This window comes from Chenopodium album, chromosome 8 (genome assembly GCF_948465745.1).
Source record: "Chenopodium album chromosome 8, dcCheAlbu1.1, whole genome shotgun sequence".
Classification (NCBI taxonomy): Eukaryota; Viridiplantae; Streptophyta; class Magnoliopsida; order Caryophyllales; family Amaranthaceae; genus Chenopodium; species Chenopodium album.
In genome coordinates, this window is record NC_137841.1 from 76,375,575 (window position 1) to 76,432,425 (window position 56,851).

The following is a 56,851-nucleotide window of genomic DNA, read 5'->3' on the forward strand; positions in this document are numbered from 1 at the left end:
GCTCAAGGTTGATGGTGGCCTGGGGGTTAGGGATAGTGGTGGCCAAGAGTAGTCATGTGTGCATTTAACTTGTTCTTTGGGTTACCGTTAGGTCTTAATAGGTCATCGATCAAAATGACAAGATAACATGAGTAAGTGTTAAAGATCGGATTATATTAAATTAATGAAAAAATCAGACCAATATGAGAAAAGAGGTAACATATGTGCCATTATTCCTATTAATATTTGAAAAAAAAAAAAAATTTAAATCTAAGCAAGATCAAATTGTAACAAGATTTAATTCTCTCTTACAACCTAAAGCTCTTTAATTTATATAGACAAAATTAACTTTAAAATATTGTAAAAACAAAAGATTAACTAATCTCATAACGAAATCTGTGAAAATAAAAGATAATTAACATTTAAATATTATCTATAATGACCACCGAAAAGATAAAATTTAAATAGCACTTCAACGGATCTTCCAGATATGCATCACCAGTCTAAGCTTTACCAATAAGGGTCCACGATTATCAGGTGAACGCATGTAATACACCTCTATTTTATTTATATATTTTTTTTATTTATTTTTTCGAGCTTAGTTAACATGTTTTGACTTTTACATTGTTTATATACTATGTTTTGATTGTCTTGAACTTGTGTACATGTTTTCATCTAATTCTTTCGTCAAAATTCATCTAATTATTCATCAAACATGATATTTCTCAAATACTACAAGTCATGAGATCTCGATTTCCCAATGAAAGAAAGTAATCATTTTATTCCAATCAAGAACAGAGAAAGACGATTGATCGATTTCGTTTAATTTGTTCACTTTGTATAATGATATGCACCGACTATGAATCAATTGAATCATATGGCAGTTTAGCAATATCAAATTTTTCTTCACGCAAAGCATTCATACGAAATATATATATATATATATATATATATATATATATATATATATATATATATATATATATATATATATATATATATATATATATATGTATAGTGAATGCAATTTAATATAAACTATAATAATATATATAACCTATAGATTTGCTCAAGAAATTTATCAAGATTACTGAATAAACTTTCATTATACAAGTACATCTATACTAACACTAATGTGACTATTTTATAGAAATGGTAGTTAATCGAACAACTTAGACAAAATTACACAGATTAGTCAACAAAGTTTGAAAGAAATTGAATTCAATAATAAGAAATGATTGCACTACTACATAAGAATCTCTGATTTACATTTGAATCAAGAAACTAATAATGGTGAATTCAGAAAAACACCCATTTATTTATTTACCAACTAAATCAGTCTTAATACTTTTCTTCAAAAAAAAAAAAAAAAAAAAAGTCTTAATACTAAAACAACCTTTATTTATTCATAAATAAATCTAATAAAAGAAGGTATTATAATAAGGAAATTTTACATTAAACCACCTTTTATAACACTTTAATTGCAAGAAACCACCTTATAAAAATTTTTTCGCAAAAACACACCTTAATCGTAAAATTTTTTGCAATCACACACCTTTTCCCGGAAAATACCCATTGACTTGGTTTTCAGGGGTTGACTCGACCATGAGACGCCCTAAAACCGCTAACCCTCCCTTTTCCCCAGCCACCCACTTCTAGTGGCCGACGACCACCTCCCTCCTTCGTCGCCGACGACCTCATCCCCTCCCTTTCCCAATTCCCGTCCTTAAACCCAACCCTCAAGCCCTAAACCCAATTCTCGTACCTTCGTGAAGTGCAACATCCATGGCGGTTGACGAACAACGGAGTTTGGGTCTGGGCAATAAATCGAACGACGACGCTTTAGGAGGAAGAGGAGGAGAGAGGATTTGTGGGCGGCGCTTTAGGAAAGTGGGTAGTGGTGGTGGTGGATCTTGGGTTCGGGTGGTGAGAGTGAAGGAAGTGATGGTGGTTAGGTGGAAGAGGAGGAGAGAGAATTCGTGGGTTGGGGGAAAGGGAAGGGAGCAAGAACGCCGGCGCTAGGGTAGGGAGGTGGTCGCCTTCGCCGGCAGTGGGGTGGGGAATTTGGTTGGTCGCCGGAAAAGGGAGGGTTAGTGGTTTTAGGGTGTCACGTGCGAGGCACGTGGTCGAGTCAACCCCGGAATACAAGGTCAATGGGTATTTTCCGGGAAAAGGTGTGTGATTGCAAAAAATTTTACGATTAAGGTGTGTTTTTGCGAAAAAATTTTTATAAGGTGGTTTCCTGCAATTAAAGGGTTATAAAAGGTGGTTTAATGCAAAATTTCATTAAAATAACACTCCTAAACTAGTACTGTAACAAAGATGAAATGATCAAATTCTACATTTAATCGTCATGTATGAACATATGAAATGATCAACAATTTTTTTTAAAAATAGAAATGATGTACTAATATTTCCAACCAAATGATAAGTATCCCATATTTTGATACCAATATGCCATTAGCGTTCTCAATAATGGCTTCTTCCTTCAACCCATCATTTGCGTATCATTTTACAAATTATTTTTAAGGGTTTGTTTGATTGTTTGGATTATTTTTTGAGTACAATAAAATTTACGCATAATAGCGAAATGAATCAAAATTCCGTCTATTTTCTCAAAGCCTTTTGCTTTCACACTAAATTGAATCATAGAAACCATATTATTGATGTCCTTTTGTAAGTTGAGATCATCTTATCTCCTGCTAATCAATCCTGTAAAAGAACATATTTCTCTTTATATAAGGAGAGCGTATTCGAATTAAGCCAACAACATGTGAATTGTTTGACATTTGAATTAACAAACTTAATTGCACCACATTTATTCAAATCTCAAATAAACTGAAAAGTTTATCATACACTCGGATATACATATACTTTTTGAGCGACATATACAAATTAAATAGTAAATCCACACTCTCTTAGCCTGAAAGAGAGAATTATATACTACTTCCTCCGTCCCTTAGTACGAAGTATATACTTACAAAAAGCCGCCTAAAAAAACCAAGTGTACTAATTTGGGAAATGAACAAAGGCAGGCATCAAAAACCAGGCACCATTCGCATCATCATTCATCACCTTCTTTGTACTCTGATCCTCTCTATACTTTCTCTCTCCTCTTTCTCTTTCTAAATCAGAAGAATCACCACCCAATATTACATTGCCTTTCTTCGCCCTAAAACCAAAGCAAATCCAATCTTCGCAATCTCATAATACTCTATTTTATCCTCCTTATTGCGTGTTTCTCTCATCTACGAATCCTCCTTAATCCGCCATTAAAGCTCTGCTTCAAAGAACAAAGAGAGAGAAAGAGGTAGAGGAAGGAGAGAGAAACCTTTTTTGGTGATTGTTGTTGTCTATTTCATTTTTGATTATGCGAAGATTAAGCTTCAAGGCGGTTAACAGAGAGGATGAATTGTTCGGCAAACGCGAAGGTAGAAAAGGTGGATTGCAGTTGTCTAGGGTTCCGTTTGAGGCGCCTCCGTCGTCGTCGAAAGGTCGCCGGAGTTTTTGTCGGAATTCGTCGTCGGTTTCAACGGCGTTGTCGATTGTGAGTTCCAGGAAGAGTTTTTCGTATGATAAGCTTTCTCAGGTTCCTATTCATCTCACCATTTTCAAATTGGATGGCTCCTCTTTCGGTATATTTCTCCCTCTCACATTTTCATCTCATATTGTTGTATTCTAGGGTTGTAATTGTAATTTATTTTCAATTGGAATAATGCAAATGAAATATGATAATGTGGATGTTCTAACTGTTTCTGAGAATGGCGATTATTGCATTTTCAGCTATTGCTAGGTTTAATTGTTTGAGAGTGATGTTAATCTTGATGATTTCTTGGTAGTTTTCGTGTTGCCTCGCCGTCAATTGTGATGCAGTAGGACTTTTAATCGAAATTGAGACACTAACAAAAGGAATTATATGTGATTTTGTTATTAGATTATTGAATTTCTGTATGTCGTCCTATTTTTGTTTGATTTGGTGAATTTTAAGGCATTTTGTGTTATGCTCGGAATTTATTGTCATGGAGAGTGGAGGACATTTGAAGGAACTTGTGATTTGTGAACAATGAATTACGTTTGGAAGACTAGTTATAGTTTGATTTTGATGTGGATAGTTGAATACAGATCTTCTTAAGGAATAATGTGTTATGTTCAAAGTATTGTAGGCTTGGCCTATAGTGTATTGTGTTTGATTAGATTATGAGGTTGTTATTGAACGGTTTTGTAGGAATTGAGGTCATAAAGTTGGCTACAATATCTGATCTCAAGCAGGCAGTGGAGAGCTATTTCAGTAATTTGCCTACTGCTGAAACTGGCAAGATTTCGTGGTATGGAATTTTATTTACAAATACAGCTTTATATTCATGATATTTTTTTCCCAACTAGCTCTGATTAACCAATTATGTTTTACCTATTTCTGTTGATAGGCGACATGTATGGACACAGTTTTGCTTGTCTTATCGTGGTCAGAAGCTACTAATTGACAGTGAGTATCTCAGGAATTTTGGTGTCAGGGATGGTGATGAGGTATGTTTGCTTACATACTCTTTAAAACTTTCAGTGCTCTGACATTTTTGTTGCAAGCAGCATGGGAAATTATGCCATTTTGATGTTGTAAATGAAAGTGAATCACATAGAGACTTGATCCTTTCTAAAACTTTATCTTGGTTGTTTTCAATGTATACACTTTATCCATTGTTGTCTACAGCAAAGCAAAAATCTACTTTCATATTAGTTACAGTAGGTTTTCTCAAGTGAAAGTGAGAAGTCTTAAATTTTTAGCATGTTTTGTGCTGCCAGTTAATGCTAGCTAATTTGGATTTCAATTCGAGTCTACTTAGTGTAATGTATAGCAGGGAGGTAGCACCTGTGAGCCATTTAATTTGTGGTAGTTGATTGTTTATAGACCAGCTTTTAGCTCGGATGTGATGATAAGGATGCTCTCTAATTACTTATTATCTTTGTCGATGCAAGATATTCTATTCCAAATAACTTTTAGAGCATGTCACTAGTTTTCCTTTTAGTGAGTATAAGTTCTCAATATAAGCTTGGATTGCACTGCATTCTTGCCTCATTGGTCCTAATTAGCATAGGTGAGGACTACTATCTAAACCTCTTTGTTGGTTATACATTCCATGATGAGCTGTTGTTGAAGATGTTTTGTTGCTTCTATATCTGGAGAAACAATCTCTTGTAAATTGATATAGGTCATCTTTCGTCTATCTATATGTTGGTTTATAAATTTTGTTCTTTTATTTCATTTTTTAAGAGAATTGGAAATGGATCTATTGTAATTTGTTTAACTGACATAAACTCCTGAGGCTCATCTGGGCTTCTCTTAAGTTTCTCTCTACATGCAGTTGTTTCTGAAACTGTACCGTGTTGGTCTTCTTGGCTGTTAAATTTTTCTTATTAGTCCTTCGTAGAAGCTTTAATAGTATTGATACTAATGCTTCAGCAATATAGAGTTAAGTGCTTTTATGTTGTCTTGGAGGTTGTTTGATGTTTGTAACCTATCTTGATAAGTTATTTACTAGTATTCTGTAAATTTAGTTGTTGCTATATGTGTCTTCCTGACGCCTGAGTGGATTACCCTGTGAGGTCTTCCTCCTTCTTTGTGCTGACTTGACCTTACTTGATGTTTGCAGCTTCGTTTTGTTCGGCATGTGTCCATTGCTTACAACCTCATAAAGAAGAGATCAAGAAAACGAATAGAAGCTTCCAAGCCTTGCACAACGTAAGACTTCATCTATTGCTCTTTCCATATTTTTTGCTTTATCCCATGGCTGCAATTTAATGTTACACCTATATGGAGTTAAGTGGTCTTAAAGGTGGCAGATGCATACTTTAGGATGTTTAGGTAGTGGTTCTATTACCTAGGCGGTCATTTCTAAGGCATTGGGTTGTTTGTCTTGCTGGTGTTTCTGTATAACGCTGCCTCTAGCGACAGATTTCTGAAGCATGCTGCTCTTTAGATCCAGTCAACTTAAAGAAAAGATCATGAAATACTTTGCTCCTTTTTTATTACACGGTTGTTGGTCAACACAGGATGAAGAATAAACAATTTTATGACGGTTTTTATACTTGCTGAAAAGCAATCACTCCCTTAAAGTACACAGATACATCGATTTTTTTTTTTTTTTTTTTAAAGAATCTACAGCATATTTTGTCTCTGAAGACTATGTATGAAACTCTTAGTGCTTCTTGATTATTAGACCATCCGATGGTAATAGAGCTGGCTTTGTGGCAAGCAATTTATCGTCACTTCTCCTTAATTCTAAGGTTCTCTTTGTTGCACTCTAGATCAAGGAAACTGAATGATTAGGGTATTCTGTCATGCAGAACAGAGAACAAAGAAGAGGAAACATCAAAAGTAGAGGAGGCCTTTGATGATCAGGAGAACCTAAGCTGTCAAGTTGAGGATAACTCTAGTCACAGTGAATCTATGCTCTCCCATCTATTCAGAGGGTGGTTTTTGTATTCAAGAGTTTCCAACAATGATCAGCTGAAGTTCGAAAGGCAAGCCAATCAATCAAGGTGGACAGGTACTGGTGGCATAAGAGGTTGGTTTCATTTTTCTGATAAGAGACACCCCCGCTATTCTTCCAGAGTCTCACAGGTAGAAATTTGAGTTGCACTACTTGCACAGAAATATCTCTGCTGAATGGCTTCTCTTGGACATAGTTATGTATAAACATATTACCACAAAAAAAGTTGTATACACATTTATACCGCGGGAGTAATTCAAGTGCTTGGTAGAGCATAAGACCCAGTTTTAGGATCAAATCCTCATACCCAAATATACATTTGTAGCATCTGACACATTGTCACGTACAAACAATTATCAATGAAAATTTTAAACTCTACTTTATAGGCTTCAATCTGCATTTTCTGCCATTTGTTTGCAATCATTTTATATGACTGAGTATGTTTGAGATGGTACTTCATTTTCGGATGTACTGCTTGCTCTTCTCAGAGGAAGAACAGTTAAGAAGCGTTTCAAGTACAGTTTGTCAAGTAGGGAATCATTTACAATAGAGAAAAGTGTTCGACAGTATCCACTTTGTTACTTGAAAATCTCATGCAACTACAAATCTAAAAGTATAATCTCTTGTTACAAGAATGAACAAAGCTACGAAGTACTCCATATTATTTATATCCTCTTTGAAAAAGGTGATTTTCAATGTTGGAGTAAAATTACTGTTTTTGGTGGTTAAACTAGATAAGATACAAAAAATGATGATGAACAAGCACTTAGGGAGTTAGGGTCTGTTCTCATACATTTATTTTCATTTCAGTTTAATTTAGATCAATTCAGTTCAGCTCATAATTTCCTTCTCTTATAAAATATTTATTTCATTTCAATTTAGTTCAATTTAGCTGAATTTAGTTAGTGAGAAGACTGAGAACAGGCCCTTAATCTTGTTGATTTTCCGACATTCCATCAATTTTTTTTTTCTTTTTATTTTTTAATTTTTTATGTTAAAGCTCTTTTTTACAAAACTGCCAAAAGAGATTTTTAAAGGTAATTTTATTTTTTGTAAAAAAACAATAAATAAGTACCACAATATATGATCCCAAATTGTGTGGCATACATTGAGATAACCTTTTCCACAATTTCTCCCTCCCAAAATCCCCAAAACCACCCCTTATTCTTCTTCCCCAATCAAAAATCCCCACAAATTTTCAAAAATTAAAAAAAAAAAAAAAAATCTACACTCTCAGTTTCAGAGAACAACCATAACCAGCAGCAATGGCCAACATGCTCATGGCCTCTTCCTCCAAAACCCTCCCAACCACCACCCCACCAACATCCACCCCTAAACCCAAACTCCCTCTCCTGAAAACCCCCCTTCTCAAACTCCCTAAAAAACAACTCAATTTCTCTCTCCTGAAATCCGCCGCCATTTCCGCCGCCCCACTTTCTCTCTCCTACCTCCTCCCCCACCCTTCTCTCGCTGAAGAAATCGAGAAAGCCTCCCTCTTCGATTTCAACCTCACTCTCCCCATTATCATGGCCGAATTCCTCTTCCTCATGTTCGCTCTCGACAAGATCTACTACACCCCTCTTGGCGACTTCATGGACAAACGTGATGCCTCCATTAAAGAGCAGCTTGCCGATGTTAAGGATACTTCTTCTGAGGTTAAGCAGCTTGAGGAACAAGCTAACGCTGTCATGCGCGCTGCACGTGCTGAGATTTCTGCTGCCTTGAATAAGATGAAGAAGGAGACTCAGCTTGAAGTTGAGGCTAAATTGGCTGAAGGAAGGAAGAAGATTGAGGTTGAACTTCAGGAAGCTTTGGCTAGTTTGGAGAAGCAGAAGGAGGATACTATTAAGTCTCTTGATTCTCAGATTGCTAATCTTAGTGATGAGATTGTTAAGAAGGTTCTTCCTGTTAATTGATTTTTCTTTGTTTTCTTGTTTCTAGAATTTCTGCCTTCTGTATAACAATGGATATATTGTCATATCAATATGATTATATTTATAAAATGATACTTGTATGATTAATTTGTTTCGAATAGTCACGTTGATGGTGTAATTTCAATCACCCACTAGTTTTATGTGACGGAGAGAATAGCACATATTTTAGTGTCTAATACTATTACAGTAATACTACTTCGTATATGAGAAGGCTAGACTAATAGACTCAAAAGCATACTTGAATAATGTGACTATGATGAACTCATCTACTGTAGGTAGTTGTGCACTTTGGATTTTCCATTCCAATGTGTAATGACAGGGAAACTCGAGTTGTGCATCGCGATTTTGTGATCATTATACTACCTCCGTTTTATATTATTTGCAACGATATAGACATTTTCCCTCTCTACTTAATGTCAAATCGTTGCAAATAATATGAAACGGAGGTAGTACTTGAATCGAGTTATTTTATTACTTGTTTTTAGAAAGAACTCAAACTTTATTGCTTAATACAATGCAAATTCAATATCAGGAGGTATTCTAATGAAAATAATTGCATTGGCATGTGAGCATGTACTTGTTTGCCCTTCAAGATTGCATAAGAAAGAACGCTCGAAACTGTTGCTTGGTTTGAAACCAGAATCCAGCATTTTTCGCTTTAAAACGATGGAAATTTTGTTCTGTGCCAGTCCAGAAATTATACTGATTGGTTCCATTTACTTGAACTTGAGATTTCCATGTCCCTGAAAGTCTGAAATGCATCAAATGATCCATTGCTTTCTTCACAATAGCCATATACTTGTATCAAACAACAATATGTAACCTCATCACTCTGACTCGTCGCTTCAGATTACAAACTAGCATAATTCAAGGCACCACATTTAGCAAACTTCTTTGTAATTGAAGTTCAATCCAGACAGCAGTTGTTCTTTAATCACTAATTTACACTGCTGAATTTCAGAGCGAGTTTCCAGCCTTCTTCGCCTTTGGTCCATCGTAATTCACTCACATATTCTTACATAGTTATAGGGAGTAAAATGTAAAATGGTATATTTTGATACTCTCTGAAAGAGCTGAGCAGAAAGTACAGGGTAAACAATGTGAGAGTTTGTCTTGCAGGAAAATAGGAAAAAAAAAAAAATTTGTTGAGAGTGGGATTTGAACCCACGCCCTTTCGGACCAGAACCTTAATCTGGCGCCTTAGACCAACTCGGCCATCTCAACTTTGACACTTACAATTTTGCGATAAATTATTTAATCTTAAAAACTGATATATTATTAAATATTTTTATATTTTGATTAATCATAGATAACATATAAAGGGATATACCTATAATAAACTCTGAAATTGGTGGACATTCCATTCATGTAATGTTGACAAACTTGACATTAACCACACCACTAGATTCATGTTTAGATTTAATTAATTAATTAAATAGCAAATAATGAAAAATAATGGATGAATTAAAAGGTCCTTATTATATAAACAAAATATGCCAAATGTAGAACTATATTTTCGTGTGGAAGAGGATTTTGCATACAAAACGTACAAGGAATATTAAAGGATCATATTCAAATATATTGCAGGCCGAAATCTCGAAAATTTCTCAAAAACCGTAGATATTAGCCTTCGATTATGAAATTTTTAGACTTTTTTTCACCCAAAAATAATAATTGCCGATATGTTTACCATGGACTCTAATACCCTCCGGGGGTCCAATTGGCTGGGAAAAACCATCCAATTAGCCAAAACAACCAATTTACCAATTTACAACTTGCACCAATTTCAATAACTCAAGCCTACCACAAACATTTATGACAACATATAATAATCATATATGGTTCCAAACGGCATTATATGACCTTGAGATGTATCTCATATAATTTCAAGAATTTTCTATACCGGGCCGCGAAACCTCCAAAATTTCTTAAAAATCGTGGGTATTAGCCTTTAATTTTGGAATTTTTTGACTAGTTTTCGCCCGAATATAAAAATTGCCGAAAAGTTTACTATGGTCCATAATACCCTCCAGGAATCCAATTGGGTGGGTGGAACCATCCAATTTGCCATTAAAAGACCAATTTACCTGTTTACAATTTGCACCGATTTCATTAATTCAAGCCTAGCTACCACGAATATTTATGACAACAGATAATGATCATATATGGTTCCAAACAACATTAAATGACACCGAGATGTATCTAATAGAATTTCAAAACTTTTCGACACCGGGCCCGAAACCTCCAAAATTTCTCAAAAAACGTGGATATTAGTCTTCAATTTCTGATTTTTTTTATTTTTTTTCGCCCGAAAATAAAAATTGTCGAAATGTTTACCATGGTCCCTAATATCCTCCGGGAGTCCAATTGGCTGGGTGGAACCTTCCAATTTGCCTTTAAACGACCAATTTACCAGTTTACAACCTGCATGGATTTCATTAACTCAAGCCTACAACGAACATTTATGACAACATATAATGATCATATATCGTTCCAAACAACATTGTATGACCCCAAGATGTATTCCCAAAAATATCAAGACTTTTCTACACCGAGCCCCGAAACCTCCAAAATTTCTCAAAAAGCGTGGATAATTAGCCTTCAATTTTGGAATTTTTTGACTTTTTTCACCTGGATATAAAAATTACCGAAATGTTTACCATGGTTTTTAATACCCACCGGGAGTCCAATTGGGTGGGTGGAACCATCCAATTTGCCATTAAACGACCAATTTACCGATTTACAACTTGCACCGATTTTCACTAATTCAAGCCTACCATGAACATTCATGAAAATAAATAATGATCATATATGGTTCCAAACGGCATTATAAGATCCCGAAAAATATCTCATAGAATTTCAAAACTTTTCGACACCGCGCCCTAAAACCTCCAAAATTTCTCAAAAAACATTGATATTAACCTTCAATTTTGGAATTTTTTGACTTTTTTTTCACCCGGAAATAATAATTGCTGAAATGTTTACCAATTACCATGATCCCAAACACTAGTAGAAAAATTAAAAAAGGCAACCCCCTTTTGGCACCGGTTCAAGCCAAACCGGTGCCAAAACCCGGCCCAAAATTGGGCGGGATTAAATAAGTTGGTAAAAGGCACCGGTTCAACTCAAACCGGTGCCAAAAAACTAAAAAGCACCGGTTTGAACCGGTGCCTTAGTGAACCAGTGGTTTTTTTTAAACAAAAAAAAAAAACCGGCCCTTTTCATTCATTCTCTCCTTTCTTCCCCCTTCTTTCTTCCTCCTTTCCTTAACCATTCACCTTCACTATTTCATTCGAAAAACCCAAACCACTGCTGCCTCCGTCCCCTCCTTTTCCCTCCACCACTGCTGCCACCTTGAACACCACCAGAAAACCCATAACCTAGTCTCCGTCCCCTCCTTTTCCCTCCATCTCTGCTGTTCGAATTGAAGAAGCCGCGCCGCAGCCCTGCTGTTCAAATTGAAGAAGCCTCGGTCTGCTGCGCTGTTCTCCTCTTCTCTTCTCCTCTTCTCTGCCGCCGCGCCACCTTCGACCCTTCTTTTGCTGCACCACCTTCAACCGTCGCGCCGCAGCCCTGCTGTTCGAATTGAAGAAGCCCTGAACGTCGCCGCCGCGCCACCTTCAACCGCACCACCTTCCACGGCAACACGCACCGTCTCCACCTCCACCAGCGCGCACCGCCTCCATCTCCGCGTACAGCAGCACGCCTCCACCTCCATCAACACGTACATCAGCACGCCTCCACCTCCACCAGCGCGCACAATCTTCCAACTAATTTAGGGTAAGTTTTTTATTTTTTTTAAAAAAATTGAACAATTATTTTGAAATATGTAATTCTATTATTTTCAATAGCATTTTGAACAATTATTGTTAAGAAAATTAAAGTCAAGGAATGTATATAATTTTACCTAATTTTTTTAATTTTTGCATTGGTTGTTTATTTAGAAATTTTGAATACATATTATACATTAGAGTAATTTTGTATGTTTAGAGTAATTTTGAATACATATTATAGATTAGAGTAATTTTGCATTACCTTGTTCCTTAGTTGAAAAATTTGTATGTTTTAATGGGTTATTTTGAGGTTGATTTAATGATTAATTAGGAATATAATAGAGATTAGTAAAAATGTTACTTAATTAGTTGAGTTTTTGTATGTTTTAATGTGTAATTTTAGGTTGTTTTAATGGGTAATTGTGAATATATTAAAGAATTAGTGACCTTGCTTCTAATTAGTTGTGAATAAATTAGAAAATTCTGAATAAATTAGAGAATTGTGATTACATTATAGATTTGTGAATAATTTAGAGAATTGTGATTAAATTAGAGAATTGTGCATAAATTAGAGAAATAGTGATATTGCCACTTAATTAGTTGTGAATAAATTAGAGAATTGTGAATACATTAGAGAATTGTGAATAAATTAGAGAATTGTGAATACATTAGAGATTTGTGAATATATTAGAGAATTAGTGACGTTGCTAATTTTTGTTTTTTTAATATATAGATTCATATGTGAATTGAAGCAAGAGTTTAATTAGCTTGAGGACTACGTACATATTGAGCTCAAGTGGGTAGTTGCTATATTGGTATGACTACTACTAAACTTTACTTAGCTATATTTCTTTCTATTCATCCATTTAATAAAAGTTTATTCATGAAATTGCAACTTGTGTATTGTTTAATTGCAAATAAATACAACAATATATAGAATACTTGAATTGCATCATCATATGCCTAGATACCCGTTCAAGGCTTTCTCATTAGGAGAAAGTCTTGAATAGTCCCCGGTTGGGACTGTTCTTGAATGTGTACTCTCACTTAGGTGGTGAATGTATGTTTTCTTTTCGATTTTAAGGAACATCTTGGCTTACCATTTCCTCACTATGTTCTCTGGGTACATATGTGGGTAATTAATTATCTACATCGTGTACTTGGAGAACTAGGGGGAAATGCTGCCGGATTTTCCTTATAATTGGAAAGTTGACATACATTCACTAGTGAGAGTAGACATTCAAGGATGGGTTAGGTTGGAGTGATAAGGACCCTTTGGAAACATGCATTTTTTCACTATATGAATGGTATATTCACGTTTTGTACTTGAATTTGATTTACATAAAATATGTAGCACTTACACATTATAATTATATGGTGCTATATATATGTTTAGAGACAATTTACTAAATGGAGAAGGATCGTGGTTGGATGTATGGTAGACGCGATACATTGGAATTTTGGAATGGGGTTCAAGAGTTTTGCGAGAGGGCTTTAGCTTATCAACGCACACTGGGAGGCAAAGGCCTTTATTGTCCTTGTGTTGATTGTAATTGTGTGAATGTGGTCGATAGTGTTGAAATCATTAGAGATCAAGTATTATGTCGTGGGTTTAGGCAAATTTACCATGTGTGGATTTGGCACGGAGAAAGTGGAGAGTACAATGGGGATCTTGATCGGAATGATGTGCGTGTTAGAAGCACTGAGATTCATGTGGACGAGGAATACGAGAATGATGAGTATATTGTTGATAATGGTGAGGATGGAGCTGATGAAGATCAGGCGGATGAGGTCGAGGATGAACAAGTGGATGAGATGTTGCAAGGTGTTGAAGGTGAAGTGTTTGAATTATTATCGGAGGCTTCCAAAAAGCCTTTGTATCCCGGGTGCAAAAAATACTCCAAACTATCGGCTGTGCTAACACTTTTCAACATTAAGTCGAAGCATGGGTGGACGGACATCAGTTTTACTTCTTTGTTGACTGCATTAAGTGATATGTTGCCTGATGGGAATGAAATTCCTAAGTCTTATTATTACGCAAAGAAGCTCATGTGTCCCTTTGGTTTGGAGTATAAGAAGATACATGCATGTCCTAATGACTGTATTTTGAATCGAAATGAGTATGAAAAACTGCAGGAGTGTCCACGATGCAAGCGGTCGCGGTACAAGCGCATGAGTTGCAATCCTGACACGGAGGGACCTCCTGCTAAGGTGTTGTGGTATCTTCCCATTATTCCAAGGTTTAAGCGTCTGTTCTCAATACCAAAAGACGCTAAAAACTTGAGGTGGCATGCAGAGGGAAGAAAGAAAAACAGAATGCTGAAGCATCCAGCTGACTCTCCACAGTGGAAGAACATTAATTTGAAGTTTGAGGAATTTGGTAATGAAGTCAGAAATTTAAGGCTTGGGTTGTGCACGGACGGGATGAATCCATTTGGCACTCTTAGTACCCAACACAGCACATGGCCGGTACTTTTAGTGATTTATAATTTGCCTCCTTGGCTGTGCATGAAACGTAAGTATGTAATTCTTTCATTGCTAATAACTGGTCCTAAGCAACCTGGAAACGACATAGATGTTTACCTTGCGCCGCTTATTGACGACTTGAGAAAGATGTGGGACGAAGGGGTTTCCGTTTTCGATGCTCATCAGAACGAGATGTTCACATTGCGTGCAGCCCTTATGTGGACCATGAATGACTTCCCTGCATATGGCAACTTGTGTGGGTACAAGGTCAAAGGGAAAAAAGCATGCCCCATATGTATTGATGACACATCAAGCGTATACCTGTCTCATTCTCACAAAGATGTCTACCTACGGACTCGAAGGTTCCTTAGGCGTGATCACCCGTACCGTAGGCAGAAAAAGGCTTTCGATGGAACCGTGGAAGAGGATACTGCGCCTAGACCATTGACTGGTGCTGAGATTAGTGCTCAGGTGAAAGGGATACAAACGGTGTTTGGAAAATCAGAAAAAACTGTGGTCTCAGCTGCTCTGTATAAGAAAGAATCAATCTTTTGGAAGCTGTCGTACTGGAGAGAACATGACGTTAGGCATTGTCTTGATGTGATGCATATAGAGAAGAATGTGTGTGATGCTCTTTTGGGGACGCTTATGAATATCCCAGGCAAAACAAAGGACGGAAAGGGTGCACGGTTAGATTTGAAAGAGATGGGGATTCGTCCAGAATTGTGGCCTCAAGAAAAGGTTAGAAAGGGGAAGGAGCCGAGAATAGAAGATGAAAGTGTTTCGAAAAAAGGGAAGGAGAAGAGCAAGGGAAAGGGAAAGGTCAAAGATGCGTCAAAGAAGAAAGTTAAGGGTAAAGGGAAGGATGAAAAGAATTATTTACCCCCGGCTTGCTATACATTGTCAAAGGTAGAGAAACGTATTTTTGTGCATGTTTGTACGGCATTAAGGTTCCATCAGGGTACTCATCTAACATGAAAAGATTTGTAACCTTAAATGGAGAATTGAAGCTGACAAGTATGAAATCCCATGATTGTCACATTATGATGCAAGTATTCCTACCGATTGCAATCTGTGGTATTCTACCGAAACACGTGAGGGAAGCGATTACAAGCCTTTGTTCGTTTTTCAATACAATTTGTACCAAAGTTCTTGATCCTTGTACACTAGATGCTTTGCAAGCAGATGTGGTTGTGACTTTGTGCAAATTTGAGATGTATTTCCCACCCTCATTTTTTGACATAATGGTTCATCTGGTTCTTCATTTGGTGCGTGAGATTAAGTTGTGCGGTCCAGTGTTCATGAGGTGGTGCTACCCTTTTGAAAGACACATGGGTACATTACAAGATAAAGTACGAAATCGAGCTCACCCTGAAGGAAGTATAATGCAAGGGACAGTGGGTGAGGAGATAGGTAACTTTGTGGCAGACTACATAGCCCTTGCTCAACCTATTGGTCTTCCTACTTCTCGAAATGAAGGTAGACTTGATGGTCATGGCACAATTGGGTCGAAACAAATGTCACCAGACCGAGATCAGTTCTTACAAGCACACCTTTATGTGTTGCACCATGTTTCAGATGTGCACCCATATTTAAACGAGCACATGGCTTGTTTGCGTGCCGAATTTCCATCCAAAGGTGAAAGGGCACTTATGCAGTTGCATAATAAGAAATTTGTTGATTGGTTTCGTGAACGAGTAATGAGTGGATTGAATGATACTAATGTGACCGATACAGTACGGTGGCTTGCGTACGGTCCTAGGGATGATGTCCGTTCATTTGAGGGATATGACATCAATGGGTACACTTTTTGGACCGAGGCTCGTGATTTGAAATCTTCCTCCACCCAAAACAGTGGTGTAACTCTTGTGGCATCGTCAAGGGAGTTTGCAAGTTCTAAGGATAAATCACCTGTCGATGCAGAGTTGTCATACTATGGTCGAATTCAAGAAATATGGGAGCTTGATTATTGTCACTTCACGGTTGCTCTTTTCAAGTGTAAGTGGGTTGATAATATCAGGCGTAACGTCAAACATGAGGACTTTACTCTTGTAGATCTTGGCCACTTGAATGATAGTGCGGAACCATTTATCCTTGCATCTCAAGCTAAGCAAGTGTTCTACGTAACTGACCCAATGGATTCAAAATGGTCTATAGTGCTAGCTGGCAAAAGAAGAATCCTAGGCATTGGAGATGTTGAGGATGAGGAAGAATATGATGCGTTTGATGATTCAGCACCTTTCACTGTTCCTAGACCTGGAGTACTAAATGACATAGACAACGAAGCAGGTTATATGCGATCAGACCACAACGAAGGAATTTCATAATGAGGTAGTTTGATTAAAAGTTAGTAATGGTTTCATTGCAAATATAGTTTAGTTATCATGTATATAGGAGCATAAGTAGGCGAAAATGATATATTTGTAGTTTGAAATTGCCTAAGTGTACTCATTATAATGCATATACAAGGTTATAGGACCATAAGTAGGTGAAACTGGCATAAATAGCTTCTACTTAACCCAACTCCTTTGTTTTGTGTATGAACTAACATTTATTCATTCTAACAACCTATTTTCCATATGTAGATTGAAATTGGCATTTTGTACTCATTATCATGCATATACAAGGTTATAGGACCATAATAAGTAGGTGAAAATGGCTAAAATAGCTTCTACATAACCATAATAACTATCATGCATATACTTTACTATACACTAATATTGTTTTATGATTGCTTTGACAGGTGCTTATATCTCATGGCGGACGATCATGATCCTCGTTTGGTAGAGGACATTGACGATGATGAGTATGAGGACGAGTACGAGGATGACGACTCCGATGATAGTGATGCTCCTTATGATGTGAATAAGGAGGATGACTTGGGTGAGCCAGAGGATCAGGATCAAGATGAGTTCGAGCGTAGGCATGACGATTTTGAAAAGTCAGCTGAACGTGCACCGGCCATTGTAAATACAGCACGTGAGATTGTTGGTGAGAACCCGACTCCTGAAAGTCAAGGCCAAGGACAAGATGAAAACAACACAGGTGGTGGAGGGGGGGAAAAGGCACCGGCTGAAAGAAAAAGAAGGGGTCCGACGAGAAGCTTTAAGAAACCGGACGGTCCCATGGTCTTGGAGTATGACAACAAAGGCCAACCCGGGCCCAAATGGCGTCGACAATATGCTAATCAAGTTGGCTTATGTTCGCGGAAAATCCCCATTACACTTGTAATGCGGCAAGTACCTCCGGGTTTGATTCAAGCATTTTGGGATGATACAAGGGTAAGTGTGTTTTTGGCACATTTAGACAATTTAAGATACCTTAACCTTATGATTGTTTTTAAATAGAAACTAATAATCGGTTTTAATTTGTGCTTGCAGAGGCAGTTTTCTATTCCTAATGATCCCGAGAAGAAAAGGGTGTTTGTCTCTTTATTAGGGGAAAGATTCAGAGGCTTTAAGACCAAGTTGACTAATCGGTGGATCCATAAGAAGAAGAAGGTGCAAACAAAGAAGAAGAATGCCAAAGAGGATAACCGTCTCCCGTGGCAAATATGGCCGACCGTGTCAAAAGATGATTGGGAAGAGTTCGTTAGAATGAAGAGTCAAAAGAAAGTCATTGTAAGTTTGTGTAAATCTGATGTCAATTGAATAATAGCTTGACACTTTTTGTATTAATGAGACTAACATTTTTTGTTTTGTAGGAACTTCGAGAGCAAAATCAAGCGAATGCAGAAAAGAAGGAATACGTCCATCGTATGGGTCCTAAGACTTTTGCTGAAAAGAGACCTGAGTGGGCCGCTTCGGGTTTATACCCTAAAGCGCTTCTAGTGGCATCGAAGGAACCCTCTAGTTCCACGATCACTACATTGGTGAGTCGTGCCGGTGATTTCTTTTGTTCTCTCCATTCGTTTGATAAGAAAACCGGAAAATGGTTCATCAAGGGTCCGGAAGCCAAAAAACTGGCGGATAAGCTAGTAAGTTACCTATGAATTGTTGAAATTAAATCACTTTTACATCTAATCACTGTACAAACCATTAACTGTTTTACTAACCTTATTTTTCCTTATGCTATAGCTTGAGCACACTCAAGAGATGGTGGAGGGAAAATTTGAACCAAGTGTGGAGAATGACCCTTTCACCATGGCTTTGGGAAGGCCATACCATCCAGGACGAGTAGTAGGTTCGGGAGGGTCATTGCTTGGATGGAATAAGGTGATGGGTCCCGAATACACAAAATCGGGTAGATCTCGAGCCAGTGTTAACTCACCGGGGGAGTTGGATGCCAAGGTGGCATCAATTAAGGAACAAGTACGCAACGAGTTAGTTGGTGAATTGAATGCTTGGGCGAAGCTGATGAACTTACCGACTTTGCCGTTCCTCACTCGTACCCCCGCCGACTCATGTTCTGAACCAAAAGGACAAGGAGAAGGTGATAGACATGGAGGAGATGAGATACGTGGTGAAGATGTGCCACCTGAGGTAAAATCAATTGGGTTATTAAAAGTTTTAAAATACCGAGTTAATTGAGATTTTAGGTGCAATAATTGATGTACTGTTGCAGGTTCCTACTCCTACACATGCGGACTCGAGGGAGCTTGAAAATCCAACACCGCATGAATTTCCAGAGTTACAGGTGATTTGTAACCCTCTACCTTAATGAATTTTGTTATATCTATGCTGTTGTAAAAGTCCTATTTAACTATCTTCTTTTTATATATATACTTGTGTAGGAAGACACCCGGTGTGCACTTCTAGCCCCGGGGCATGCAAATAGTACCGTGTTGAGTTTGGTGGCGTATGGTAGTGCCCAACCGACGACGGGTGCTACGGCGGGGCCACATCATTACTCGGTTGGGATCGATTCAGTGGTTGCGGGGTTCGAAGACATCCCACTACCCGTACCGATAGAGGAGGTTGAGATAACAGCGCTTTGGCAAGCTGTAGGTAGCTTCGTTGATTGGCCACGTGCATGGGTGAAGTTGATTAATAAGGAGGTAAATTATTTACTTACTTGCCTATTTTCTTCTTTTCTCAACTTATAAACTCCTTGCATCTCAAAACAACTCATAATCACATATTTATAAGTGTTTGTCATTTGAAATTACATTAAAATCGCTAAGTTCTAAGGTTTTGGGTCCAATTCATCAAACTAAAGCCACTTTGAGCCGAAATGGCTACTCATTTGCCTATTTTCTTCATTTTTCAACTAATAAACTTATACATTCTCAAACCATATCATAAATACATATGTATAAGTGATTGTGACATGAAATTGCATAAAAGAAGCAAACTTCTAATTTTTTGGCGCAGTTCATCAAAATAAACCCAATTCGAGCCGAAATGACTACTTACTTGCCTATTTTCTTCATTTCTCAACTTATAAACTCCTTTCATCTCAAAACAACTCATAATCACATATTTATAAGTGTTTGTCATTTGAAATTACATAAAAATCGCCTAGTTCAATTTATTTATTTTTTTTTAAAATAAGCAACTTCCGCCGCACCGGGACACCCGAGGGAGCCGCCCCCGCTGCCGGAACAGCAAAGGAAGCCCCACCGAGGCCATAGCAGCCCCGACAGTTGGCTGCCAAGGCTGTAGCAGCCACGGCAGGTGGCTGCCAGACTGCTGCAGCCTCGGCAGCAGCCTACCTGGGCTGCTGCAGCCTCGACAGGCGGCTGCCATGGCTGCTGCAGCCTCGGCAGGTGCTACCTGTGCTGCTACAGCCATGGCAGCCGCCTGTCGAGGCAGCAGCAGCCCAGGCAGGCTGCTGCCAAGGCTGCAGCAGACTGGCAGCCACCTGTCGTGGCTGCTACAGCCTTGGCAGCCACCTGTCGGGGCTGCTGTGGCCTCGGCACGGGCTGCCTTCGCTGTTCCGGCAGCGGGGGCGGCTCCCTCGGGTGTCCCGGTGCGGCTGCCGTTGCATTTTAAAAAAAAAAAATTTAAGCAATTTTCATCATTTCATCAAAATAAAGCCATTTTGAGCCGAAATGGCTACTCACTTGGCTATTTTCTTCATTTCTCAACTTATAAACTCCTTGCATCTCAAAACAACTCATAATCACATATTTATAAGTGTTTGTCATTTGAAATTACATAAAAATCGCCAAGTTCTAAGTTTTGGGGAGTGAGACACATTAAATTAAAGCCATTTTGAGCCGAAATGGCTACTCACTTGGCTATTTTCTTCATTTCTCAACTTATAAACTCCTTGCATCTCAAAACAACTCATAATCACATATTTATAAGTGTTTGTCATTTGAAATTACATAAAAATCGCCAAGTTCTAAGTTTTGGGGAGTGAGACACATTAAATTAAAGCCATTTTGAGCCGAAATGGCTACTCACTTGGCTATTTTCTTCATTTCTCAACTTATAAACTCCTTGCATCTCAAAACAACTCATAATCACATATTTATAAGTGTTTGTCATTTGAAATTACATAAAAATCGCCAAGTTCTAAGTTTTGGGGAGTGAGACACATTAAATTAAAGCCATTTTGAGCCGAAATGGCTACTCACTTGGCTATTTTCTTCATTTCTCAACTTATAAACTCCTTGCATCTCAAAACAACTCATAATCACATATTTATAAGTGTTTGTCATTTGAAATTACATAAAAATCGCCAAGTTCTAAGTTTTGGGTCCAATTCATCAAAATAAAGCCATTTTGAGCCGAAATGGCTACTCACTTGGCTATTTTCTTCATTTCTCAACTTATAAACTCCTTGCATCTCAAAACAACTCATAATCACATATTTATAAGTGTTTTTCATTTGAAATTACATAAAAATCGCCAAGTTCTAAGTTTTGGGTCCAATTCATCAAAATAAAGCCATTTTGAGCCGAAATGGCTACTCACTTGGCTATTTTCTTCATTTCTCAACTACTAAAATTATACATTCTCAAACCATATCATAATTACATATGTATAAGTGATTGTGAGTTGAAACTTATTATTTCTCAAACTATTTCAGATTTCCAATGGAAGCAAAACTTCAAAGAGAAAGAGGGTGGAGAAGCCTAAAAGAATTGATCAACCTAAGAAGAAGCTAAGTGAACAACAGTCCAAGAGTGAACAAGCGTCGAAGTTGCACTCTTCGAAAGGTTCACCCATGCCACCTACTCCACTTGTTGAAGACATTGTTCTTCAATCGCTCTCTACTGACATGACCTTTCTTCACAACCATGCTTGTCATTTGGTCGATCCCATGGAAGTTGCACTTCCTAAGGCAATGTTCCACTATGATGAGGATGCAATTGCATGGATCAGCAAAGAAGATGTGAAGGAATTTCTACGTGGTGCAAAGCTTAACATTTCCCTCATTCAAACATTCATGAGGTACTTCAATGCCCACATAATCTATACTTTTTTCAAGTTATTCAAATTGATGGTGATTATCCTACATCTGATAAATTATTCAATGTTCATGCACGCAGAGCACTACAGGAGCACTTAACTGACACTGATTCTCCTTGTAAAGTTGGGTGGTTATGCCCCGAGCAGTTATCCACTACTAATATCATAGGCAACCCCCATGACGTGTTGTACTATGTTGAACAGAGTATAAGGGAATCAGCGCGTGCAGGATACAAGTTCATATTCGCCCCATGTTATAGAGAGTAAGTCTAACCATGTCAAATTCAATCGATTTGGCCTCATTATATGTTGACTCCTAAATATTAATTACCTTGTCTATTGTGAACTTATGTAGGGAGCATTGGAGCCTCATGGTGATTTGTAATTCCACTAACACAATTTATCACCTTGATTCAGCTCGATCATCGGAGAAGTGGCTCGTGAAGTCTATATTGCAAAAGTAAATATAAATAGCAACCTATAGTGATGATTATTGCTAATAATAACTAATTTAGTAATCATACGACTAATCAAATTTGAATGTATTTTTTTATACTACAGTGTTATGAAGAAGCTACATTGTCGTGCTCCAAAGGGTCCAACATGGAAGACACCGTTGGTAATTTACATGATATTATTGTGATTATCTTGAAAATCTATGGTAGTAAATATTTGCTCATTTCCTTTGCATGTTTCACTGATGTGATTTGTTTGTCATATGCTAGTGCGCACAACAAGAGAATGGACTTGATTGTGCTTTGTATGTGATGAGATTCATGCTTGACATTGTGACTCATTGTACGGACACTCAACAGCTTGATGAGGTAAGTCCTAAAACTTCTTGAAATGCTATATTGATGTGATTTCACGCCTTAGGGCCATTTTGTGTTAATATGCTCTTTTGATGTGATTTCTTTCCTTATACACATATAACTAGATAATATTGACATGTTATGATATAAATAAAGTTCATTTAATAAGAAATGTAGGAAATGGGCAAAGTAAGGTCATATAGGCCATATTCGGGCCATTTTGAGTAAAAAGCGTCATAAACCTTAATAAAATGCTCTCCTATACAATTTTAGGGCTTACACACATACAACTACCCAACATTGACATGTTATGAGAAAGAAATAGTTCATATGATAAGTAATGTAGAAAATGGGCTACATAGAATTCATATAAGCCCTATTTGGGCCATGTTGAGTAAAATCCGTTGTTAAACTTCTTGAAATGCTATATTGATGTGATTTCTAGCCTTAGACACCTAATATTATCCAACAATGACATGTTATGAGAAACAAAAAGGCTATTTCACAAGAAAGGTAGAAAATGGGCTGAATAGAAGTCATATGGGCCATATTAGGGCCATTTTGTGTTAATATGCTCTTTTGATGTGATTTCTTTCCTTATACACCTATAACTAGATAATATTGACATGTTATGAGATAAATAAAGTTCATTTAATAAGAAATGTAGGAAATGGGCAAAGTAAGGTCATATAGGCCATATTCGTGCCATTTTGGGTAAAAAGCGTCATAAACCTTAACAAAATGCTCTCCTATACAATTTTAGGGCTTACCCACATACAACTATCCAATATTGACATGTTATGAGAAATAAATAGTTCATTTGATGAGTAATGTAGTAAATGGGCTATATAGAAGTCATATAGGTAATATTTGATAAAATACATATTGTTTGCCTAATTAATTATTTTTAAAATAATGTTTTTGTATTTCAAGTTTTGCAAGGTCCAAAAGGATGGTCCGTTGACAATCAAGGAGCTTAATGAAGTTCGTGACATGTTGGCGTCTTTCATCACCTTCAACATGTAAATGGCATTGTAATTGTAAATTATTTATGTTAACTTTTGAACTATATATATAACTTATTATTCATTATATATGTGTACTTACTATTATTTGTATATGTAAGCAACTTTTTTTTTTTTTGTATTGCGTTTGGGAATATTTATATCTATATATATAATTGAATTCTTGTTTCTAATATTATTTTTGTATATAATAATTAATAATATTATTATTAGTTATTATAATAATAAAATTATTAATTATTATATTTAATATAATTGCTGGAATTACAGGTTATTATTATTGCAGGTTTTTTTTAAAAAATATTATTGCACCATTGGAAAAAAAAATGAAAAAAAAAATTACATAAAAGGCACCGGTTAGGCAGCAACCGGTGCCTAAACTATCCACCACCCAAAAAAAAAAATTGGCGGGAGAGCAGTATTAGGCACCGGTTAACCGGTGCCTATTCCACCCTATGGCACCGGTTAACCGGTGCCTATTACAGCCTATGGCACCGGTTTTGAACCGGTGCCAAAAAACATGTTTTTGGCACCCCTCAAATAGGCAGCGGTTCAAACTGGTGCCTTAGACCGGGTTTGAACCGCTGCCAATTGCCTTTTTTCACCTAGTGAAATATCCTCCAGGAGTCCAATTGGGTTGGTAGAACCATCCAATTTGCCTTGAACGGCCAATTTCCTAATTTACAACTTCCACAGATTTCATTAACTCAAGCCTACTACGAACATTTAAGACAACATATAATGATCATATATATTTCCAAACGACATTATATGACCCCGAGATGTATCATCTAAAATATCAAGACTTTTCTACACCGGACCCCTAAACCTCCAAAATTTATCAAAAAGTGTGGATATTAGCCTTTAATTTTTGAATTTTTTTGACTTTTTTTCGCCCGGATGTAAAAATTGCCGAAATGTTTACCATGGTCCCTAATACCCTTCGGGAGTCCAATGGGGTGGGTGGAACAATCCAATTTGCCTTTAAACGACCAATTTACCGGTTTACAACTTGCACAGATTTCATCAACTCAAGCCTACTACGAACATTTATGACAACAAATAATGATCATATATGTTTTCAAACAGCATTATATGACCCCGAGATGTATCTTATATGGAGTAGAATTTCAAAACTTTTCGACACCGGGCCTCGAAACCTCTAAAATTTCTCAAAAAACGTGGATATTAGCCTTCAATTTTGGAATTTTTTGACTTTTTTTTGCCCGAATTAAAAATTGCTGAAATGTTTACCATGGTCCTTAATATCTTCCGGGAGTCCAATTAACTGGGTGGAACCATCCAATTTGCCTTTAAACGACCAATTTACAGGTTTAATACTTGCACGGATTTCATTAACTCAAACCTACTACGAACATTTATTACAACATATAATGATCATATATGGTTCCAAACGACATAATATGACCCCAAGATGTATCCCCTAAAATTTCAAGACTTTTCTACACCAAGCCCCGAAACCTCTAAAATTTCTCAAAAAGCGTGGATATTAGCCTTCAATTTTGGAATTTTTTTGACTTTTTTCGCCCAGATTTAAAAATTGCCGAAATGTTTACCATGGTCTCTTATCCCCTCTGGGAGTCCAATTAGGTGGGTGGAACCATCCAATTTGCCTATAAATGACCAAGTTACTGGTTTAATACTTGTATTATTGATTTTATTAATTCAAGCCTACCACGAACAATTATGACAACAGATAATGATCATATATGGTTTCAAACGACATTATATGACCCTAAATTGTATCTCATAAAATTTCAAAACTTTTCGACACCGAGCCCCAAAACCTCCAAAATTTCTCAAAAAGCGTGGATATTAGCCTTCAATATTTGAATTTTTTGACTTTGTTTTGCCCGAAAATAAAAATTGTCGAAATGTTTACCATGGTCCTAATACCCTTCGAGAGTCCAATTGGCTAGATGGAACCTTTCAATTTGCCTTTAAACAGCCAATTTACCAGTTTACAACTTGCACAGATTTCATTAACTCAAGCCTACTACGAACATTTATGATAATATATAATGATCATAAATGTTTCCAAACGACATTATATAACCCCAAGATGTATTCCCTAAAATATCAAGACTTTTCTACACCAGGTCTCGAAACCTCCAAAATTTCTAAAAAAGCGTGGATATTAGCCTTCAATTTTGGAATTTTTTGACTTTTTTTTCGCCCGGATATGAAAATTGCCGAAATGTTTACCATGATCCCTAATACCCTCCGGGAGTCCAATTGGGTGGGTGGAACCACCCAATTTGCCTTTAAACGACCAAGTTACCGGTTTACAACTTGCACCGATTTCATTAATTCAAGCTTACCACGAACATTTATGACAACAAATAATGATTATATATGGTTCCAAACGGCATTATATGACCCTGAGATGTATCTCATAGAATTTCAATACTTTTCGACACCGGGTCGCGAAACTTCCAAAATTTCTCAAAAAGCGTGGATATTAGCCTTTAATTTTTGAATTTTATGACTTTTTTCGCCCGGAAATAAAAATTGTCAAAATGTTTACCATGGTCCATAATTTGCACGTTTATCATTTTATTTTGTGATATGAATCCAAAACCAACTGCTTTAGAGTTGCTAAAAATATGTATAGTTTGGTTTACAAGTAGATTTACGTTGGATAATGATAACCATCCTTTGATGTGTTTGGATGAGGGCAAAACAAGATTGCATTCTATGTAAAAGGGATAAGAGTGTGAGATCTAAGCTAAATACCCAAATATAAATCATCAAACAAATTACTAATACTTATATGCCTAATAAAATAATTCATGAAAGTTAATTAATATACACTTATGGGCCGTTTGGTTGGGGGTAATCAGGAAAGGGAATGGGAATCAATTGGCCTGATTCCCTTTGTTGATGTTTGTATAACACTTTTAAAAATTCCCTTTACCCTCCTCATTACTCCAAATCCTTCCAACTTCATTCCCCACCCCCCTCTAGACTATTCCATTCCCTTTCCCTACCCACCTTCACATCACCACCTTCACACCTACCAACACCGCCGGAAAACCAGCCCAAACCACCGCCGCCCCAACCCTGACCACCGCCGCTCCTCCCTCGACCACCGCCGATCCTCCCCCAAGCCTCGACGCCCTCCCCTCCCCCGCAAAAATCACCCTAGCCCCGATCTCCCTCGACCCCGAAAACCGTCGCCTGGTCCTCCCACCACCCTCGAAAGCCTAGCCAGGCAACAGTTTTCAAGGTCGAGGGAAATCGGGGCTAGGGTGGTTTTTTCGGGGGAGGGGAGGTCGAGGCAATCGCAGCTAGCGGCGGCGAGGGGAGGGGGAGAGCCGGGGAGGGATGGGGGAGGGCCGACGAGGGGTTTGGTGGCTGAGAAAGCTGGAATATTAATGAAATGTGTGGTGGTTGTGGTGGTGAGATTGATTCCCTTTGTTTTAAAAACAAACAACAAAGCAAAAATAGGGTATTTTTATTCCATTCTTCTCCTTTCCCTTTGTTCATTCCATTCCAATTCCCTCGTGCGAATCAAACGACCCCTTATTATTTTTTTAAGCCAATTGGATAGTTTTTAGATTGAAAACATGTCATTTAATTAAGTTTTTAAGTTTTCATAGGTCAATTGGATGCTTTAATTGCTCAATTGGAATTTATGGATAATTTAGAACTGCATAATAATATTTTATTTTATTAGTTTACTAAAATCAATTTTCTATTTGATTACCTAATTGCCACGTGATTATTATAGCTTATTAATAAATCAATACTCCGTCTGTTTTTTTTTTTTTTTTTTTTTTTTTAATTTTTTATTTGGAATCTTGGAACTATTTATAAGATGAGACATTCTTGTAAACTACTTTCAATAAATATAAAACATATTATAGACATATGTGACATGTCGGGTCTTCTTTGATTCTTTATAATTAGTAATTTATTTTTATCAATATTCAATTGACAATGTATATGGTTAACTATAATGCATTGGATGTGTTTAGTCAAAATGGAAAAATCTTAATTTTAAAAATAGATAGAATGATAACTATTGGTTTAAAATTGGTTTATTCAATTTGCATCAAAAAATAATAAGGTTTATCTTTTTTCAAAAAAAAAAAAAAAAAAAAGGTTTATCTAATGATAGATAAATTGGCAAAAGCGACCCAATCTATAATAATCTAATTTATTAATGTATTTTTAAAAAAATATATATATATATAAAAAAAAAAAAATCTAACTCATACCGTCAATGCGTCATACTCAAATTGAACCTAGTGGCAAAAGTGATTCGAGTATGAGTCAATATGGCTTAAGCCCAATTTTAGACCAACTTGAATTAAACTACTCATCATCCGAATTAATTTATTCAATTTAACCTAGTTTGAACTCAAGATCAATATTGCCGCTTACTATCATTTTTTTTTTTAGAATAACTAATATTCTATACATATTGAGTAATAAAACTAACGGTGTTAAAAATAATCGTAAAGAGTAAATGATATACGGAGTACTATACATATTTGATTTCTTGAGATTAATCAATTAAACTCAATCATATCCATACCGGATGAAATACAAGTAATTTGATAAATCCATTTGAAAAAACCGTTAAGAGCAATTACAAAGAGTGAGTTGTCGCAGTGGCATGTTAGCAGTATGCCACCCAAAGCCACAAACAACCACCTGATTTCCCAAATTTGCCAATTTTTTAACTCTTAAATCTCATAATATTTCTCCCTTGTCTACGGAATTCCATGAATTTTAGGATTTCCCAATTTCAACATCCTTCATTAACTCAGCAAAAGTCTCAAACTTTCTCACTCCACCCTTTTTATAACTTGTACTTAACGTTTTACCTTTCTGTTTAACTGTTTTCAACCCTATGGAAGCACAACTATCATCTTCCTTCTCAAATTTTCCTTCTTTTTGATTTTATCCAATCATTGATTTCTAGCAAATTTATTTGCCCCCTTTCAATTTCCCTAATTATTTGCCGTCTCTTTTGTCAAATTTGGTGAGTTTTTCTTCCTAATTTCAGCTTTCAGTTATCTGGGATTTTGTTATTTTGATGAATTTTCATGTTATGGCATCTGGGTTTGTCAATTTTTGCTTTATTATGATGTGGGTTGTGATTATTTTCCTTGTTATTTGACTCAATTTTGTTGAATTGGTTTATTGATCATTATAACCCCATTTTCATTCTTGTTTTTCTCTGTGATTAATATGATGTAAAATTGATCGAATGAAAACAAGATAGTGTATCTGTGTATATCTTATTGACGCATAAACAATAGATTTGTGAATCGCATATTTTCTTTAGCAGCTTAGCCCTACTGTTGGGCGTTGGCAAAAGCTGAAATACTTTTGCTGTGAATTTGGTTTACAGTTTCTCTTGTATGCCACTATTACATGCAGAAATTGTTGTTGAGTGAGAAGAGAATAAGAAGTTTTAGGCTTTCTCATGGTACTTAGACTACACGGGTACGTGTCCAAGTGTCTGACTTGGCAGTTTTGTGTATATTCTCCATGGTTTTGGCTAAAAATGAAGTGTTTAAGTGTCCGTACTCATATCGTTGTATGGAGGATCCCTACATGGGAATTTGTTTTGAAATAAGGAATTTGAGTAACATAGGTCTTTCTCATTCTTCTTCCTTAGATTAGGACATACTGGGGTCTACTTTATGCAACTAGCCAATACCTGAAATCATCTTTCTGAATCTATATTTGACAAAGGTTTCTATTTTATACTTAGCTCAGCTTTTGTTGTTCTCTGCTCTCTGTTAGTAATTGGATATGGACGGTTGCATTGCCTTTTTGAAGCTCAATCTCAGTTTTGTTACATAATTCTGTGAGTTATTTTGGTCGCAAGGAATTTTATTAGGGACAGCTAATAGTTAGGGCTTGGTTTTGGTTTGTCCTTCAATCATGTTGTTACATGTGGAAATTTTTATGCAATAGCTTATATGTTGTAAAGCTTGGTTGGAACTTGGAAGTCTCAAAGATCTTAATTTTCAGTTGCTTGGGCTAAAGGAATGCTTTGGTGGCAATGCTTCATGTGATTTATTATCTCTCGTTTTCAATGCTGGTTCATTGGGAGTTTGTTTTATCTTGGATGAACCTTGCAAAATTGTTGTCGTAATAATGTATTGCTGCATTACTGTAACTTCCTGTGATACTGAGCTACTGTGATTTATCTATTGATACTTCCCTTGTATGATTAAAACATGCTAAAAACACTGCATTACTATTTTGCTAACAATTAGAAACTGTTATGGGACCAGCTCCCTTGGCTCTAATGCTCTTGAGGTGACTTTCATAGCCTCTTAATTAATCATTATTAGAACTATTTTTCTTTCTTAATTAATCACAGACTAAGAAATTTGTGAGGTCTTGAGTACTTTCACTCTTTTAAAAGGCTTACCTTAGGTACACTGAGGTGCTAGGCTCACAGGGTCTAGTACTTGTGCCCTGGACAAGATGCTTTCAAAGAGGCACATGGCTTTATTTACACCATTCTTATTTTTATTAATTTAGTATATCTCACTTCAATGAAGCGCCATGGCACGCCTAGCAGCCTAGGCGCTGCAGGAGCAGGACCCCTATCGCCTTAGTGCACCTTGAGCTTTTTTATAAAATCATGTTGATTCATGCTTTCAGGATGCATATATCTTATGTGCTGTATTAGTGTCACTCAAAACTTTACCAGAATACAAAGCAGTCACTTTTTTTTTTCTAATACCTGCTGTTTCCAGGAGATATGGTTGATCAGCTAATATCAAAGCAATCCACTCCTTTTGAGTTTGTGCTCTATGAAGGAGATGCTGATAATATGAGAACCGTTGCAGTGACACCAAATGAAGCTAGCCCATGGATTGATCCATCGTCTTTGAGACTCAGGCACAGAATTGGAAGGGGCCTGTTTGGTGACATTTGGTTGGCAACCCATCATAGGTCAGCTCAAGATTATGATGAGTATCATGAAGTGGCAATAAAGATGCTGAACTTAATGAAGGAAGATAGTGTGAAAACCTTTTTGGACAAGTTTGCTGATATTCTCCCCAAGTGTCATGGAATGAAAGGGATTTGTTGGCTGCATGGCATTTCAGTTATAAATGGGAAGGTAAAAAAAAATTAATGTCTGATGTCAGCAACAATTCAATTTCTCCATTGACTATGCAGCCTTGTTGCATATTTGTAACCTTGTTGTAATTCAACAGATAAGCATTGTCATGAAATTCTATGAGGGATCAATTGGTGACAAGATGGCTCGTTCTAAAGGAGGGAAACTTTCATTGCCTGATGTCTTGAGGTAAAATAGGTGCTAAGGGCTGATGAATTTTAGTTACTACAACTGTTCTGCCTTTCTATTCATGCTTTGATTCAGAATATGACAGTATGTTGCCATTGATCTTATTGTACTATTTCACATCATTGTCTATTTTTTTTTTTTTTTTTTGTCTATAGGTATGGAATAAATTTGGCGCAAGCAACCATGGAAGTACACTCTCAAGAAATTCTGGTTCTCAACCTTAAACCTTCTAACTTGCTTCTCGATGAGAATGATCAAGCGATATTAGGGGATTTTGGAGTTCCCTATCTTCTTATGGGACTCTCATTGTCAAATTCAGATATGTCCCTCACAGTAGGAAGCCCAAATTACATGGCTCCAGAACAGTGGGAGCCAGAGATAAGAGGTCCAATATCATTTGAGAGTGACTCATGGGGATATGGGTGCACTATCTTGGAGATGATAACAGGTGATCAACCTTGGTGTGGAAGGTCAGTTCAGCAAATATATCGATCAGTTGTTCTTAATCAAGAAAAGCCCCAGATACCAAGTGGTCTTCCTCCTGAGATTGAAAATGTCATTTCTGGCTGCTTTGAATCTGACTTCCGAAATCGCCCTCTGATGACTGACATAATGCAGGCATTAAAAAGGTCAGTCCACTTTGCCTTTCAAGAGAAGAATCAATGTGTTTCTCACCTGGTTCTGTTTTCTTCTGGCTTCTTTTTGACACTAGTGTAAATGTGATGTGAAACTCTGATTCTTACCTGATATTGCATGGAACCAGTAAATTGGAAAGCACTCTTATTTTACACTAAGAAATAATAATCTAAGGAATTGATCTTAAAGTGACTCTCCCGCTTACTCTTATTTTTAACACTAAGCTTAGCTGCCCACATCATAGATTCATAGCATACAAGTTTACTTTTTAACTAGACAGATTTTTTCTGTTCTAAGAAATGGACATTATATTCATTGTTTAACTCGTGCTAGAAGCATTTTGACACCTCGGAGTGAGATTAGTGAATTAATTTTTAGATGATATTCTCTTTATTTAGCCATTGCTGTTGCGTTTGTGATTTAGCTTTGCCAGGAAGATCCATGAATGAGTCATAAACTTGGAGTTTCTGTTTGTGGAAGAATCATTTATTGGTAGCTTTCTGTAATCAAATTGGTTAACCTACATTTAAATGAGAAGTTATTTTAGCTCTTAGAGCAAGAGCATTTCCAATCATGCTAAAATAAATACTAGTGAGGAAATATGTTCTTCACCGCCTCCCATCCATGTTCACTTATGGTTTTCCTCAAGAGGAAAAACAGTCCTCACAACATGAGGAAAAATGGGTTTCCTCATGAAGATAGCAGAACCAATTAGATCCAGCCATGTGTTCCTTCAGTTTTATTTGTAAATAAATAAATGTACCAATGGCTATGAAATTTTGAGATTTATAATTATAGACCCATTTTGTATTTTACACTTTTTAAAATCACCGCTCTCTCTAAATTTATTAAAATTAATTTCATTTCCTAATTATCTTTTTTTATAACTTTATGAATAAATTGTAATTTAGATTAATTATATGTGGGAGAGAGAATGTGATGGGGTAAGTGAAAAGTAGGAGAGTGGTTTATTTCCCATTCTTTGATGGGATGAAGTTTTCCTCTCCAGATATCCTCACAAGGAAAGTGATGTAGAGTGAAAACTGATTTTTATTTGCGTTCCCTGAATTAGCTTGGGTAGGGTGTTTTTTTTTTTTTTTTTTTTTTTCCCTGCAACAGAGTTTAAACTATGCCTTTTAGATGAAGTCTATCCTGGAAGCACACTGTTGCTTTTTCTGGGCCCTTAGAATCCTTGGCTCAGCCTGTATTGTATATTATCTGGTCCTGATAATTCGTGTTTGAAGTTTGAACTAGAGAGTTGAAGAGGAAGCAAAAATACGTTCATCATTCCTTAATCCTATCTCTCATGTCTACTTTTAGAATCTTCTCATTTTCTTTCTTTGGGATCTCTCTGGTTTGCACTAGCTTCTGAAGAAACACGATTTTGACTTCATTTTAGAGCTGTTCTTCTGTAGCAGTCACATTAAATAACCTCTCTGCGTTAAGAAAGAAAGTCATTATGCTAATTGCTAAGCAACTAGAACGGGGGGAAGTCAGAAGGGAAATAGGGAAAAGGAAAAGGAGAATGGACCTTGTTATTCTGCAGTTTCTGCATCAAAAGAAAAGGATGGTGGGTCGTGGATTCAAAAAAGAAATAATTTGGCAGCTAGATCTTACGACGATCAAAGATGCACCAGTGTGAAGAATTTGATGATTATATTTTTCTGATTATATGCCATTTTTTAGCCAGATCTTTCGTTTCAAATCTATAATTTGAATCCTTACATTTCATTATATCTGTAACTGATTTGCAGCTCACATGATGCAATTATGAATGATGAGACAACTTTTATTCTGAGTAAACCCAATAGTGGCAGCCCTGGCAGGCCATACCAGCAGTACTATACAGAGTGGTTTCTTTCTAAGGATACTCTTCAGGAAGGGGACATTGTGCGGTCCAGAAAGGAACCAAACTCCTCCAAATCTGAAAACATGCTTGTTCCAGAGGGGAAAGTTGTGGGCTTAGAAGGCAGTGATGATCGGGATGGCTCTGTCTTAGTGAGGGTGCGTGGAATCCATGATCCACTAAGAGTCCGGACATCCACATTAGAGCGTGTCACCCATGGCTTTGCTGCTGGGGACTGGGTGCGTCTGAGGGAGGAGCAAAAACAGCATTCACCAGTTGGAATCCTTCATTCCATCCATCGTGATGGAACTGCATCTGTTGCATTTATTGGGTTGGAAACACTGTGGAAGGGTAACCATTCAGAACTCCAGATGGCGAAGCCTTATCACGTTGGCCAATTTGTGCGCCTTAGAGCCAATGTATTTAATCCTCGTTTTGAGTGGCCACGAAAGAGGGGAGCATGGGATACTGGGAAGATCTTACATATTCATCCAAATGGGTGTCTTATAGTGGACTTCCCAGGAAGATTACCTTTTGTTCAGAAACAAGATCGATTCCTAGCTGACCCTGCTGAAGTTGAAGTGGTCTCTTTCAGTTCCTGTCAGGGAGTCGTGAAAAAATATCAGCTTCTTGAGGATATCCACTGGGCTGTAAGGCCTCTTCTTGTTGCTTTGGGTTTGTTTACTGCCATGAAAGTGGGGCTTCTCGTGGGGAAGAAGATAACTAAACCAAAGATGAAAAGAGAGAAATTACAGGGAGCCACAGCAGAAAGAGATGATCAGCTTGCTGATAATTCCGGCAAATCTCAGCCTGGTTTCCCCCTTCTGTGGCCACAATAATTTTCACAGATGGTAATTTCCGATAATTTGTTGACTTAACCTGTAAAAATGGCACGTACACTATCTGGTGTGAGACCGTCAACCAAGCTGTCTATATTCTCTATTTTCTGAGTTGAACATATCTGCTTAGAAGTACTTTCTAAAAACTGTATAGTTTCGGTTATGGGGTTCATATGCTTGTCTATATTTCTCACATTAAAACACCTTTTCCAGTTTATCTTTGTAAATATATCTATCTTAATCTCCCTGTTCAATTTATCTATTTATTTAAAATTGTAAATATGCCTTTTTTTATTCACACTGTTCAGTTATCCGTTTATGTAAATATTATTTAAATTAATTCACCTTGTTCAATTTATATATATATCAATGTATATGTCTATTTTACTTGAGTTTTGTATGGAGTTGAGTTACATTGTTTGGATATTGACTCTAAGCACTCACAATAGCTTGTATGTGTCATAAACCCTGTTGTCCAAGACCATAGGGAGCTGATGCAGTGTAATGACAGTTTCACAATGCTTAGTCTGTTATTGGGGTGAAGTCGCGAAGATTAAGATCAATGGTCATCAAGGGAGTGGGTCGAGACATTCCTCTGCAAACTCCGAAGTAATATCTTAGGACTAATGAAACTTTGCAATGAAGCAGAAGTTGATTATTATCTTTTGTGTCACTATAATGTTGAGTGGTCTAACCTAGTTAAGAGTAGAAAGGAAAAAAATGTCAAAAGGTTAAAAATAAGGTCCTACCGAGATTTGAACTCGGGTTACTGGATTCAGAGTCCAATGTCCTAACCGCTAGACCATAGGACCAATTCATTGTTTATAATCAGGGTTAATGTTATTTATTTATTCTATGTCCAAGTTTTGAGTTGGTTTATTTTATCTCTGCTTCCATCTGAAAGTAGGAATCACATACAAAGCAATATACTACTCCGCACTTGCGTAGAACTTATGAGAGAAGAAATAGTAATGTGAATTCGGTATTCCATTTTGTACTATGAGAAAAAAAATAACATAAGAAACATATACGTCTTTCCCAAAAAGAAATGATTATATGACCGTAGATAGCTGTAAGGTTGGAAATGAACTACTTTGCTTCGGAAGATGAAAATGAAACTATGTACTGTACGTTTTCATGAATTTTATCACAGTTGAATTAGGTTCATCTAAACTAATCCGGACGTTTTGCTTTTGCTTCATGCCATTGTTCCCCTTTGATTTATTAGAGGTAGCTTTCTATATACTTCAGCCCTCCAGTTTGAGTGGTATCATCCTATGGCTTTAGTTGCCAAGTTTTGCTTCATAGTTTGCCTCGTTATCCAAATCCTTTAACAACTTTACGCTTCTTTAATAGTATTTCAATAGAGCTTAAATGCAGTAGCTAAAAACCAGATCAAATCAAATTCAGTCACATACAGTACATTGATGACCACCTAAGAAGCAAAGAAAACCCAACAAGAAGCTCAACATATCGTGGCATCTAGCAGACTAGCATGACCAAAACATAAGACTCTCCGAGCCCAGCATAATCAGGTGACCATATCAGGATTCATTGTTTCGAAACTCTGATGGTTCAGTTGTTAATTTGTATCTGCTAACCTTAATTACTTTTCACCAACATTAAGCTGCATGCATTCGTAAAGTCATCCTGTAGCCCAAACAAAGCTAGGATAGAGGAGAAGCATATAATACATTTGCGCCCAAACATATGCGCATATTTGCATAGACGTTATACTTACTCTCATCTATAATCCCTGCTACTTCTCTCAAATTTATTAAAGCATTGTAGCAAAGTAGATAGCAATGACAACCATTCCTCTTTACAATTTTCACCAATATCACCAAGTAAATCGCGACTAATTTACACACTTAGTGGTGCACTTTGGTTTTGGTTAGAAAGCAACAATTTCTAGAGGCTTCAGACTTCATTGTTAACAAGGTAGCAGACGAAGCAACGGTTTGCTTAAATTCCCTTGCAGCTAATCAAGGCAGGCCTGCAGTTAACCAAACGGCGTTCACTACAGCAATCATGGGGGACAAAGTTCCCTTAGAGATAATGCATGCAGATAAGTCTACTACTATAGATGGCATAAAATACTTCATCACTGATGTTTGTGCTCGCATATTTTCTGATATTTTGGAGCGAGTTATTGGAGGTAATTGTATTCAGCAAACAGACAGATTAGCAGAAGATTAGTGAAAAACACAAATTCCATAGTACACAAGCAAATATTCTCATATTTGATTATGTCAAAAACAAAGGGTACTAAAACTGCTCAAGGCCTTGGCTACAAAAGATCCTCGTGATGCAAAGCAGGTTCCAGACGCCACATGAAACAATACTGCTTTTACAAACTATCCTATTCAGGGCTCAGAGATCAGAGACAATAGTATGTCAGAACTCTTTCATTAAACCCCAGTAAACTGAAACCTTGAAACTCCTATCAGATTATGTACTGCCTAATCTCATCAATTTCAGACTTACAACAAAACCAGGTAGCTTAAACTGGCACAGGTGTTGAGTATATATAATACATGAACAAGAAAAACTCAACACTGCCATACCACAAACTTCTAGCAAGTAATCAATCTGATACTTTTATAGTAAATATGCATATTTACACACAAACAGAAACTATAACACCAAAATCAAATAATCAATGCTGTAATTAGGTTGCAGCACAGACCGCACCAGCTTCTTGGACTAACCTTTCTGTTAAAGCTGAAAGACGGGCAACTTCAGTTTTAATCTCTGTTATGCACTCATTACTTTTAACTGTATCTGAGTCGGAGTCAAACCCATGTTGTAGGGGTACACTATCTTCAATCAAGTGCAATTTAGGTCCAGAGTCATTTTGTGGAAATACATTTACATCGTGATCAGCATCAAAGCTCAAGCTAGCTTTATTAAGTAGCTCTCTGCTAAGTTCTGCAAGTTTATGCAGAGCACTAGTTGCAGCCTCGACTTCGAGCTGAGCAGCTTCCAGTTGAAGCTTCTCAATTGCAAAGTCATCTACATTCTGTTGTCCAGCACTCTCCTTTGCCATGGTTGAGAGCTTCTTCAAACTATCAGCATCTCTAAGCCCTTCCTCTTTCAATTCTTTCAGTTCTCTGCCCTTTACTTCTAAACTTTGAATGACCTTTTCCAGCTCCTCCTCCTTGATTGCAAGTTCCCTCTGTGCACCCAGTAGTTCCATCTCCCTTACCTTAAGGTTCTCTTTAGTCAACTCAAGTTCAGCCTCTAGTTGTGTCTTCTGCAACCTAAAATCCTCCACGGGTTTCCCAAACAATTGAGATGGATACTCACCCAAGTCTCTTGCTTCGTCGTCATTTGTGGATATTACCAATTTATTAGTGAGATCTACGATTCTTCCAACCACAGTTTCAGCTTCAGAAGCCTTCAGTCTTGCATTAACCAGCTCATGCTGCATTGCCTCAGTGTAATCGTCTTTTTCTTTAAGCATGCCAGTGGCTAGGATAAGCTGGTCTTCCTTCATATTCAAGAGCATTTTTAGTTCTGCTACCTCAGCATTCACCTCCTCTAATCTCTTCTTAGCAGTACTGAGCTCCAAATCTCTCTCTTGCAATGTGAGCTGGAGGGACTTCTGTTCAGATATTAAGTGCTGAATTTCTAGTTTAGCATCCACCAATTCTTTTTCCTTAACCTCCAAGAGACTATTTGTTTTCTCAAATTCACTGTTCTTCTTGTTCAGATCCTCTCGGAGAGAAGACACTTCCTTGATTGCTTTTTGCAAAGAATACTTCTCCTTATTTAATCCCCCCTGTAGATCACGCAATAGGTCCCTCTTCAATGATAGATCCAGCTCAAATTCCTTATTCTGGGCCTCTGCAACTCTAAGCTTTGCTCTTTCACTTTCTATTTCTGCTTGGGCACTTTTCAGGCTACTCATGTAAGACACAATAGTTTCCTTTTGCTCTTCAAGTTCCAGCAGTTGCTTCTCCAGCACCAGCTCTTGCTCCTTCATTTTCTGTCTTGAGGTAGCCAGGGAATTTTGGGATGAGACCAACTCAGACCTCACATTAGCAAGAAGCCTTTTAACTCTTTGAAAATCTTTGATAGTTTCCTGACTCTCTTCTATGTGCTTGGATGCCTCCTCCCCAAGTTTTTTTAGGTCTTCCTGCGCTAGCAACCACTCCATTGTCTGCTTCTCCAATTTGGTCTCTGCGTCTTTTAACTTCTCTGTTTCAAGTTGTTTTGTATTTAACAACTCTTCTATCTCTTGTTGCTTTCCTTGGAGGGAATTACGAAGTTCCCGAAGTTCAATATCTTGTCTTTTCACTACATCATTGGCTTCATTCAAGAGCTGAGCTTTTGCTATAAGCTGAGCTTCAGTCCTGGCAACTTCTTCATTTTTCTGTGTCAATTCACACCTCATTTTATCAATTTGATCTTGTTTCAACAGCAATGCAGACTCTGCTGCAGTAACCTCCTGGTCTCTTTCCTTCAACTTTAATTTCAGATCTTCTATATACCTTGCCTGAGAAATTAACTTCAGATTAGCCTTCCTTAACTCATCCTCCAATTCTTCCTGCTTGGAACAGGCTGCTGCAATTTCCTTCTCTCGGCCCTCTAACTCCTCTCTTGCTTGATTTAATTCAGCATGCTCCAACATCACCATTCTTTCCGCTTCTTGAAGATCTTCCTCCTTCTTCTTTAAGGTTTTCAGTGCAGCCTCAAGATCAGACTCCAGATCTTTAAGGTTCAGGTCTGATTCAACATCTTGAAAAAAATGAGAATTCCCATTCATGTGTTCTTCCAGTTTCTGTGTCTGTACAAACAACCTCTCCAAGAGAGCCGTTGCAGGCTCAGGTGTCCCGTTGCTGTTGATGCTGGATTTCCTATCTCCCACAATTAAATTGGTGCCATGAAGAGCACAGCACTTTGTTGTTGTTACAAAAGATAATGTCCTGTGACCTTCATGGACCCTAAGAGGACAGAACTGCATAGATAAAAAGAATTTGGGAATGAGCTCCACTGAACTATATTGTGAATATCAAAGAATAGAATTTGAAAGTGAATTGGACAAATAGGAAGTATATATGCATTGTTGTAGCCTTGGACTGCTTTGTTTTGTGATAGAAAGTGACCAACTAAGAACAGAATTGGTAACCCAATTAATGATTTTTAATACATACACAACCATCAATATATAACCTTTAGTGCATATTGCATACTCCTCTAGCAAGGTATAGATTCAATATCAGATCACTTAATAACTCTTTCAACAACAAAAATCTCTTAACATTCAAAGAAACTCGAAAAAAACTCCAATTATCACAGCACTAGGATTCTAGGCCATTGATATGTCTTTTCCCAATCGAAAACCGAAAAATTATTAACCTCACTCAATCACAAAGAACCAAATACCCTTGTAAGTTGCAACCATATATAGTCAAATTACATCTATTACCCATTGTTCGATGAAATCACCATACTTAAAATCAACTCAAATCCAATTAACAACAAAATTTATCAGCAGCATACCAAAATTAGCAAAAACCAATCATAATTTACTATTCATTACAATCATAAAACCCCAGAATCTCAATTAAATATTCCTATTAACCCAGAATCTCAATTAAATATTCGAATTAACCCAGAGTCTCAAATTCATCAAAGAATAGAACTTTAAACGAAAACCCAACATGGGTCACTTTTAATAAATAAATAAATAAATAAATACAAGAAATGCAACAAATTACAAGAGAAACATATAATATAATCATAAATATGAAAAACCCAGCTGAAATTAAATGAGACCAAAAATAGTAAAATACCTTGAAATAATGGCGGCGAAAAGAAGCTGGAAAATGGGGAAGAAGAGTAGAAGAGAATCCCATGGCTGAAAGTGAGCAATTGGGCACCAAAGTGCCCCTTTAAATCAATCAAAACGATGAGTTTACAGCTTTATAGGCAGTGGATTTTAGAGAGAAAGAGAAAGGAGAGGGAAATGTAGGAAAGGCCAACTTTAAGCATTTGGGAAAGCTATGTTTGGCTTTTGGAGGGTTTCTTTGCCAAATAGTTTTGCAGTTTGTTTTTACCGGTATGTAGGCTTCTAGCACTCTAGCTCATGCTGCCACAGCCGAGTGCAAACTCGTATCACGGATTAAATTAATCTACTACCTCCTATTCTTTTTTAGTTGTAACTTTAAAATATTTTATATCTCTCAAATAATGCTTCAAAATTATACGGATTAACTAAAAAAAATTAGAGGTAGTAGTTTATTTCCTTGATTTTTTTACTTTAAATTAATTCGTAATACGAACTCGTATCAAGGATTAAATCAGTCAATTTTTACAAGTCTAACACTTAATAATAGAAGGTAGGTAAATGAATATCCCTACTTCCAACTTCCCAAGCACATGTAGTGATGTAGGTAGGGGGGAATTCATCTTGTGAGGTTCATCACAAGATTGAGCTTACCAACTTCCCTAAACTTGTTTGGTTAGAATATGGTGATTGTATTGCATTCACAAAGTTGAGAGGGAACGAGTTTACAGGGCGTATATCCTTGCTACCACGGCTAATTTTAGTTTATCTCCTTTTCATAATACATCTTAGTATGTTTGCTCAAGCTCGATCATGTCAAAAAAATACTACGTAAAAGATAATTTTACTATTATACTCCATATATGAAAAATAATACGAGTATCTTATCAAGACAAAGATTTTGCTCTGTATACGGATTGTTTATTCAATTATTTCAAGGGCTTATTTGTTCGGTTTTGTGCTTTTATTACGGAGTAGATATCGAGGTGATCAATCAAGAGTTTATTCGAGATAATGAGAGATAATAAAGGGATTAACCACTTAACTATAGTTTTTTTTATGCAACCTCTTAACTATAGTTTTTTTATGCAAACACTTAACTAGAGTTAAAACAACAAATAAAGTTTTCAAAAGTGTGTAGTTTATAGTGTGTGAATTCATTCTCTATGATGTGTTCCCATCTTCTAGAAATTATGTACTCCCTACTTCGTTTATGTTTTTAATAAATGATCGAGCTTAATATACAATTAATTAACTTACACTGCAATTACATTAAATCTTTCTACTATTGTTGAAAGTCATCGTCTCATTAGATGAAATAATTAAACACCCCGTTATTAGTGTTTACATGTAAAAGAAGTTTTTGTTTCAATAAAATTAAAGTATCTTCTTCGTTGATGATTTAGTATTTACTTATAAAATACTGTATTCATTTTTAATTTTTTACCAATTAATTTATTACAAGTAATGAATTTCCATATCCTAAGAAGTGGACCTCTAGCAAATATCGAAAAAGAATTGACATTTAGGGTAACAAACATGTCAAAATCAGTATTATACTTTTAGAAAGTCCTTTAAATAATAGAAATCGTGCATTGTGTGGAACCAAAAAATAGTAAGTACGGAGTATACTTTTAGAGAGTGAAAGCAAGATGAATGAATGAATAATCATTTTTAGCTTGCTTCATGTCGGCCAACTCAGTGGGTGGAGTATTAATTTCCAACTCACTCCATTCCTTTTGTTTGTCGCAAACTTAATAATTATCATCTTACACAACTTTCAACATAAATATCTTTAATTACGTATCACAGTATTAAAGTATAAAGTATTAGTACTAGTGATAACTGATAAGCATTATAATTCACAAATTTGAAGTTCTGAAATTAATCCCCACTAAAGGAAGACACCTTAATTAGGGGTGTACAAAGAAACCCGGACCGGACGCGGATTGTAAAGTTCAGACCGGTTCTGGTTCGGGTATGGAACGGTTCACTCCTAGTTGGGGCCCCTAGGAGTGTACATAAAATACTCGGATTAGAAACCGGATCTGAATCAAACCGAACACTGACCGGCATATTCAAGTCCACTTCCGGTCCGTGTAAGCTGATCCAATCCGATTTCAGTTCGACCCGGTTCAGGTCCGGTCTGGATCTGGACCGGTGTACACTCCTGACCTTAACGCTTTGTTTTTTGGATAGCAAATAAGGAAGGGGAGGGAAATAGAAGGAAAGAAATGGAGGGGGAGGTGAACTCTATTTTCCCTCCAACGGCTCCAAATCTCTTTAATTTTGGAAAGATTATGCTTATTAAAGAGAGAGAGAAAATGGATTCTTCCCTCTCCTATCCTTTCCTTCCCTCAATTCTTTATCCGAATAAGAGAGTTTGTCCCTCTCCCTTTCTATTTCCTTATTTTCCCTCCACTTTCTTTTATCCAAACAAAGTGTAAAGGTAAGAATTTTGTTATACTTTTCTCCATTTTCAAGAAATCTAACCTGCTAATCTTAAATACCATTTTCATTTTATATTCTTTATAACGATTAGACATTTTTAAATCACACTTTATATAAAATCATTACAAATGAAACAGAGATAATAAATTAAGCTATGCAAGATTTCAACCAACAGAGATTACGTACTATTCCGTATATCTATGAAGTGATGATTATATTCGCTAGTAATACTCGGTAGTAGTCAAAAAATTAAGAGCCTCATGATATCGTTGTAGTGTAGGGAGTTTATGGTGGAAGTAGCTTGATTTAACACGTGGGCCACTCGTATTTGTTGTTGCCACTTGCCACCATTGCTAAATGACAATCTTGAAGTTTCCTTGGCAAAATTCATTATGTTGGATTTTGTGTATGGTCCCAAGCTTCCAACATGATACACGCACCGTCTCCCCAAGGACCCAGCCCTCCGAAAAAGGAAGTTATTATCCCGTTTTATATTAATTTGCAACAATTTGATATAAAATACAGAGAAAAAATGTCTAATCATTGCAAATAATATGAAATGGATGTAATACATGTTTTACAAGTTACGGTGTACAAACACAATTATTTGGACCTTAATCATGTCCAATGTGGGGGTGAACACAAAAATATCAATTCGAGACAAATAATGTGTTCTCATTTGTGGATTTTACGGGGTTTCAAATAGTAATAATCTAATTTAAAATGAAAGTAAATAAAAGTAATGATACTCTTTTCATGCCTAAATTATTGCCTTAGATCCTACAATTAACATCAAGTGTAAATTGGTGTACGTGAGTTATCACAATTATTGAGGAAAAAAGAGATTAAGAGCGCAAGTAAAATAACAAGTGGAAATATCGCGAATTATCAATTAAAGTAAAACAATCTTTTAAAACATTGTCAACATTTGTGTTTAATATATGGGGCAATATTTTTAAAGATGGAGTGTGAAAATTGAATTATAACAAGAACTATAAGGGCAATGATATAGAGTTGTAGACAAAATTTGATCTAGATCTTGCGTGTCACCCCTCAAGGTTTCAACTAACTAAACCAAGCCAGTTGATCATCCACGAGACAAATTGTTTTACCTAAACCATGCACACAACCATTCTCACACACTAGTTTGGTAAAGACGGTAGACGTTCTCATGCACTTTTTGCTAAGGACACAACCATCTACGCTATGTGCTCAGGCGGTCACCCATGCAAGAAATGATTAATAGACATAACCGTGCTGGCTATTGTATAAAAAAAAATTACTAGTTCAAACATTGTTAATATTGGGTTATGAGAGGTGGTTGGAAACGATAGCTTTAATTGATCAAGATGAAGTCTCATTCTTAACTATCACCTTCAAGATTTTTAATCAACTAAACTAATTGAAAACCGTAACCTAAAAATATACGATGGTATCTCCATTCTCCAATACATTTGGTGTCAACGTAGGCCTATGGGGCCAGGGCCAACGGACCGCCAGCCTAACTAATTAGTTGGCCAGGGCACGTTGTTTTAGATCCCATATTTAACAAATACTTGTTAAATTTAATAATGTTATAGGCCCAAAAAGCCTCTTTACTTGGGTTGGGCCGTTAGTTAGCTTCCTGTCCAACAAAAACCTTTGTTCATTGAATTATTCGTCCACTGAATTAAAAAAAAAAAAGTCAGTACTTTTGGGTTTGCTTAAATTTGAATTAGGTATAACGAATCATAGAGTACAATTTTGCATTTTTCATTTCAAAGAGGGTTTTTTTTTTAGTGGTGAAAATTTTCTACCTAAGGATGTGTTTGGATTTAGACTGATGTATTATTATTAGGGTAATAAAAGTTAAACTAAATAAAATGAAAGTTAATATAAGGAAAGAGAGGGTAGTAATAGTGTGATTGCATTGATGGTGTGGTGAAATTTGGGAGGTGAAGAAACAAATACAAAAACTATTAGTCTAAGACGGTGGATAACTATTACCTTCTGTATCAAGGTATTGATTCCTCCGTCTCTTTTTTTTTCATGTCATTAAGTATACTTAATTGATTAATTTTATGAAGAAATCAAAAGTACTCCGATTGAACCTTGTATTATACTTCGTATATAGCTAATGGGCCAATGTTAAGCCCTAAACTCTTCTCCTAGGTTGTATAAATATATTGTGAATATCGTAATACGACACACAGAATATCATTTTACTCTAATCTTCCTCTCTAATTTGACATGGTATCAGAGCCAAAATCAATCTAAACCCTAAAACTCTATTTTTTTTTTCTCTCTACTCTCTAAACTCTAAACTCTAATCTTCTCTATTGATAATCGAGACAGTGGTGTCCGTCAATTTTTGTCCAGTTTTTCTTTTTAGTCATTCTCTTTAAATTTGATCCATACTATTTTAAATCGTAGAAATCACACCGCTCTCACAAGTCACAACCACTATATATATTAACCCTCCACAACTTTTCTTGATCTCATCAACTCTTTTCAACAAAAAATTATTAAATAACTTCGCCTATATGAGGCGAAAAAACAAGGGACAGAAGGGTATAGCTTTCGTGTAAGCTATTATATATATCTAATTTTCAAATCGAGTAAATTTCACAAATGCCATAATGATAAGCACACAATATTAACTTAGTCCTTTTAAAAAGTATCCTTTGACATTTATATTAATGGACAAAAATAGTGTAACTTAATCTTTCCAACTATGGGCTCCTGCCACTTAATGGACCTTTATTCTTTCAACACAATGATGCAATGATAAGAAAAATAAAAAGGCTTCAAATCCTCATTTCATTCAAATCTATAGCTACCAATCAATCTCTCTAGTCCATATCCATTGAAAAGAAAAAATTCAAAAAGTGAGATGATGCTAATCTTTGATTTCACTTAAAACGAATATTCATAAAAAGAAATATGTATAACCTAAAAAGAAAATTGGCCTTTTCTTTCTAAAATGTCTTTCTCAAAAGAGCATGATTAAAGTAAGTGTGAAAATATATTATGATCTTTCATCACATAGGCCATAGGATCTAAAAGAGTATCTAATCCAATATATACCAATCATATAAACTACAATAAAGCAAATATATGAAATGATGCATCTGGTTGAGGTTAGCTCGTAACATCAACAGTTTTTTTATGCGTCCTACTAAGATTGTCTCATATTTATAACTAATTTAAATTTCAACAAACATTTCATTTTGCTTCATATTGGTAGATTTTATATTTCTTTTATTTTAAAATAAATTTGATGAGACATTTAATTCTTAATGAAACAAGAGAGGTAGTAGTTATACAAAATAAGATTCTCAAGTGTGAAAGCCTCTTTTACAAAATAAACTTCAATCATGATTCCTTAGTACGAGGTGCAAATGCAATTACAATACCTTTCTGACAATATTATACTGCTATATATTGGATCCTATTCTCGTACAAACATGGGTCCCTTGATGCAAAGATTTCATCTTGATCATCTTGGTTCTTTCAATTCAATAATGAGGACAAAAATTTGGACTTGCCAAAAGAGTTGGTTTGATTTGGGAATTGGGACTACTTTGAATCACTTTAGTTTGACGAGTCCTATTTGAATGATTAGGCAATGGAATCATGATCTGATCGGGTCAAATTCAAATTCGTTGATTGGTTTTCAATTCTTATTCCAATCATGTAATCTATAAAAAATAACATTAATATAATTTATTATATATAAGAATAAAATATATGTTAAACTACAGGTGATAAATATAACTTTATTGTAAACAATATATGTAGTATGTCAATTTGAGACTAACAAGAACAATGAATAATTATTCCATAATTTAACACAATATAATCCATTCAAATCATGAATATAACATCTTATCTACTAGACAATATTAAACTTGTAAGAGTTGTAGCATTAGATCATATTCTCGTACTTATTGGGTCCCTTGAAGCAAAGCAATTTTTTTGTATCCTAATTATCTTCTAACAACTCAAATATAAAGGCTAATGATGAATTACAATATGCTAAGAAGTTGCCTTCATTAAGCTAATACCACATAATAATATTCAATGATTATCTAGATATAGAAGAGAAAAGCATTGTTTATTATATTATTATGTGTCGAGTTATGATTCATCGAAATGAAACATCGAGAACAGTTAGGGTGCTAAGACAATTGAAAATACAAGTGAATTTGACAATGCAACATCAGTACTAACTACCTCTTTCATGCTTGCAATCAAATGATAAATGTCAATTCTAATGGTTGTTACTTGTTTAGATGATATAGATTAGCATCTATATGCAATTATAAGATTTAGAGTTTGAATAGATGGATGATGGAACATATAATATAGAACGTTAACTATATTGAGACAAAAGGCTTGTTTGGCACAGTGGGGATTCCAGGAATTCTTTGTTATGGGTTCGGAGTTTTCGAGCGTAAAATAATGTACTTAACTTTTGTACTATTCACACCCACCTTTGATCACCTTTTGTGATTTATACGTAAGTTAAAACATAGCTACATAGGTTTTTGTTTAGATTGTCTTAATAAATCATATCACAATATTTGATCTATTGGTTACAATTTTTACTTATTAGGAATTAAATTAAATATATTGATGATTAGATTTATATATTGACAAACATGATAAATGAAGCAGGTCAAATAAAAAAAAACGAAACAATTAGTTATCAGTTTCAAGTTACAACCATAATTCGGGGCGACAGCTTGTTATTCATGCAAATTTGCATCTAAAGTTATTATATAATCCAATGTATAACTAAGTAAACAAGTGAATAAGGCTCACTAAAATATTTATATGAATGGAGTTATATAGCGAAATTTCAAGGTAAAAAATATTAATAAATGACAAGTAAACTCAATCCCCTTGAAATGAATTTGGTTTACAGGCCAACTCACCAGCAAAATATTTTTTTTTAAAAAAAGAGCAAGGGAAAAGGTTTGATCCTGCGTCAATTGGGTAGGAAACAAGCTTTGTACGCAGACCTTCAACCACTGATCCAACATGACTTAGATCTCTACAATTAGCGCATTAATTGATATTATATCTTTTTTTATTTTCCAGACTGCGTAGAATTTTCAGAAGTCTAGTATGGGTTCAGCCGAACCCATTGAACCCATACTAGAATCGCCACTGGTTTGGCAATTACTATATACGAAGTATATTTTATTTTTAAAAGAAAGCAATATACACAATCATACATAGAATATTTGGTGCAAATAAAGTTGAAACATACCAAGCAAAGTTTGGTGGAGTTGGTGGAAAACTCATTTTGTGATTTTAAGGTCACAAGTTTGAGCCCCACCAACTACGAAAATGCTACTGATTCATTAGGATAAAAAAAAGAATTGAAACATTAGTTAAATTTTACTTTCATAATGCTTATATGCGGACGAGTAAACACATACTTCATTCGTTGTGGGCAGTCAGGGTTTTTTTTTTTTTTTTTTTTTTTTTTTTAAATGGATCAAAATGATCACTTGTCTAGCTAGAAGAATTCTCATCAGCATATTTTTCTTTTACACTATCAAAGAGTTAACCGACTACTATTGTAATCTGATTGAGATAAGTGTGTTCAATGATATGTTAACTCATATTTGTTCATTTGATTGTTTTTATTTATTTTTTATTTGAAATATACAAAACACTCTTATAATTGAACACCCAAATATATAATAAAAGTTAAGTTACGCGGGTTGGTGTGGGTTACCGGTCTATATATACGCCAGAAAATGCACCTAGTGCCGAGTGCCTGCCTAGTAGTAGGCTAGTAGCTTAGTGGTCCATAAACAAAAACAGTTTAAGCAATACTGGCATTCAACAGTACTATGTACTATGTTAAATTTGTACCAAGACTTTGCTAACCCCATTTTTAAAAATTGAAATATATTTTCTACAATATTTTTACCATAAAAAGGAGAATATCTTGGTTGAGATATTGCACCAAAACACCAAATTGGACGGTTAAGATTAAATGTGATGATGATGGGATAAAATCAAACCATAATAATCTTGAAAGTGGTGGGAGACAAAGAAAGAGAGAGAAGAGGGCGCCAAATCTTGCGTATCTAATTTATGATATAGATTCAATTTTATAGTAATGTCTTAATTTTTACTACTATCACATTTATTTTATTTGTTGAGATGACGTACTCGCGCGTGGGGGTTGAACAGTGATACGTACATTAATTTTTGTCTCCTTTGTTGGCCCTCAACATGTTCAAACTCATTGGTCAGATTTTCTTTCACTCTCTCTTTCAACGCGTGTACTCAAGCGCACTTTTGTCTTTTGTGGATCGAATATGACACGAAATAAATTGGTTAGAGTTGTAATACTCCATAATTTAAATTTATTATAGCCCAAAAGTGCAAATTGTGTACTCAAATCATGTAGGTGTGCTTTGTTGTACCATACAAAATAAGCGGTAATTAAACTTATTGGAGCTGAAATGAACTGAAATTAAGCTGAATACAACAGGTTCTTACTTATTAAACCCTCACACATCAGTAATAATGAAAATGTGGATGCAACACAGGTCCACCCATACCTGGTGCAAATTAATTCCACTTTGAAGGAGGGGCGGATGAGATTCGAACCCGTGACCTTTGTGTCACGCTGGCTCTGATACCATGTTAACGGACTATCTCAACCAAAAACTTAAACTGCTGGTTGAGGTCCAGGAATACGTTTTATACTCTATCACTTCCCATTCTTACCTTATTTCTCTAACCAAACACAACTTTCTTTCAATACTTCCTAAGAAATTCTATTTCTTGATTGGAACCAAATAAACAAGTTTTGTATGAATTTCATACTCCATATGTGTTTTCGCCTTTTCGAATATTAGATCTCTAAATACTAGTGTGGTTGAGAAGAATGAGAACATAATCAATCTTACAAACTAGTATAGTGCAATTGGAATGAAATTTGGATTTATATTTTTCCAAGCTTTATTTTAATGAAGTAGGTGTCTCTAAATTGCGGTTGTGAAATTAATTTGAAAATTAATTATTTAGGTATATGCTTTTTCGGTTTTTCCACTCTCTAAGGATAAATATTTATACTATGAAAAAGAAAACACTAATAGTACCAGGGTTTTTTTTTTTTTTTTTTTTTTTTTTTTGAATTAATTTAATACTTACATAATGCTAAATTTTAACCGTACAACACTATGAACACTACTAGTACTTGTTTTCTATCATTGGTTTGGAACCTAGTGAAAATGTGCCTTTGTGTGGTTGGCCTTTATGCTTCGAGTAGTCACCTCTAAAATCTACTTGTACATTAGTGGGATTTATTCCATGTTTCCATTCAATTAATGGTTCTTCCTTTCGTTTTTCATGTACTCTAATTTTATTACCTGAAGAAAAAAAAAAAAACAATCAATCAAATTACCATACTTTTAAGTGTATTGTCCACATACTGCAAGTCATTAGCAATGTAGTGAGCCATGATAATTTGTCCCCTTTCCACTTTTGTGCACACCAAGCCTTATTTTGAATAAATTTTAAGTCTTTATTTGATCTCTCTCATTTTATTTGAAATTTATTTTTTGTAAAAAAAGACAATTTGTTTAAATCTACCTTAGTGAACTATGAAGAAAAACTTTTTATTTTTTATTTATTTTTAAACTTAACTTATTATTTCCTCCATTCTTTTTCAGTTGACCTACTTTGACTTTTGTGAAAAATATGTAAAGAAAAAAATATATTCGTGTGGAGTCCTTTTAAATTTGTCTCAATAATGTATATCATAATATATATAACTTTTATATTTTTTACTTATGAACAAGACGAATTAAAGTTATTAATCATTTAAGTTTTACATTGGTAAGCATAATAAAAGAAATAGGTCTCAGAGCAAGTGTTAATTATCTAAATGTATTTCGATTGAAATAAAGTAAAATATGGCAAAAAACCTAATAATCTACTCCATCCATTTTTAAATACTTGTTCCACTTTTCATTTGTGGCCGTTTTTAAATACCTGCTCCATTTTCATATTTGGAAAACTTCTCTATATTTTATTAATTTCTCCAATTTCTCCTCAAACTCCGCGTATGGAGAAATGGAACAAGTATTTAAAAACGGGGGGAGTATTACATGCAATATGTAATATATTATTCATTGTAGGCCAGGCTAATATCTCCAATTGCGATGTTATGAAGAATAATTACTAGATTGTTATTGTTTGTACGGAGTGTAATCTTTTTCGGATTCATGTAATGCCCCACTAAAGGCCTTTCAAGCATCAACCATTTTGTCTGAATATTCGCTTGGCTTTATATTACATTAAAATCAATTCGTATATAAAAAAACATACAACATCTGTAGTAAAATTCAAAATACAAAAAATCACGTCAAATTAGATCAAAAAATCTTGTCTTTGATTCGATAACGATGTTTCATACATCCCCTCCACGAGTGGTTGAAACCTTGAAATGAACAACCTTGAAATATTCAAATGCAAAGGGCATTCAATGTACCAAATAGATGAGTAAAATGTACCCTTCAAGGGTAAATTTCTAATTTTCTAGGGTAAGTAATTTTGGGGGCGTGAACCACACTCACAACAAATTGATGTGGAAGAAGTACTGCCAAAAGTGTAATGTGATGAGATCATCGTATCTAATGTAGGGTCCACCCCATTAAAGAATGAATATTTTATGGTCAACATTTGACAATGACACAATTCCATATAATTTTATTCCATCAAATTCCACGTGTCACACAATTAGTCTTTTGATGTTATCATTCCTTTTGTAGACCCACAATCAACGGCTGAGATCTGAGGAGTATGACGTGGACCCTCCAGCTCAGTTTAAAAATTTCCAGGTTGTAACGCCACGTCATCATGGTAAAATAACAATAAAAAATAGAAAATGTAGAAATAAAAAGAGGGACCACAAAAACACTCTCCATCTCCAAATCTTAAAAGCTAGGCCATGGGCTATGAGCTTGATTTTAACTTTGACAACGCATAGCCGTCAATTTCCGGGGACCTCGAAATATTTACATAGGATATATATATTCAACTATATAATCACTACTGATATGCTTGTTTTGTCATTGTTTTTTTGATCTTTGTGATCAAGTAAGTACGGACCGAATCGGAGTAATATTAGAGCATGTTCTCATACGATTATTTTAAATTTTGTTTAGTTCTAATAAGTTCAGTTCAGCTCTTAATTTCCTTCTCTCATAAAATATTAATTTTCGTTCAGTTTAGTTTAGTTCAATTCAGTTCAACTTCTAATTTTCTTCTCTTATAAAATATTCATTTCAATTCAGTTCAGCTCAGCTCTAATAAATTCAGTACAGTTCAGCTCATTTCAGTCAATGAGAACATGCCCTTAATATGTTTTTACAATAACTTATATACTAATATTTAACTTGATATAATTGTCAATACATGATTGTCAATGCACTAGCTTAATTATTAATATATTAATATATATATATATATATATATATATATATATATATATATATATATATATATATATATATATATGCATGGTGTGTAATTATATAAGAAGCACTTTAAAGTAATGAAACTTCAAAATAGTACACATATATTCAATAAATTACATAATACCTCTATTATATACTCATATGCATTGATATATAAACATGTAACCTTTTCCAAAAAAAAAAAAAAAAAAAAAAAAAAAAAAAAAAAAAAAAAACATGTACACCTATAAATGTATATTGCATGGGATAAACAATAAAGTAATAATTGGTAATTTTGTGAGTTTATTCGTGTTGAAGTAAACATATAAAGATTTTACAATGCGATATTTACCTTTTTATTATATATTGACATTTAATGATCTGTAAGAATTGCAAGGTACAAAAAAACTTAATAAAGAAAAGGTGGTGAATATTATCAATATGTCATCGAATTAAATACGTATGTAATATTCCGATTTGTCTCTTAAGCTAGTGATTTGTGAACAATTGTAATCCTGATCTACATCTAATTAAATTCTCATTCATTACTCTTACAATTACGTTTCAACTAGTTAGCCACCTACATAGTGGCTACATCCATCTCTAAACCTTAAAAATGCTGTCTAATTAACGTGGGTCGCTCGTAAGCCGAATTATAATATTGACAACACATATAAAGGCGTCAATTTAGAAGACCCCAAATAAATTTACACAAGAATTGAAATTCTTTAGCATCTCGAAATCTGAAATGGGGTTGATATTCAAAGGTTACATCAAATAAAAGACATCTAAGATTGTGATATTACTATAACTAACATGCCTGCAATCAATGCTAACGAATGACATATTTGGGACCCCATTTTAGTTTTGCTTGGATCATGTAATCATGTTATCTTCGTCTTATTATTCATCTATGTTTTCTAATAAAATGTGCGTTTATATATTTATCATATTTATTGTATCACTTGTTAACTTTTTGTACTACTACGTATTTTGTAGTTTTTTTTTTTTTTTTTTTTTTTTTTTTTTTTTTTTTTTTTGGGATAAAGGTTGCAAGAGATGGTGTAGGTGGACGTTGTATAACTTTCCATTGAATAAAATAACTCGATAGTGTTAAGAACTTTTTTTTTTTGAGGGAAAGCTAGGAAGCGAATTCATTCATTGTTGGACAAATTGTCCATGAGTACATAGGGAGAAATATCGTTAGGACAACAATTCGCCCAAATTTGTTCAACACCATAAGGAATTAAACGAGCTAAATGGTGTGCGACAAAATTCCCTTCCCGATTTACATGAGACCAAGAGATATAATCAAAGGAAGAACAAGTTTCTAAAACATCATCGAGCAAAGAGTCAAGGTCAGAAAGATAAGTGGAAGCCTTTGAAAGCCTTGAAATGATACTGCTGTTGTCGGACTCAAGTATGATGCTGTTAAGTCCATGCTGCTTAGCCAATCGAATCGCATATATATAGCTGCCTTGCACTCGGCAAGCTCAGGAGACCAGAAGGCCTTGTACCTCTTGACGCCAGCAAACAAGACCTCTCCTTTGTGATTTCGGGCAACAACACCAAGACCAACCCAACCCTCAATGTTCAATGATGCGTCGCAGTTCACTTTGACACAGTCTTGTGGTGGGGGTTTCCATACTTTCGGGCTTTTAGGTGCTTTAGGAGCTTTGCAGCCATAAATTCTTTTGGCATATTTATCATAGTCTTCAACTAGATTAGCCATTCTCGTGAGTACAATATTGTGAGGAGTTTCCTTATTATTGAAGACTTTATTGTTGCGACGCTCCCATATTAGCCAAAGAAGAGCAGCACCACGCTGTTGAGTCTTCAAATTCTCACTGCCCCAAACTTCAATCAGGTCCTTGAAATCAGGGAATTCCTCCACTCTCTCAAGCTTTTCACAGCTAGCAGCAACCCATAGGTCACGGACAGCAGTACAGGAGAAAAAAAGTATGGCTTAGAGTCTCGATTTCAGTTAAACACCATGGGCATTTGTCATCTTCACTCATGTGTCTATATTTAAGAAGAGCACGGACTGGCAGAGAACTTGTGCAAGCACGCCATAGCAGATGCCTCACTTTTGGTGTGGTTTCAAGCTTCCACAAATTCACCCAAGCTTGGTGAAAAAGATCAAGGTTACAAGACTTACCTAACATGTATGCAGTCTTGACAGAATACAAACCGTTGTTGGAAAAAGCCCATGTAATGCAGTCCTTCGGGGATCTCAGGCTGATAGGAATGGAGAGGATGCATTTAACATCACGCTCATTAAAAATTTTGGCAAGTAACTCGTGATTCCAGTCCATAGTTGCAAAATCAATAAGCTCATTCACAAAGGACACCTCGTCATTTCGAGGAGACAAAATCCTTGAGCCAAATTCATCAGCTACCCACAGATCGTCCCATATATGAATATTGCAACCATTCCCCACCCTCCAAATCATACCTTCCATCACCAACGCTTTCGAACCCCATATACCCCTCCAAGAGTGGCTGCATGAGAGACCCAAGGAGGAGCTCAAAAAATCACCATTTGGGAAATATTTCTTTTTCAAGACTTTGCTCAAGAGTGACTCGGGGTAAGTGATAAGGCGCCACGCTTGCTTACCAAGCATAGCCTCGTAAAAGACTGCCATATCTCGGAAACCAAGACCCCCTATCATTTTCGGATTACAGAGGGATTCCCATTTAATCCAGTGAACCTTCCGACGGTTTTCCGAGTGACCCCACCAAAACTTTGCAGTCAAAGACTTTATGTCATCAATTATAGAAGCCGGGATGCGGTAAACGCCCATAATATATGATGGTATGGCTTGGATGACCGCTTTTATGAGAGTTTCCTTTCCCGCTCGAGACAAAAGCTTCTCTTTCCACCCTTGCAATTTCTTCCAAATTCTATCTTTGAGGGCACAAAAGACGGCTTTCTTCGATCTCCCCACAATTGTTGGAATGCCAAGATACTTCCCGTGTTCATCTACGAGTCTCATCCCCAAGAAATCCACAAGATCTTTTTTCACCGAATCACAAACGCCTTTGCTAAAAGATACCTCCGATTTTTCATAATTGATTTTTTGTCCGGAAGCTGCTTCATATTTGTTGAGTATATCAACTATCTTTGAGCATTCCTTTCGGTTGGCTCTAGCAAAAAGCAAACTATCATCGGCAAAGAAAAGATGTGAGAAGCACGAACTCCATGAATATCCCCATGAGACACGGCCTTTGAAATAAGGCTAGAAAAGGCATCGGCGATAATAATGAAAAGGTAGGGAGAGAGCGGGTCTCCCTGCCTTAACCCCCTAGAGGGTTTAACTTCACCACTAACCGTACCATTGATGACAAAAGAGTAGGAAACCGTAGAAACAAAGCTCATAATGATATTTACCCAGGAATGAGCAAAACCCATTTTTAACATCATTTTCTCCAGAAAAGACCACTCCACTCTGTCATAGGCTTTACTCATGTCCAACTTCAAGGCAATTGTCCCCGTGCGCCTTTTGCTTCTTTTCTTCATGGTGTGAAATAATTCCAGAGCAATAAGAGCGTTGTCTGTAATCAATCTCCCTGGAATAAAAGCACTTTGGTTCTCAGAAATAATATCGGGGAGAATTGATTTGAGACGCATCACAATAGCTTTTGAGGCTATTTTGTACAATGCATTGCAGAGAGCAATTGGTCTAAATTCAGACATATTCCGGGGATCTTTAACCTTGGGAATCAGAACAATGTTGGTGCGATTAAATTCAGCCGGAGAAACTCGACCATGAAGAATGTTGCATACAATGGTAGTGACGTCATCCCCAATAATGTGCCAGAATTTTTGGTAAAAAATCGCATGAAGGCCATCTGGCCCCGGGGCCTTGCAGGGATGCATCTCACAAATTGCAGCATAAATATCTTTTTTTGTGAATGGCCGAAGGAGCTGCTCATTAATATCATCATTAATCTTCGGGGAAATGGTTTCGAGAACCTCATCACAAGATGCCTCAGAATGTAGGCCTGCAGCAAAGAGATTAGAGTAGTAGCTCTGCACAATATCATCAATATCCTCATCACCCGTGCACCATTCTTTGTTGTCATTAAGCAAGCCCACAATTTCATTCTTCTTTTTCCGTTGAGATGCCTTATGATGAAAGTACGATGTGTTCTTGTCACCATCTTTAATTTCCGCTGACCTAGATCTCAAATACCAATAAGCCTCTTGTTTCTCATACACCTCATCAAGCTTCCTCTCAATCTCCGCACCAAGCCGAATGTTGGTTTCAGTCATTGCACCTTCTTGAACAGCTTTGAGTTTTTGTTCAAGATCATTAATCTGTTTATTGAAGTTAGAGAATTTTTTGCCACTCCAACATCGAAGAGAACCAAGCAAACGGCCCAATCTGTCGAGCATCAGACTACCCTCAGTATCCTTCCAAGCTTGTTGGACCACCTGTTCACAATCAACATCAAGGAGCCATGCCGTTTCGAACTTGAAAGATTTCTTTCCTCTTATCCTCTTTCTCTTAGGGCGCCTTTGTCTCACAATAATGGGAGTATGGTCAGATTTGAACCGAACAAGATGCTCAACAAAGGTGTTCGGGAATAAAGAAAACCACTCATCATTCCCACAGAATCGATCAAGTCTCTCACGAACAATAGTATTAGGAGAGTTGCCCCTTT

At 36.0% G+C, this 56,851-nt stretch overlaps 4 protein-coding genes and 2 non-coding genes across 7 annotated transcripts; 3 read left to right on the plus strand and 3 right to left on the minus strand.

Moving 5' to 3' along the window:
- The first annotated feature begins 3,009 nt into the window (after positions 1 to 3,009).
- On the plus strand, positions 3,010 to 6,842 carry LOC145556801 (uncharacterized). Its single transcript, XM_081618449.1, has 5 exons — positions 3,010 to 3,614; positions 4,205 to 4,304; positions 4,404 to 4,503; positions 5,625 to 5,713; positions 6,319 to 6,842. Exons 1-5 carry the CDS (start codon positions 3,350 to 3,352, stop codon positions 6,605 to 6,607), a joined length of 843 nt encoding a protein of 280 aa, XP_081474575.1. The 5' UTR covers positions 3,010 to 3,349; the 3' UTR covers positions 6,608 to 6,842.
- Positions 6,843 to 7,590: 748 nt separating this feature from the next.
- Positions 7,591 to 8,485, plus strand: LOC145642469 (ATP synthase subunit b', chloroplastic-like). Its single transcript, XM_081693662.1, has one exon. The coding sequence runs from the start codon at positions 7,730 to 7,732 to the stop codon at positions 8,378 to 8,380; it is 651 nt and encodes a 216-aa protein (XP_081549788.1). The 5' UTR covers positions 7,591 to 7,729; the 3' UTR covers positions 8,381 to 8,485.
- Positions 8,486 to 9,541: 1,056 nt separating this feature from the next.
- Positions 9,542 to 9,622, minus strand: TRNAL-AAG (transfer RNA leucine (anticodon AAG)). Its single transcript has one exon. It is a non-coding gene; the product is annotated as a tRNA-Leu (tRNA).
- Positions 9,623 to 28,453: 18,831 nt separating this feature from the next.
- On the plus strand, positions 28,454 to 34,801 carry LOC145556802 (protein KINASE OF THE OUTER CHLOROPLAST MEMBRANE 1-like). Its single transcript, XM_081618450.1, has 5 exons — positions 28,454 to 28,849; positions 30,588 to 30,955; positions 31,053 to 31,144; positions 31,300 to 31,773; positions 33,535 to 34,801. Exons 2-5 carry the CDS (start codon positions 30,593 to 30,595, stop codon positions 34,463 to 34,465), a joined length of 1,860 nt encoding a protein of 619 aa, XP_081474576.1. The 5' UTR covers positions 28,454 to 28,849; positions 30,588 to 30,592; the 3' UTR covers positions 34,466 to 34,801.
- A 404-nt stretch (positions 34,802 to 35,205) lies between these two features.
- TRNAQ-CUG (transfer RNA glutamine (anticodon CUG)) lies at positions 35,206 to 35,277 on the minus strand. Its single transcript has one exon. It is a non-coding gene; the product is annotated as a tRNA-Gln (tRNA).
- A 984-nt stretch (positions 35,278 to 36,261) lies between these two features.
- LOC145642470 (protein involved in starch initiation 1-like) lies at positions 36,262 to 40,514 on the minus strand. Of its 2 annotated transcripts, XM_081693664.1 has the most exons (3): positions 40,267 to 40,514; positions 37,177 to 39,428; positions 36,262 to 36,461 (listed from the first exon to the last, which is right to left on the minus strand). In XM_081693664.1, exons 1-3 carry the CDS (start codon positions 40,327 to 40,329, stop codon positions 36,431 to 36,433), a joined length of 2,346 nt encoding a protein of 781 aa, XP_081549790.1. In that variant the 5' UTR covers positions 40,330 to 40,514; the 3' UTR covers positions 36,262 to 36,430. The 2 variants fall into 2 exon arrangements, with proteins under 2 accessions (XP_081549790.1, XP_081549789.1); XM_081693663.1 differs by lacking the exon at positions 36,262 to 36,461 and having other exon boundaries at positions 36,661 to 39,428.
- Positions 40,515 to 56,851: the final 16,337 nt, after the last annotated feature.

Coding starts and splice junctions, on each gene's coding strand:
- LOC145556801 (XM_081618449.1), top strand. CDS start 3,350: ATGCGAAGATTAAGCTTCAAGGCGGTTAACAGAGAGGATGAATTGTTC. Junction 4,305..4,403: donor GAAACTGGCAAGATTTCGTG/GTATGGAATTTT, acceptor TTCTGTTGATAG/GCGACATGTATGGACACAGT. Junction 4,504..5,624: donor GTGTCAGGGATGGTGATGAG/GTATGTTTGCTT, acceptor TGATGTTTGCAG/CTTCGTTTTGTTCGGCATGT.
- LOC145642469 (XM_081693662.1), top strand. CDS start 7,730: ATGGCCAACATGCTCATGGCCTCTTCCTCCAAAACCCTCCCAACCACC.
- LOC145556802 (XM_081618450.1), top strand. CDS start 30,593: ATGGTTGATCAGCTAATATCAAAGCAATCCACTCCTTTTGAGTTTGTG. Junction 30,956..31,052: donor TTTCAGTTATAAATGGGAAG/GTAAAAAAAAAT, acceptor GTAATTCAACAG/ATAAGCATTGTCATGAAATT. Junction 31,145..31,299: donor TCATTGCCTGATGTCTTGAG/GTAAAATAGGTG, acceptor TTTTGTCTATAG/GTATGGAATAAATTTGGCGC.
- LOC145642470 (XM_081693663.1), bottom strand. CDS start 40,329: ATGGGATTCTCTTCTACTCTTCTTCCCCATTTTCCAGCTTCTTTTCGC. Junction 39,429..40,266: donor TTCGCCGCCATTATTTCAAG/GTATTTTACTAT, acceptor TTATCTATGCAG/TTCTGTCCTCTTAGGGTCCA.